General features: G+C 34.1%; 1 protein-coding gene and 1 long non-coding RNA gene across 2 annotated transcripts; one reads left to right on the top strand and one right to left on the bottom strand.

The window, feature by feature from the left end:
- The first annotated feature begins 20,214 nt into the window (after positions 1-20,214).
- On the top strand, positions 20,215-42,072 carry LOC143232889 (caveolin-1-like). The gene is made up of 2 exons (XM_076468908.1): positions 20,215-20,494; positions 38,337-42,072. The coding sequence occupies exons 1-2, from the start codon at positions 20,429-20,431 to the stop codon at positions 38,691-38,693; spliced, it is 423 nt and encodes a 140-aa protein (XP_076325023.1). The 5' UTR covers positions 20,215-20,428; the 3' UTR covers positions 38,694-42,072.
- A 19,393-nt stretch (positions 42,073-61,465) lies between these two features.
- On the bottom strand, positions 61,466-64,466 carry LOC143231561 (uncharacterized). Its single transcript, XR_013016979.1, has 2 exons — positions 64,311-64,466; positions 61,466-62,291 (listed from the first exon to the last, which is right to left on the bottom strand). It is a non-coding gene; the product is annotated as an uncharacterized LOC143231561 (long non-coding RNA).
- Positions 64,467-72,089: the final 7,623 nt, after the last annotated feature.

The raw sequence follows: 72,089 nt of genomic DNA, 5'->3' as shown, positions 1-72,089 counted from the left end.
AATAATTGTGTTTTGTCAATTGTCTTTATCTTTATTATTAGACTTCGTTTTCACTATCATCAGTCAATCCCTATTTTGAATTAAAGTAGTTTTTCTTTCTTGAAACATGAAGTCAAAATATATATTACACTGTTAGTACTTATAAGTGCATTTGATTAGTCACTTTTTTTCACTATCTTAAACATTATTTGTGGTTTTGTCATTCTCATCAGACCAGAGTTTTAGGATTTCTGGTGTAAAATGAAAACATTGATCTATGTTATATTCTTATAAAACCACAGTACGTTCGCATTATTGTGCTAAGCGAAAATCATCGACCGAGTTACAAAACTCTTGAATAAATTAAGTCAAAATAGTGATAAGGTTAGGTAGTTTGAAATCGTTAGTTAAAATGACTCTTACGATCAGTGTTTAACTGTCCTGTGATAGATAGACCCTCAATAAATACACCATAGTCATTCATAGATTGTTTATATCCCAGAACTTTCAGAGCAGTGTTTCTTTTTTGCTTTGAAGGGAGAAATCTTGAATAAATTCTTTCTGCAAGACCTTTATACTGGGGTTACTGGTGCACGCGCATTACATATACCTTACCTCCCACCTTTGCCGCAGCCCTAAATCCCGAACTTTACCAATAACAGCTTTTCCAGATGGCATTTTACCAATAACCACAACGCGAGCATCAGTTATTTTATTGTGGTTTTGTTAATCTAATTGTCTTTCACCTAATCAAGTACATCTGAAAGACAAAAGTTGGGGAGTGTAATATAGTATTTGCTTAAACTCCAGTTGCGAATTTACGTTTAGTCAGATAACGTATGTTTCATACAAAATACTTATTATCTATAGATGTGTTAGTCATTATCATTAATATTCTTGAAATTATCCTGTTATGTAACTATCTTGAAATTCTAAAAACTTATGAGTGAAAGTACAGAAGATAAAAACTGTATTATATCAAACACTATACATCTGGTATATTCAGTGTCTGCGAGGCCTTTGGCACTAATACTAGGGCTCGAAGTGATAAAACACGAAAGTATAAGAGCTGATGTAGACATTGTTTTCTTTAAGTTGATTAAGTCCGTTAACTAATACACACAAAATATTAATATAAAATTATTTTTTTCTTATTAAATTTGTTATAAATAAAAAAAAAATTCTGAGATAGTCTTAAAATGTTTTGAAACGTGTTAATGTATGTTTCCTAATTTATACGATCCTTTAAGATATTGCAAAAACATTTATTTCAAATCTTTACTCATGCGCTTGATTCATTTACATCAATAAGTAAATGAAAGTTACGGAGCTACAGTCCAAGATTCGATTTCCACAATAGAAAGAATGCACTAAGAAAACAACAAGTGAAAATGTAATGTGTAATTGTAAATAATTAATAACCTATTTGATTTTTGAAAATTTGTAACCTCTTACATAAACAATGAAGAATTGTGGCTTAATGCCATACAATTATCTGTTTTACAGCTAAACGTGTGACTAGAAACATTATTAATTTATAGATGGTGTACTGTTGTTGTTTTTAACTTTTATTTTACTGAAAAAATATCCAAACCTATTATTATAAATGTAACTTAACTTGCCAGTTCTTGAATGAAGATAAAACTGTTAGGTACATTATGAACAAGGTTGCTTCATTTTGTACCCCAGCACGTGGTCAATTGACATTAGTCCTACAATTATTTTATACCCCAGCACGTGGTAAACTGGCATTAGTCCTACAATTATTTTATACCCCAGCACGTGGTAAACTGACATTAGTCCTACAATTATTTTATACCCCAGCACGTGGTAAACTGGCATTAGTCCTACAATTATTTTATACCCCAGCACGTGGTAAACTGGCATTAGTCCTACAATTATTTTATACCCCAGCACGTGGTAAACTGGCATTAGTCCTACAATTATTTTATACCCCAGCACGTGGTAAACTGGCATTAGTCCTACAATTATTTTATACCCCAGCACGTGGTAAACTGGCATTAGTCCTACAATTTATTTTTTTTAAAAGTATATCACGTTTCCTTTTCGCTCTACCGGCTTCATTATATCACTCTCTATAATGGAAAATTGATTTAAGATATAAATACACCTCTCTCCCTCTAAAAAAACAAAAAAACAAACAGAAACGAAACAGTTTCGTTTGTGATGCTACAAACAATTTAAAATGTATTAGTATATAAGAAGTATGTTTCATTCTTTTAGAAGCACATCTGTTTAAAAATGAAAGTAGCAAATACATTTTAACATTACATTTTGTATCCTTCAGTTATAATAATATTAAGTAAAAAGTATAAACTTCTGTAAAAATCACTTACATTTCTGCTAAACTGTTAGTGGTTCTTCATTTCGCTTTTGATAAGTAAATAGGTTGATGAATATGAACAAAAAAGATGTTTTATTTAGCTGCACCAGATTATATTACATGAAATCGCATTAAAAGTGCTTTAGAAAACGATATTCATTAGGTATTCCTTTTGAAAGCTATATCGACCAGCTTAGCTTCAACAGCTGAGCACAATTCAACGTCTTTGCTTCTCCAGAACTTCATCGCGTATTCTTTGAGGATTTTCAGACAAGTTTATCACGTTTGGTGTCACTTGTTCGAAACTAGTCTGATGATAAGTGCTCTTAGACTTAAAGGACGTTCGTAGTGAGTTGCAGAGACAATAGAACAAAACCCTCGTAGATATGTGAATACTTTACGAATCTTACACAATCACAGAACTTCTTCAAGCTGGTTTACTGTAAATTTTTATTCATCCTCCCCCACATACATATAATATTCACGAGCTTTTATATCACTCAAGAGAACAAAGGGGCTTCATAAAGATGAAAAACTGGAAGAAAAAAATTGAAACAGTATCTCATTACTACGAATATTAGTGTGTTTTTGTTTGTTTTTTTTAATTTCGCACAAAGCTACTTAAGGGCTATCTCTGCTAGCCGTCCCTAATTTAGCAGTATAAGACTAGAGGGAAGGCAGCTAGTCATCACCACCCACCGCCAACTCTTGGGCTACTCTTTTGCCAACGAATAGTGAGATTGATCATGTTTGGTGCGACCGGGATGCAAACCCGCGACCCTCGGATTACGAGTCGCACGCCTTAACACGCTTGGCCATGCCGGGTCACGAATATTAGTACTCACTTACCAAAATTACTGCTTGAACAATGTTTTCGGAGGAAGACCGGTTTGTGTACTAAGAAAAATTATTGTCACATTTCTTTTAAATAGTTAGAGTAAGCGGAAGATGTTGTGTTTCTAAAACTTCTTTCATCTATTGTTATCTACTTAAGATCAACACTCACCCTCACAGCAATAATCAGAATTTTTTTTTAATGTTATTAAGTTGAATCAACACGTACAGTTTATAACAGACCTGTTGATGTTTTTCCTATCCTTCGTCTGAATGAAAGCAAAAATACTGCATTCAGAATACTTCTCCAGACCCTCAACGATCTTTATTGAGCATCTTCGCTATTATTTGTCGTTACTTCGTACAAAACTACCAAAACGTTCATACACTTAGAATAGCCATCTAATTTTATGGTACGTAGCATAGACAAATCAGATTTATTCTGCAAATAAAGTTTAAAATGTATTATTGACTTGTTAGACGTGGAGAGTTAGACTTTAATTAGATTGAAATAAGTGGGCATTTTCAGAATGTTATAGTGAATGATAAAGCTTGTATTATACCTAGTCTGCTGTCCCAGCTCCCACTGATACATCAGTACGTCTGCGGACTTCCAAAGATGAAAACCGAGTTTCGATACTCGTTGTGAGCAGAGTGCAGATAGCCCCTTGTGTGGCTTTGTGTTTAACACCAAAACGAACAACGTGTTTTGACAAAAGAGCATATATTGCGCTCGAGTAACGAGCATACAACGCTAGAAACTGTGCAGCGCGCAGACAGCCCAATGTGTGTCTTTGTGCTTAACTACAAACATATTTTAATTTTAGAAAGTTATTAACGAAAAAATTTATATTTTTAAATCTTTTCCCCCTGTTCTCTTAGACACGCTTCACACATATCATGTTTTATCATATAAGTATGTTTTTTTATATAATATAATTTGAAAATATGTTAATATTAGTACTGGTTTTGACTTGTTTTGAATTTCGCGCAAAGCTACTCGAGGGCTATTTGCGTTAGCCGTCTCTACCTTTATATCTATATTAATAAACATAATCAAACATCTAAGCACGCCCTCTACATTCCTACACTCAATCACACAACACTCAAACACCCAAATACTAAATAAAGAAACAAACATAAACAAAGGCAAAATTAAAGAAACCTTACTTTTACAACAACTCAAACCCAAAATAAACCAATACAAAGGAACACCTTTATACCTATATTAATAAATATAATCAAACATCTAAGCACGCCCTCTACATTCCTACCTTAAGTTACACAACCCCCTTCAAACATGTGGTCAGCTATCGGTCAGTTACCTATTTCTTTCTTTGTGAACCTGACGATGACCGAAGAAGGTCGAAACGTTGTTCGTTCCTCTATATAAAATTTTCTCAACTTATACCAGCCGTTTTTACATATATATAAATAGTAGAATTGATAGTTACATTATAACGCCCTCACGGTTGAAAGGGCAAGTATAATTTCTGCGATGGGGATTCGATCCCGCGACCCTCAGATTATGAGTCGAGTGCCTTAATCACCTGGCTATGGCGGGTCTGCTATTACCAATGGTTTGGTTTGGTTTGATTTTCGCGCCAAGCTACACGATGGCTATCTGTGCTAGCCGTCCCTAATTTAGCAGTGTAAGACTAGAGGGAAGACGCTAGTCATCACCACCAACCGCCAATTCTTGGGACATCTCTTTTACCAATGAATAGCGTGACTGACCGTCACTTTATAACGCCCCCATGGCTGAAAGGGCGAGCAAGTTTGGTGTGAGGGGGATTCGCACTCGGGACTCTCGGATTATGAGTCGAGTACCTTAACTACCAGGACATGCCAGACCCATTACTAATGGAATTGGAATTTTCAACCTGAACTTTGACCTTGTACGTACGTGAGCTATACAATCAGGTCAGAGGTCCCTAATATCCAGGTATAGCCTTGCCTAATTTTGAACAACTAACCCTAAAGAGAGCAGCCAATCAGAAATGCTCGCTGCTACAAGGCCTTTGTCTGGTTCTTTGAACTGGATAATGAAATTTACTGTCACTTTTATAAAGCGTTCACAACTTCCCTATAGCAGCTAAACACGTTGAGCTCGTTGTTCAAATTATTTTTTGTTTTTTTTCTTTCTTTTTGAATTTTGCACAAAGCTTCTCGAGGGCTATCTGTGCTAGCCGTCCCTAATTTAGCAGTGTAAGACTAGAGGAAAGGCAGCTAGTCATCACCACCCACCGCCAACTCTTGGGCTACTCTTTTACCAACGAATAGTGGGATTGACCGTCACATTATGACGCCCCTACGGCTGAAAGGGCGAACATGTTTGGCGTGACGGGGATGCGAACCCGCGACCCTCAGATTACGAGACGCACGCCTTAACACGCTTGGCCATGCAGGGCCATGTTAAAATTAGTTGTAACACCAAAGTTTAATTATGCCTAGAACAATATGTATTTAAAGTTTCGTGAATAACAGAAATTATTTATTTATTACGTGTTTTCGTTTTCCCTAGAGGACTACAACGCTAGAAACCTATTTTTCGATACCTTTAATGGGCAGAGCACAGATAGCCCATTGTGTAGCTTTGTGGTTAATTAAAACTTCATAGGGTCGATTTTTTTTAAAGAAGAGTATTTGAACGCTCAACATTTTTAGCATATAAAGTTTGAAATTATCATAAAAATAGTGAGAGACAAGTAATTTTAAACAATTGATAAAATATACTAGTTTTAAGGTGAGGCAATATGACAAAAAAAAAAGCTTTCAAACGAAGATGGTAGCATATACATCTTAAAACCCTTAGATCGTTATTTTAATAAAATCAGCACAAAGCATGCGTATGTGTTTTATTATAGTAAAGAACTGATGCATTTTACACTATTTTCAAATTCTTCAAGAGAGAGAAATTATAATTTTATAAAATTTCATGTATAATTTATATACATGTAATATGCAGATAAACTGAGCACATCTAATGATGGTATATGAGAAGTTACACAATTATGCTTGACTATTAAACGGATATACATGTCAAGTATAAATAAACCAAGATGCGTATGTGTGTGCATGTTTTCTTATAGCAAATTCACATCGGACTATCAGCTGAGTCCATCGAGTGGAATCGAACCGCTGATTTTAGCGTTGTAAATCTGTAGACTTGCCGCTGTACCAGTGGAGGATCAGCACAAAGCAACAACCAGAAGAAGTACCTCTCTTGTTTTCTTAAAAAATAGGCTTTAATTCTGACCAATGAATACAGAAGAAAAGAAACGTGTAATAGAATTTCCAAAATATATTTTTCAGTGGTTCATCTTTATAACTTTTAAAAATATATATTATTAGTATATATTACTAATCTTATTCGCAAATTTGGAATTTTGACCTTTTTTCTAGTAAACTTCTCAATGTTGTATTTTCAAAAATAAGCAGATTGAATATATAATTTAGCTTCGTTTGATTTCATTAATATTAGTTTGTTTTTTGTTGTTTTTTTTAATTTCGCGCAATGCTACTCAATGGTTATCTGCGCTAGCTGTCCCTAATTTAGTAGTGTAAGACTATAGGGAAGGAAGCTAGTCATCACCTTTCACCGCCAATTCTTAGGCTACTCTTTCACCAAGAAACACTAGGATTGACCGTCACGTTATAACGCCCCCACGGATGAAAAAGCGAGCATGTTTGGTGCGACGGAGATTCGAGACCGCGACCCTCAGATTAGGAGTCGAACGCCTTAACCCACCTGACCATGACGGGCCTATTCATATTAAAAAAAAAACCGCAGTTGAAGGCATGATAAATTTTTAACTCACTGGTAAAGTAATGCTGTCTGTTTAAGCACTATCCTTTTATATATTTTTTTATAATTTCATTACTTTATGTTTCAGAAAGAGAAAGGTTTACTATTCTCATATTTTCTTTTTCCTTTCATTAAGCTAGACTGAGCAATCGTTTTATTTGTTCATTGTCGCTCATGTCTTTAAGTTTTCATTTTTAGTAAAAGATCAGAAGCAAAATATGAAAAAAATGTATAATACTAAATTGTTTTGTTGGAATTTCGCACAAAGCTACTCGAGGGCTATCTATGCTAGCCGTCCCTAATTTAACAATGTAAGACAAGAGGGAAGGCAGCTAGTCATCACCACCCACCGCCAACTCTTGGGCTACTCTTTTACCGACGAATAGTGGGATTGACCGTCACATTATAACGCCCCCACGGCTGGGAGGGCGATCATGTTTAGCGCGACGCGGGCGCAAACCCGCGACCCTCGGATTACGAGTCGCACGCCTTACGCGCTAGGCCATGCCGGGCCAATATAGTACTAAAAATATTGAGTCATTTAATGTTGCTATTTTAATACTTCTGCTGTGTCGAAACTTTCGCATGTTTCATGAGAAATGCAAATATCGTGTGTGTGTACATTTCACTTGACTAAATAATTTTTCATTACTGAGGATATTTTATTAACAGTTAAAGTTGTAGGAAGGATCCAGTTGATGAGATTGGTGTTGGTTTTGTTAAACTAATATTGTAGGAAGAATCAAGTTGATGAGATTGGTTTTGGTTTTGTTAAACTAATGTTGTAGGAAGGATCAAGTTGATGAGATTGGCTTTGGTTTTGTTAAGCTAATGTTGTAGGAAGGATCCAGTTGATGAGATTGGTTTTAGTTTTGTTAAACTAATGTTGTAGGAAGGATCCAGTTGCTGAGATTGGTTTTGGTTTTATTAAACTAATGTTGTAGGAAGGATCAAGTTGATGAGATTGGTTTTGGTTTTGTTAAGCTAATGTTGTAGGAAGGATCCAGTTGCTGAGATTGGTTTTGGTTTTGTTAAACTAATGTTGTAGGAAGGATCCAGTTGATGAGATTGGTTTTGGTTTTGTTAAACTAATGTTGTAGGAAGGATCCAGTTGATGAGATTGGTTTTGGTTTTGTTAAACTAATGTTGTAGGAAGGATCAAGTTGATGAGATTGGCTTTGGTTTTGTTAAGCTAATGTTGTAGGAAGGATCCAGTTGATGAGATTGGTTTTGGTTTTGTTAAACTAATGTTGTAGGAAGGATCCAGTTGATGAGATTGGTTTTGGTTTTGTTAAACTAATGTTGTAGGAAGGATCCAGTTGATGAGATTAGTTCTGATTTTGTTAAACTATTTTCAACATCCTTCAATTATTTATTCATTTTCAAAAACGTAAAAGATCGCTAGCGTAAAATTAATATTTTCAAAACCTCTGTGGCCTGGCATAGCCAGGTGGGTTAAGGCGTTCAACTCGTAATTTGAAGGTCGTGGGTTCGAATCCCCGTCGCACCAACCATGCTCGCCCTGTCAGCTGTGGAGGCGTTATAACGTGAGAGTCAATCTCACTATTCTTTGGTAAAAGAGTAGCCCAAGAGTTGACGGTGGATGGTGGTGACTAGCTGCCATCCCTTTAGTCTTGCACTGCTAAATTAGGGACGACTAGCGCAGATAGCCTTTGCGTAGCTTTGCGCGAAATTCGAAAACAAAACAAACATAAACTCTGTAAAAGTGAAAAGGAATCTTCCTCTTTATAAAAGCACCCATCCTTGATAAGACTCTTTCAATAAAACTTTTCTCAATGCGGTATCATTATGTAGCATGCTGAATACTTGAATGTGTTCGTCTGTTCTAACCGTGACACTGCTGATAAACCCGAATCAAACATTACCCAAGAGTGCTTATCTCCAACTTCTCCACTAACAAATGACAGAAATAATTATGTGTCACATAAAGTGCCAAAAACACAATTACAATTCCCTAATTTTATGATTAAATATACATAAGAGAAGGTAATGTTGGAAAGTTTTGAAATAATAATCCTCAACGGAAATCAAGATGTAAAGATATGACAAGTCTGTCTAAACACGGAGTTTTCTTTTGCGAACCGGAAGTTTTAAGCTTCTTTCAATATGAGTCATGGATCAGAGAGGCTTATAACTTAAAAATAGCTCAATAACATTTAATTATGAAATTCAATACCTTTATCGATAGTTTTTTTGTTTTAAATCATATGCCATATATGTTTAGAAAGAAGGTTGTCAATTTATATAAATGCTGTCAAGTGGCGTCCTCTCTTGAGACACTATAACAAAACACTGTAGTCAATGATGAACAACGGATATCAAGTACATGTTCTGTGATGTAAATTAATCAACAATTTTTCCATTGTACTTTTGTAAACAAAAAAAACGAAAATAACACATTTTTGAAATGCAAATTTAGTTATAAAATTTATTAAATAACTAGCTGAACAAATATAAAAAGTATAAAATATTGTTTAAAAGCTGCTTCATGTATTTTTAATTTCGCTCAGATGATGTCCATGTAGTACTAGAAAACATTCTCGGCAGTTAAAACTGTAACAGTCATCGAGCGCTAGCCTTAGTAGAGAATTAGATCATGTTATTGTTAAAAATATAACTTTTACAAATCTCAAAATGTCATTTGTTTGTTTGTTTTGAATTTCACGCAAAGATACACGAGAGTTATCTGTGCTAGCGGTCCCTAATTTAGTAGTATAAGACTTGAAGGAAGGCAGCTAGTCATCACCAGCCACCGCCAACTCTTGAGCTACTCTTTAACCAATTAATAGTGGAGTTGACTGTAAGGAAGAGCATACTTGGCACGACGAGAATTCGAACGGGCGCCCCTCAGATTGCGAGTCGAGAGCCCTAACCACCTGTCCATGGCGAGCCCAAAATGTTTTAAGCATTCAATAAAAAAGTTTTAAGGTGGTACAGCAATAAGGCTTTTGAACTTTGAGACATTTTATAAGCCTTCCATTGAGTTCGAGTGTAATGTTATCAACCGACGAGCATTTACAAATACAAGAAATAAAAAGCACACAACATCAAGGAGGGGAAAAATTAAAATAATATATTATATTTTTGTTTTTATTATTTTATTAACTCAGTAGTAATCAAGGCTTTTTCTAGGGATTTTTTTCGGGTGCACAATTATATTTTAACTTCATAATCTTTTAATCCATAATGCCTTATTGTAACTCATATAAAAAGGCCTAATAATAAATGATCCAAAACATGAAGAACATCATAGTAAATACATTTGCTTGTCAAGTCTTGAATGGAATTTTATAATATTAACTATGATCTTTAAAATGTATTCTCTTGAACTTAATTAAATAAGCGAATTTTCAACTGCACAACTATTTTTACAGACGCATAACTTATGACCAACTGTACACTAGGAAAAACCCCTGGCGATAATTATGAGCAACTTCGATGTTACTTTACCATCACTTTGTACGTATAAACTATATATTACCAAAACAGTTAGTGCAACACATCTCAGAACGAAGAGTTACATATTTCATCGTAAGAGTTCAATTTTAACTGCCCTTTTGGAATGAGCCCGCCCTTACATTTAGTTCAGTCAGTTGTTTAAAACTTCCCACCAACTATTAACCAGTACCACAGAGACCATTCTTACAGTGAAGCATCTATAAGTGGATATAATTTTTGAGTTCTATCCTTTCTATCACAAAGAAGTTCAACTCAGAGCCCTAGTTTGAAAAGCTTGTTTTCCGACATGAGTTTGTGCAACAATTTTTATTAGAACACTAATAAAACTACAGCTCAATAAAACGAAACATTTATAGCTCTTTTAACTGACACCAGTTGATTAAACCCACCAAATCAGCTCAATAAGTCCACATTATGATATCATTGTTATTCGTTCTCGAGAAAACACAGGTACATCCAAAGCATCTTCTAGATTACCATTAAACCCAAGAGTTTCTCTCCAAATAAGCAACGAGTAGCAGGATTCGGCGTGTCACATAAGAGGATGCTATTGATCTTTACCCAGTTTTGACTCATTACTGGAGTAGAGATGCCTTGAATTTACAGCTGTGATGAGCGGTTTATGTCGTAGTTCATTTATGTTATCCATCACTCAGTGTGTGCAGCCCTGAGCTTTGATTAATGCTCCGGCTAATGGGCTTATTGCTAGACTTAGGGTTTAATTTCACAACACGTTTTAAACTTCATATGAACTGAGAAAATGATTAATTTTGGGCCGATTTCCCTTTTAAAGGCATACAGTTGTCATCCATGTCTTCGTCACATTGTCCACAGTTAACTTTGTTTGTTTTTGAATTTCGCACAAAGCTACTCGAGGACTATCTGTGCTAGCCGTCCCTAATTTAGCAGTGTAAGACTAGAGGGAAGGCAGCTAGTCATCACCACCCACCGCCAACTCCTGGGCTACTCTTTTACCAACGAATAATGGGATTGACCGTCACATTATAACGCCCCCACGGCTGAAAGGGCGAGCATGTTTAGCGCGACGGGGATGCGAAACCGCGACCCTCGGATTACGAGTCGCACGTCTTAACGCGCTTGGCCATGCCGAGCCCACAGTTAACTTGAGTATAAGAAAACTGGACGGAGTATTTCAGATACACATGCTGATTCCTCTTTCATGGTATGTGAGCTCTTTCTATCAAGGTGTTTTGTCTCTAACTGCTTGCATTATTAAGTCACAAGAAAATTAGGGAGTGGATGGAGGGTGGGAAATATTTAATCTTTTATTTTTATTTTTATGCGTGTGACTAGTCCTAATGGAAACTAAGTAAGTCGACGAAAAATGAATACTATATCGAAAATTTAAATTAGTTCAGAATTAAGTCTCTCGTTTTAGAACTGTGTTTAATATTCAGCACAACCTACTGGAAAAAAACAGAATTTAGTGTGATTTTTCCAAATATTATTTTCTTAAATATCATCATACGTCAGTTTTATAAGTTTTCTAACAAAACGTTATTGTTTTTTTATAATACCTTAAAAACATCTTTAACGTTTTCAGCATAATATTTTTTTAATATTTTTAACATCTATAACAAAATACTAAACTTCGACTAAACAAATGCTTCTGTCCAGTGGTTAGAAAGGAAGTGAAGTCAAATCTCGACAAAGAAAGGAGTCCAATGAATTACTACAAAAGGGCTGACGCTTACAGATGTGATGAACATAAGTTTGAAAAACTCGGTCTGTATTAAATTACGCTGTTTCAAGGACCTGTGAGTCTCAGTTCTAACATATATACGTCCAGCACCTTTTTTTTCCAAACAAATAAGAGTAGAACTACGTTCTAAGTTCGAGTAATAAATAAGTAGTTTCACTTCTGGTATTTACCGCTTACTATTACTCGTTTGAAGTACATATCCTTCCAATAGAGGGAGTTTTACAAAATAAGGTTTTCTGTAGCGTGTGGCTTACGGTTTGAATTAATCTAAGTTTTTGTTTTCGTTCCAATACTCGCAGAAGGATTTATGTCTGGGAGAAACCGTGAAGTGACCGTAGAGTATTGCAAGTTACAGTAACCAATATAACCATAAATAATCTGGTTTGTGGTAACGAAGTCCACTCGACTCGATGTCACAGAGAGGTCATTTTGCTATAATGTGTGAAAGATTTTTGGAAGCGATATAAAAAAAAGTTACTAAAGCTTAGCAATAATGTTAAGGTGATAGATCTATCAGTGTCTGGAGCGACATAAGCTTCGTTGGCAAGAATGATTTACCCGTGTCCAGGGACAGCTATTTGACAGACGTATAGTATAGGAATAACATATTAGACATATGCATAAGGCATTTTTCCGACACCTTTCGACGTGACCTCCTTATTAAATAGTCCTCGTGTTATGAAGGTGTCGCTTAAGAAGAAAACAATTGTCGGTATGGAGTGACCTGTTACAAACATGATCCCAATCCATGACGTCTGGATAAGAATTCCTTCAATTACTCTTACTTTTTTAGAGCACAACTACACAATAGACACAGTTATAAATAACTCCTATTGCTTAAAACATTAATTTGCCGCATACAGTTTTGTTAACTGAACAAAAATGATTACAATAATTTCACAGGACTCTCACTTTTAAATTATCTGTAAAGTGGAGATTAAATTAATAATTACAGATGATATTACATAAAATATAATAGTCACTGGTAGCTTATAATTAATTATTTGGAATTACTTATGCGTATGTATAAAAAGAGAGAGAGAGAACGCGAAAAAAGGTATAGACGAAAAAGATATAGAAACATATGTATTTTTTCTCCACACAAATAATGAAATAAACTTACTGGTCAACATGTTGAATATTTACTTTTCTTAATTAGGTTTAGGTCTCGAAGAGAAACAAATCCAAATATCAAATTGCTTTATAATCATATTTATTACCCATACTTGGTTTTTACATTTTCAATAAGGTTTTAGTGTATGTCATCTTTCAATATATTTTGAATACAAATGCCTTTTAAGACTTACAGAACATATTTTTGGCATAAAACTGAATTTATTACTTTTTGTTTTGTATTCTCTATAAATGTTTTGCTGTCCTTTTGCACTATTTATGTAAGCAAGTGTAACAAAAAAGAAACTATTTGAGACAACATTTTATGTTACAACAACTGTTGCCCGCCTTTTTTTTTTATTATTGATTTTGAATTTCCTGCTGCCACCTATCTTTGGTGGCGAGATGTATTCCTATGTTTCTCTGTAAAAGTATGCAATATGAAAATAATATTCAGAACAGCTTGCCACTCCCTCTCTTGTAAACACCTTAAAAGAAATAGCTAAAACGGTAACGTTGAACCATGAAAAACAGAATGTACATTTGTTCAGCTTATTTAGTTTACACGTATATCCTCACCCATAGGAGATGAAAGAAATGGATGTGTCCGTTTTTCAAATATTTCATAACGATATCGAGTCGTAACATGAAATATACAACGTTTGTTTTCCAGTTTCAACTGAGCGTTTCTCTTGAAACGGTAGTATGTGGTTCAGGAAAAAATAAAATTCATTTCCTTTCTCCCTCTCTAGATGCATTGTATTTAAATAATATTGGAGCCTCAATAAATCATTGGGGTTCATGTCCAAAATTACAGTCAAATTCTATCTGACAACGGTTGTCAGATGAGTTGCTTATTTGAATATAAAAAATCGGTTTAATATAACGTAATCAACTCTCTGTATACATTTTAGGATTACGAAAAATAATGATAAACATCTTAGAGTAATAACATTTAATATGAGGTTTTAACTCATAAAAAACAGTAGTTGTATCATACTGTACACTAGTTATAAGGCCACACTAAACTTCATATGTTTTACCTTTATTTAGTTTAAGATATCAATGATATTTTTCACAAAGACATGGATATGTGAAATATCAGGGAATTTTAGTTCTATATTTGTCAAAATGGTACTAGCAGAGTGAGTAAAATCAATGGTACTAGTGAGTAAAATCAATGGATTCTATGTCAGTACCAAAGGTAAATCAAACACAATTCAATAAACATAAGTTAATACATTTAATTTTGTACAGTACCGTTTTGTTTCTATTTTCAAAGACGTGAAATATTAAATATTTTGTATTAAATTTCAATTATCGTTTAAAACAAAAAAGAAAAGCTTCAGATGAATTATCATTATTCCCCTTGCAAGATGCTACAAACTGTAGATGGACAATTGTTACTCCCCTTGTAAGATGCTACCAGCTTTAGATGGATTATTGTTACTCCCCTTGTAAGATGCTTCAAGCTTTAGATCGATTATTGTTGCTCCCCTTGTAAGATGCTTCAAGCTTCAGATCGATTATTGTTGTCCTTCTTGTAAGATGCTACAAGCTTTAGATCGATTATTGTTACTCCCCTACAAACTGTAGATGGATTATTAACACTTCCCTTTTAAGATGCTATCAGCTTTAGATGGATTATTGTTACTCCCCTTGTAAGATGCTACAAGCTTTAGATCGATTATTGTTACTCCCCTTGTAAGATGCTACAAGCTTTAAATAAAATATTTTTGCTCTCCTTCTAAGATGCTACAAGATTTAGCCTCCTGAACTTGATTTTGAAGGCGACGTACGAACAAGCTATAATTCCACTTATTCCCAACTCAGAGATGATATTTTGATTTGGTTGAAAAGTTTTTAAAGGAGCTGAATTGTAAATTTTTATACAAGTTTTAAACTTTTACGAAGTTTACTTATTTCCTCAAGCTTATTGTGCCTGTGAAAAAAGAGAAAAACAGGTTCTATCGTGAAATTGTTTTAGTCTCTTATATGATTTCACCACCACAGCTTTATCAAATATTAAATACAACATAACTGTATTTTATCTTAAACCTATACATTAACACATTAACAATGTCAAAAATGCTTGCTCATAGTAACTGATCGCTCTATATATATTCCATTATTATAAAACTGTATTTTAGTCTTTCTCGACAAGTAATTGACAGAACAGATCTCTTCTTAATTACTTTCCGTATTTTTAATATTTCTGAAAAACTCTTCGAAGAAATGTTTTTCGCTCAAAAACGTCTGTAAAAATATATTTTAATCTTCTTCGAGAAGTGGTCTACAGAACATTCAGATTCGTTCTTCATTACTTCCACGTGTATTTCTAATTCTTCTCAATAGATGAGGCGGTAATATTTTCATTTTGTGGAAATTTTCACACTTAAATCACGTTCTTCACACAAAAAGTATTAAAAAGTACAATACGGGTCATTAAAACCAAACAGACTTATAGGTAAACGTATGAATTAACAAATCATCACACTAAAATATCATAATATAATAACAAATGAACGATGAGCTGATAACGCGTTCCTCTGTCTTGGTTTGAAATATTTTTACGGTCCATGTCGTATTTGAACTTTTAGAAAGAAAAAATTAAACAACAAGTAATGAGTTAAATAACAAACCGCAAAACTATCAAGCTTATTCTGATATGGATTTCATAACTGGATTTTATTTAACTACGAGGTCTGTTCAAAAAATACGCGGACTGACATCATAAAACAAAATGTACTTTATTTAGAAGTTACAGGTCTGGGACCCCTTCAAAGTACTCTCCTCCCCAACGCACACACTTATCTCAACGGTGTTTCCACTTGTTGAAACAGTCCTGGTACGATTTTTTTGTAACATTCTCCAGCTCCTTCGTCACATTTGCCTTAATCTCGGGAATCGTCTCAAATCTTCTTCCTTTCAAGGGTCTTTTGAGTTTGGGGAACAAGAAAAAATCGTAAGAGCAAGGTCAGGTGAGTAGGGGTGGGTGGGGAAGAACAGTGATAGAGTGTTTGGCCGAAAACTCACGAGTTCTGAGGGCTGAATTTCGCAGCAACGCGGTGCATCTTCAATTTTTCGGTCAAAATCTCGTAACAAGATCCAACTGATATCCCACACTCTTCAGCAAGCTCCCTGACAGTCAGACGTCGAGTTGCCCGCACCAGGGTGTTGAGTTTGTCGACGTGTGGGTCGTCAGTTGACGTGGAAGGACGTCCAGGACGCTCATCATCTTCAATGGACTGTCGACCATCCTTAAAACGTTCATGCCACTTGAAACATGCCGTACGCTTCATAGCAACATCACCGTAAGCCGTGTTAAGCATAGCAATAGTTTCAGTCGCAGATTTTCCAAGTTTAACACAAAATTTTACAGCAAGTCGTTGCTCCTTCAGGTCATTCATTCTGAAATCCGCCAAACGAAAAAATCGCACTTTACTTAAAACCGCGTAGCTAATACATAAATGAAGATATCTGCAATCGGGAAATGGCGTCGTAATCAGTCGTAAATATGCGTAATTCCGCATATTTTTTGAACAGCCTTCGTATGTTTAGCAAGTAAATGATCAAAATACGTCAGCTCACTGATGAGTTTAACCGTGAAGCTGTTCTGATTTCAGGATTACAAATACGGCGTATTTCCTTCTAAAGATTTTGGACATTTACGTACGTTTTCCTTTTTTTCTTTTTTCAACTACGAATAGGGTCGGGCGTGGCTTGGTGGCTAGTGTACCTGGACAGTGAATCTCGTAGGTATTAAAACTTGCTCTTCGCTCTGAGGTCGGGATACGATAAGAAAATTACACTAAGAGATGACTGTGGATACTGTTGAGCCGCCAGCAGTTGTGCATCCTGAGCGAAATTCTGAAACAAAGAAACAAATTATTTATAAATAGTTATTGTTTTAAGCCAGAAAACTAATCATAGCTGTATACACTTTTAAAAGGAGTCAAAATGGTATTTTTTACTACTTGTTGTTGGTCTTTCAGCTCATACCAAGTTTGGTCGTCTTCACTTATTTCTGTGTTCTTGTTACACATATAATGTTTCGTATTACCAACGTAAGAGCATTATATATCAATGTCTCCCGCTGGTACAGCGGTAAGTTTACGGATTTACAACGCTGAAATCAAGGATTCGATTCCTCTAGGTAGACTCAGCAGATAGCCTGATGTAGCTTTGCTATAAGAAAACCCAAACATTATATTATATATGAACTACAAAATAATACTGTTCAATCCTATTTGAAAACAAATTAATTAGAAAATTAATTGGCTCATAATGAAATATCCGCTAATTTACCATAAAATATTATTTATCATTTAATCAAAATTTATAGCAGTTGTAGGAACAGTTTGGATTATCAGTAAGGCTAATTATCAGTATTTTGCTCATATGTTAACTCATTTGCTCTGTGTATAGTTGATTTTAATCACGCGGAATCCTAGAAACTGGATTTCGATACCCTTAGTGGTCAGAGCAAAGATAGACTATTGTACAGCTTTGTATATAATTCCAAACAAACAAGTATTATAGAGATGAATAAATAATAAAACGACTCTTCTAAATATGAAAATCAGCGAGTCACGTGACAACATCAGCTGATATAAAGTCGCGATGGAACTTCGTATATCAATATGTATGTAGTGCGATACCACCGAAAATCGATTGCTTTTTGGAAAGGTATGTAGAGAAAAGTATTCTTACCCATAAATAAAATCATAAAGATAAGTTTAGATAAAAAAAAATAGAATTCCAAGACAACTATATCCCTTGTAGTTAATGACATTGTTAAATTAAAGAATATAGATCACTTTGGGGTAAAGGATTATCAGAAAAAGACCTACAACAAGTCGTGTCCCAAGAGTGGTAGGCACCAGTAGAATAGTGGATTGGTATACTTTAGACATGACAGTTTTATGAAAGAACATATTTGCAACAGGAACTGCCTTACGGGGACTGCACAGAGTTCTGTCTTTGTAATTTTGATATTTGATTGTTCTAACAAACTGCAACTACTGCTTATGAAAATGAACCACACAAAGGAATGAATATATTAATTTAATAACGAAATTATGTGACTGTATAGTGACTGTATAGAGGATACTTGATTAATGATATCATATACTTGAAAGCTAACATGTATATATATATAAATGCTCTGGACATTATATTTTATGAGAGTGTTTGCATTTAAATAATCACAGTAGCCAATTAAGATAATGAAGTCCGTTCCAAAAATGATGCTAAATTAGTTACACTGATATAAAAAGATAACTGAAGTCATTGTTAACCTCATCGATTACGTCAGACAATGTCAGCATAATTCATTGTTGTATTGTCGTATTGTAAAAACAATGCATAAGAATAAAAAGGTATCATCATCTTACAAGTATAGTGCATCATGGTAAAAAAAAATTTATCGTCTTATAAGAATAGTGCATCAGGGTAAAAAAAAATTATCGTCTTGTAAAAACAGTGCATCAAGGTAAAAAACACTTATTATCGTCTTATAAGAATAGTGCATCACGGTAAAAAATATTATCGTTCTGTAAGAATAGTGCATTACGGTAAAAAATATTATCGTCTTGTAAGAATAGTGCATCAAGGTAAAAGCAATTATTATCGTCTTATAAAAATAGTGCAACAGTGCAAAAGAAATATTATCGTCTTGTAAGAATAGCGCATCAGGGTAATAAAAAAGTATTATCGTCTGCTACGAATAGTGCATCAGGATAAAAAAATAAAAGTAACATTGTGTGGTGAACAACATTTAGGTTTACTCTGGATGTTACTCGTTGAACATTCTAAAAGGAACATAAATTTTGATACGATAAAGTTTCCCACACCAATACGCCACCTCTAATAGTCTGAACTGTCTGAACAAATAACCCACAGAAGTGATTTGTTGAAATCTTTCGTATCTCATAAAGGGCATGAAACTGTAAAAGTAGTATGTTATCTTCGTGTTTGGTAGACTTACTTAAACACAACAACTAAATATTGTGTGATTGTGTTAATTCCTAAGGTTTTGTGTCGCGGAACAGAGAACTATTGAACATTATTAAATATATTTTATTAGTAATCTGAAAGAAGCTAATAAATACACATCTGATAGAGTGTGTGTTATCTGGAAATACTCATGCGTTCAGAGACGCTTGACAAGACAAACAAATGTATTATTTGTTAGTGTCGTGTTTTAGACACTAAAATATTTTTTCTTTAATTTCTAATTAACTATTTCTCAGTTAATCAAAAGAAATTTCATATTACATTTTTCTTAAAGATTGAAAGTTCGTATTAAGTTACTCCTCAGAAATAAAAAGATTGTATTAAATTTCTCTTAATAAATGGAAAGTTCATATGAGATTTTTCTTTGAAAAGGAAAATTTCGTATTAAATTTCTCCATAAAAATGGAAAGTTTGTAATAAGCACACTTACAAAAACTCCATTTTATGTGCTTGTGCTGAGAAAGATAAGGCTTTTTTATTATTGAAAACTAAAAAGAATTGAGTAAAAAAGCACTTAGTCCTTTCTTCTCTTATTCTTATCTAACCTAAATGCTTGTGGATAGTCAGGTGAAACATCATACGTAACTCATGGTCGTAAGATTTATCGTTGGTTCTGTATCATTGATATCAACTTATAATCATCTTACATTTTATGAATAGACTTTCTAAAAGAGGCGTAGGCCAAATTTAAGGATTATCTGGAACGTCATCACTTTTGTTTTTGAGAACGCAATTCGAGGCTATGTTGAGTTATGACATCATTCGAGAAACGCAGGGCGTTGCGTGCGGAATTTTTCAGCATATCTGTAATAGCCTTAGTCGTTAATCTAAGACAGTATACGTGGTTTAGTTGCTATAGCAACCATATTATGTACCATTCCCTAACGCTTTAAATTGCAATGAACCATTCACGACGCTTCACCGAGGAAACAAACCAACGGACACGAGTTTAACATTATTTCCTGTTGACAAATCATTCTGTACATTGACACTATAACTCCGATCGGCTGTTGGTGCTTCAACCAACTTTTATTTTCAACAGATCTTCTTTAAAAATTTCAAAATTTTCACTTCAGACCAGCCAGTTGCCTTTGTGTCCGGCAACGCTCATACTGTGACGGTCAGAGACATGACCAATACAAGTGGGCCTGACCTGGACAACAGGGATCCTAACACCCTCAGCGAATATTTACAGGTATGATGAATAAGCTGGTGGTATATGATTTTGGATATAAATTTCTGAACCACTAGTTGTTTTGAATAATTGCATCAAGTGCAAAAGACAAAAAAGAAAGATGAGGCGAAGTGATGAAAAACTTTTAATAACACAATGTAACACAAATAACACTATGTAACACAAATTTTGTTCCTGGATAGTATGTGTTATTTCTTAAATGATTTTGTTGTAAAAGTACAGAAAATGGTCATTACTCCCTTTAAACTTTGCTTTTGTGACCTGGATAATGAAATTTAGAAATTAACATATTTTCTATGTAAAAACGGGCAAATTTGCACATTTTCATTTACATAAGGTCTGAATAAAACAACATATGAATCAAGATTTACATGTATTTATACCAAAGTTATACAAAAATGTTTAGAAATGAGTAGTTTTTCGAAATTTGCGACTGTAATGTAAATCACTTTCACGTATCCGCCCCCAAATATAGTCTCCCATCATGTTTTCGTTATACGCTCCCAGGTTACAAAAGCAAATTTTGAAGAGAAAAATAGGTCTTTTCCATTTACTTTAGGCATAAGCAATCGGGAAATAACACTTTCTGCTCAGGAACAAGAAAGGGTAAAAATTTTGTTACATGGTGTTATTTATATATCTGTTTGTCTACTGATGGCATGCTTAGCAAGAAAGATCTTTCCACTAATCTAATATGAACAGAAGTGATTATTTTTAAGTTTCTTCAGATATACAGCAACGTATTTTTTAAGTTTTTTTGTAGTTTTTCCGTACTTATCGAGACTTCCTGCTAAACCTAGATTTTACTTTCTGTATAAATTATATTGTAACTTAGTTCTTTTATTATTGTGATTACACCAGGGCGATATTAAAACCACGTTTAAAGCACGTGCACACATGCAATGTACTTTATTGAAACTTGACAATTTAGCTAGAACACAAGAAAATTCAATTGATTTTGAGTAAAAATATATATATAGAACTAGTGTGTGTATGTGTGTGTGTAAACCACAATAACCTTCGTGGAATACGTACGTATGTGTCAATAATTTTCAAACAAACAAGTACGAGTAAGATACGAAAATAAAATAAACGTGGCTTTTGTGATACGCAGCATAGTAAATAGGCACATAGATGTCATTTAGAGCTTTATTGATTATCTTATAACTACTTAAACAATTAAAGGTAAACGAACTACATTTTGAAAAAGGCATCATATTGGCATTATACATTCGAATGTACGTATACATGGAAATAATGCAGTTCGAGTGTTAACGAACTGATTTTTTTATAACCACTTTTGTTATATTGCTTTTACTACACTGTTAAACTGTAATTCTGTCTGAGGTTACGTTTTTCGTGTATTGTTTCATTTCAAAATATTGACGTAATTGTCATTAATCAACATGTTTGTTTTCAGCATGGAAAAGACTGTTTACTCGAAACGTAGCCAAGTAAATAAATTATTACCATGATGATTTAAAGGTGATTTTTCTTCAAGAGACTGATTTTTTTTCATTTTAACACCTTAGCATTTTTCTAAATATATATGTATAATTTCTTATTAACTCAAAAACCCGTGTACAAGAGAGAGGGTATTAGATACTCTATCTGAATATTCATAGGTCAATGAACCACAGTAAAGGAAGAAACGAACAAATACATTTTGACATGATACAAGAATGTTTACGAGAAAATAGATAAATATAGTGTAGTGAATTTCAGTTTACCATACAGAAGGTTTGGAATGTCACCTCGAAGCAAGTTCCAGAAGACTATTCGTGATGTGTTAAATGTTGCTACATATACACAAAATGAAAATTTATCCCTGAGAAAAAATAAGTCCGCTGCCAAAAGCGCTGTACTTTTACTATTTGTAAATGAGATTTACCAAACTTTTTTCCTCCTAAATGTTTCTTTAGCAGCATAAAGAACTGGAAAATAAGTAAAATAAACTAGCATATATAATAAACAAAGAATATGCTAATTTTAGGAACAAGAACTAAAGGAGACCTCGTGTTTCAAAGGAGACCTCGTGTTTCTAAATCCAATATTTTTTCCCCTTATTTATATTCTACTTCAAAAGCACGTAACTTGAGAAACATGTGATCTTTTGTTTCGTTACCAACATTACAACACATATACATGATAAGAGCACCGCGGTTGCAGTATATTGATAAAGTGGCCAAATATTCGTTTTTGATACATCCAAGAGGCAAGCTCGTTACTTCCTGCTATCATAGCAAAATATACTTTATAGAAGAAACAAAAAATAGCTCAAATAACGTATCGCGTAACAATTCGTGATTTATTCAAAAGCAGTGGAGTAATAAATGACGGACGAAAACGACAGCAAGATTACTTTGATGTGAGAACCTCATTGGATAAATCGATGAATTAAAAAACAAACAAACCTATTTACAATTTGTAAATATGTACATAGGAATCAGTTAATTTTTGGGATGAAACTGACAATAACCACGTATATACTCGCCCTATGAAACTTTGCAAACAGTATTTCACAGAAGGCGTTAAGAAGAATTTAACAACGATATTGATTTTGTTTCTTTGTAGCTCAGCACAAAACTACAAAATGAGCCACCTGCGCTCTGCTTACTGCAGGTATAGAAACACGATTTTTGGAGTTATAAATCTACATATATACCGCTAAGCCTAATCAGACAATAATAAAAATAAATAACACTTGATAAAGGTTTGTTTTGAATTTCGCGCAAAGCTACACTAGAACTATCTGCGATAGCCGTCACTAATTTAGCAGTGTAAGACTAGAGAGAAGGCAGCTAATCATTACCACCCATCGCCAACTCTTGTGCTACTCTTTTACCAACAAATAGTGGGATTGACTGTCACGTTATAACACTCTCACGGGTGAAAGTGGGAGCATGTTTGGTGCGACGGGAACTTGAATCCGCTATACTCAGATTTCGAGTCGAGCACCTTAACCACCTGGCCACTTAAAAATGAGAATTACCAAAAACATATTTCATATTGTTAAGTAATGAAAGTTAGAACAATAAAAATCAATGCAGGTAGGAAGGCTAGGCATTGTAAGTTCCACTCTTTCGGAAGATTATTGTTTTTTGTTCTATTCTAAAATTTCGAGTGCACAATCAGATGAAATAAAAGTTATCTTTCAATTATGTGGGGGGTAAAGGTCGTTTTTCTGCTAACCTTATCATGAAAATATTAATATTCGTTGTTAAAAATGGGTTTACTTAGAGATTTTCATACGATTTACTTTTGTAGTTTTTGAATCTCAAATTTTGTATATTATTTGTATATTATCTAGTAAGGTAAGATTTTTTTTAGGAATAGTTTTATGTATTGATAAACTTTGATCTTGTTGGAGCCTTCAGCTAATTTTGTGTGTATGTTTGTTTCTTGAAGGGAGGGAAGGAAGATCTGTTTCATTTATTAAGCTATCCTGGAGCAGACTTCTTAACTGTAACAGTTCTAAAACGTATTCCATTTTCGAATTACAATAACAAACAAATGGTGGAAGTTGATTATATTCCCCCAAAAAAACAGCAAGTGACTACACACACACACACATATATATATATATAATATTAACTAGCTTGAAGTTACCCCAAAATGCTGGTGTTGAAAAGTGTGATGTCAAAGGTATTACACGATAAATAAAAAATTGTATCTCAAAACGGCTGGTATGGGTATTAACACTTTTATTGATAAGCAGAGAACAACTTTTCGACCTTCCTAGGTCATCTTCAGGTTAAGAAAAAGAGAGTTTGCAACTGACCGTTGCCCTGCTCATGTCTTAGAGACGATAGTATAAACGGGTATATAAACTAATATAAAGGAACACCTTTATACCTGTACTAATTAATAACCTAACATCCAACTGCAACGCCCCCTACAATCTCGTACCCGTTTAGTAACACATCTGAGTTTGATGTATAATTATTTAAGTGCTCGAAAGCTGTTGATCATTAACAGTGCATTCAAAACTTGATAATTGGTTATTAGTATATTCACAAGTTGCTAGTTCGTTGTGAATCTAAACCGGAATTAAAGTCTTTAGCGACGGATGTTGCTGTTCAATAGTTTAACTCATCTGTTACTTAAAGTGACCTTCAAAATGTGAAAATATCAGCTCTTAGAACATCCTGAGTTCATAATTTATTGTTAGTTCATCAAAGGCTACTATTTAACTGTTTGAACACTTATAGGTAGCATTGTTTACTTTTACACAAACCAACAATACTTTTTTTAGGTGATTGTTTAATGGTTATAAAAACTTTGTTTGTTTTGAATATTGCGCAAAGCAACACGAGGGCTTTCTGCGCTAGCGTCCCTAATTTAGCAGTGTAAAACTAGAAGAAAGGTAGCTAGTCATAACCGCCAACTCTTGGGCTACTCTTTCACCAAAGAATAGTGGGATTGATTGTCCCCATGGCTGAAAAGGTGGGCATGTTTGGTGTGAAGGGGTTTCGAATCCACGACCCTCAGATTCCGAGTCGAGCAACTTAAGTGTATGTACTCATTCATTTGCTTTTTATATATCTTGCTTTTATTATAATCAATAAATTATTTCTCAAAAGATCAATTTAATTGTAATTCTGTTTCACTGTAATCATGATATTCCAATCAAATGACATTTTACAAAGATAAAACTAAAAGCTTGGTCTCTGGGAACCTTGACGTGATAGAAAACTTGCAGTTACATTTTTGTGTTAGTGTTGGTGGATGCAAGTATCTTTTGTAACAGAATAAAACTAAACATTTGTTAACCAGTGTTATCAGATTGTGCTTTTTCTAAACTATTAAAATCTTTTTATCTGTCTTCTTGTAAATGGAAAATATTATACGTGTTTTCTTGTTGCGCTTTCAGACCATACATCAATTTGGATAGCACAAGAACTATATTATATTTTAAGTAATACCAAGCCCCGTAAGAACCACTTGTTCACGAGAAAAATTGTTCTAACACTATTTTAAAACTACTTGGAATTTTTTTATTGTTCTTGTTTCATAACAGCGTCTATAAAGAAAGAAATAACACGTATGAGAATGACTTAAACAAAGTCTGAATGTTTATTCTGACTATAGGCAGTTTATCCGAAATTTCACATACTGTAATTTAACAAAACAATATTAGGAACCTCTTGTTGCATTTGGAACTATTCACCTCAACGTCGATCGTGTCCGGTCACAAGTGTTATAAAGAAGTACTAAACTTAACAAATATAAGTTTACTGAGTTCATTGGTTGTGCATCTAGTTTCAGATTTTGAGTTTGTGATACAATATACTTGTCAGGTATGATTTTTTTTTAAATTATTAAGGTATACTTTTGTATCTCAGGACGGCTAGTATGGGTATTAACAGTTTTACTAATAAAGCAGAGAACAATTTTTCGACCTTCTTAGGTCATCTTTAGATTAACAAAGAGAGAGTTAGCAAATTCTCTCTTTGCCAACCTGAAGATGACCTAAGAAGGTCGAAACATTTTCTGCTTTCTTTTGGTAAAACTGTTAATACCCATACCAGACGTCTTGAAATATATTCTTCCTTCAAGTGGGTTTTTGTCATCACGAAGGTATACTTCTACTTTCAGATTTAATTTTGCTAGACCAATATCTTGTACATCTGCCTTCAGACGTGTTTAAGAGACTTAACGGTTAAAATTAAGCTGCACTTATTATTAAAAATATTCCACGAAAAACTACATGGTAAATAATATTCATAAAAATTGTACTGTGTAAATAATGCTCTGTTTGTCTTTTCGATGTTTCAATCAACGAACTTCATCTAACAGTTTATTTTAACAGATTCTGCAAGCTTAGAAATTTTGAAAATTTCGACTGTACAGTTTAAGGAAGCAAATGTCCAGGTTTACATTTTAAATTTTAAAGTCTCATTTTTTACAAGGATGAAAACATTTATGGACAATCATTTCGATATAGCCGTAAGAGGATATTAGCAATCGGTGAGTTTGGAGTTTGGTAAAAAAGAGAAAGGATTGCAACATTTTTTGTGAGCAACATTATTTATTTAAAAAAGGGACACTATAAGCGTTTCGAAATTCAACGTAGTTCACCTTCATCATCGTGAGCAAAATATCAACAATTTGATCTGTTTACTTTTGTGAGATATACACAACTGTTTGATTTTTAAGTTCGATGCAAGTGTTAAATTTAGTTATTTTTAGAAATAATAGTTTGTCGCAGGTTTGTTTATGTTTGTTTGTTTTTGAATTTCGCACAAAGCTACTGGAGAGCTATCTCCGCTAGCCATCCCTAATATAGCAGTGTAAGACTAGAGGGAAGGCAGCTACTCATCATCACCCACCGCCAACTCTTGGGCTACTCTTTTAGCAACGAATAGTGGGATTGGCCGTCACATTATGACGCCCCCACGGTTGAAAGGGCGAGCATGTTTGGTACTATCGGGATTCGAACCCGCGACCCTCGGATTACGAGTCGAACGACTTAATACACTTGGCCATGCCGGGCCCGTTTGTTTATGTAGCATCATATAAATCACACGTTGTGTAGTCCCGTTGTTCCAAACTGGTCCTTGTTGTAATATTGTGCAATGTCACTAAACCTTTATTAGTTTTTTTCGTTGTTTTGATTGAGTATTATTATATGATATATTTCATACACAGATAAAATGTGACTCAAGGTAGGTTAGATAAATAGATAGATTTAGACTGCGTAATTGTAAGTTTAACCATAAATAACGTATAATGGTGATTGTTAAATTGAAATTTTTACAGACTATATTAAAGTAAAAAAGATTAGAGAATAAAAATTTGACTTTTCAGTTGTGTTCTAAAGTAATTGAACCAGTTTGTGTGGACTTTAACAAAAAAGAGACAATTATTTAAAGCTATGGATACAACTGTGGCAACCAAGAGTCATAGTGGTGATCTTAAAATGATATCATCATAGGTTGTATCGTAATAATAGATCAGAAGAGAGCAATTCATATTGTCAAGTTGTATTCCAAAGAACTGAACCAACCTGTATGGACCTCAAAGAAAGAGAAACAATTATTCGTATATTTGAATACAACTGTGATAATGAACAGTATAATGCATTTGTATATACGTTTGACTTCTTTTAATTTATTCTTTCAAAACAAGTGGACCATGTTCAGTTTTATAATTGTTGAAATTTATTGCCAACATGTCACAGGCACCGACTGTAAAGAATCAGGCCCATCCATAGTATACATAAAACTTGACAACTTTGTTTACCCAATAATAAAGAAGTTATTTCAGTTGTATAACAGAGTACTTCCTCTTATTATTTATGACATATTTGTATAATTTATAATTTATTAACCTTAAATTTTAACAAAATGAAGTATTTCATAGCACAATGCTATTTCATGTATGAAAGGAAAATTCACAACGAAGTCTATTTCTACAGTCAATATAACGAAAAATTAACTTAAAAGCAGTAAAATATATTACTGTATGCAGTATAAGGCAAAATAAACTCATATACTAAGATAAAGTGATATTACATTGAAAACGTTAACGTCTATTGTTACACGCGGTATAAAGTTAGACAAACTTTAACATGTTAAAGTCTAGAGATATGCAGTACTAAAAACCAAGAAGCTCAAATCAATTATGTTAAACCATTTTCCCACCATAGTAAAAAGTCAAGCTTAAACAGAAGGTGCTAGTTTAGTGGAACCTTCACTTAGAAGGTAAATTGAATTTGAGCAAATTAGAAAAAATAAATCTAGTTGTAGCCTGTAGGAAATAAAGCTCAGATTCACCATTCTACAAATTCTGTTACACCTCAAACGAAAGCTACTTGAAGTGAAACATGCTAATGTTTCTTACTACAAAATAATAATAAATTAGGCCCAACTTTAAGACGTCAGATATTTGGTATTTCAAATCTGACGTCATCTTACGAGACACGCGAGCAAAAAGGATATGTTAGGGACTGTAGCCATCATTAGTTCAGAACTGCAAATCTGAGAAAGGGCAGCTAATTAACAGTACTCGCTATCATACGACAACTGTCAAAACCGAACAACGAATTGGTAGTTACTCTAAAAGAGCGTCCCCGACTAAAACTATGGGGCGTGTTCGGCTGGATAGTGTGGGCTTGTCTCTTGGACCTTCCCATCCACAGACCGATACGTTAACCACTTACGCCGATCAAAACAAGGTAGAAAGTTAATTTTACATCATACACAGTCGCGCTTACTGTCACTTTCAGTGCAAAAAATATTTCAAATTAAGTAAGTTTGATTCATCTTCTGTTCTTCCCCCATTAAAACAATAAATAGCTTCGTACAAAAGCTTTATCTATTGATAATTAATTTATTTTAAAATTTTAAAGAAAACTAAAATCCACTTCTGCCACGTATTTGTGATAATGCAGTTGTGAGATGCAATTATAACAATCATAGTCGACTATTTCACTCAGTGGTTAAATCATGTAACTATGTGTATGATTAAATATTTTTTGCGGTCGTTCTTAAAATAAATTTCGTACATTTTAGAATAAAGCGTTTAGTGCCAACGAGATTTTCTGGAGTGCTTACATAGATAGAAAGACAGAGAAATCGAAATTCACGTCACTAAAGACAGAAACTACGTCAAAAGGAAAGTCTTTAGATGCGTAACAAACACTATGCAGTACTAATCATAAAGGATTGTTTGTTTGTTTGAAGATTAACACAGAGTAACGTAAAGGACTATCTAGGATCTGCCAACCACGCGAATTGAAATTCTCATTCTTGTAAATGATTTGTTTGTCGAATTTCACAAAACGCAAAGCTACACAAGGGTTAACTGCAGTAGTCATCTTTAAAGAGATAAACAAGAGGAAAAGAAATGGCCAACAACTCCCATCGTCAACTCTTGGGCCACTGTTACTATTCCAAATAGTGGTATGTGACTGTCACTCTTATAACAATCTTAAATTGTTGAGCGTGATGCTATTGGTAATGGAATATGAACACTAGCTGCAGGGAGTCGTACACGTTAACCACTGAGTTGCATTTAGACCATCATAACACACTTTACTGTTTAAACAATTCATTTTGTTGTTCACAACAAATAATAGTATAATAGTAATAATATACCAACAACAGACAAACACACATTGTTAGTTCTGCATTAGAAATCGTGAAGTTCTAATTATTTTCGCACTTTAGATTGTACACTTTTATTAAACAGCTATGGGCAAACAGAAAGTGTTGCGACTTTGTAATTAATTTATGGTAAGTAATATCTGATACGTTTAAGACGTTTTCTTACCACTTATTATAATGTAATAAATACGCAAACTCGTTAATGCATCAACCACCTGAAAGATGTTTTCTGAACTTCGAAAGAGGGAAAATTTTTGAAATAGCCTGAGATCGAAATTACTTGAAGTACGTCATTATCAAACGATCCACATATTTTATATGTAATAAAGTGGCATTGGCGTCGTGTTTTGTGGCATGTTATATTGTGATAACTAAAGTCCATGAACAACGCCAAGCATTGATTTTTTTGTCATCATGCGGATTGCTGGACAGCTTATGTGCGTGTGTGTTATTTGCCAAGTACTGGCACGAAATGTGTTTTAGTAATTCACCCCTCCTGGCCAGCTTCTTCATACTAATATAACTATTTCCATATATCATCTTACTTCAACATTTGGATAGCTTGAAGATCTGGGCAGTACCCAGGAATCCCTTAAAATTTCATGACACCAGATGTCGGTAGGTTGGAAAGTTTTTGTCAGACGAAAGCCACTATTGTTTTAGTGTACATAATAAACTATCTAGCTTCAAATATACATAATTAGAAACAGTAACACATATGTACATGAACCTCCAGTAGCATAGCGTCATGTCTGTAGACTTACAACGCTAGAAAGTGGTTTCGATACCCGTGACCCATCATGGCCAGGTGGGTTAAGGCATGCGACTCGTAATCCGAGGGTCGCGGGTTCGCATCACGGTCGCACCAAATATGCTTGCCATTTCAGCTGTGGGGGGGCATTATAATGTTACAAACAATTACAAACAAATAATACATAGTAATAATGATTGTTTTCTCGTGATGATATTTGTAAAAGAAAAACAAAAGATAGAATATAAAAGCACTCTACATTCTATTTCATTACGTGGTGTCATGTAGTGTGTATCTATTGCAACAAGTTTCTTCGAGTAATATATTAATATATGATAATACTTTTCACTGACCCGAACGTTTAATTATATAGAAAGACTATGTTGACAAATAAACATTGCAGAATTGCGAGATAACTTCCACGAAACAAATGTCTTAAAAAGGAGCTGAATTATAATTTTCGTTACGGTGCACAAGTCGAAAATCGATGTAAAGCTTCACACACGCACACAAACAGGACTTTCCTAGGTTATAACATGAGTTACTACAACAACCACCGTACGACTATTGTCACTGATAAAGACAGAGAAAGAAATAAACACGTGAAGGTCATTTATGTAAAATACAAACAGTTACATTTTGTAAAGGTTAAATTTATATGTTAAACTGAACTTGAAACATACATAAGGAAGTTAATCGAGAAAACCTTAACGGTCTAGAAAAATTAGTTACATTATAGCATGAACGAAAAATAACATAGATATTTCAAACGATAATGTATTCCAGTGTTGTTATTTGTGTGACGTATTCATGAAACGACAACAATTACTTAAATACGTAGAACCGGCATGGCCAGGTTAAGGCGGTCGACTCGTAATCTGAGGGTCGCGGGTTCGAATCCCCGTCACACCAAAACATGCTCGCCATTTCAGTGACGGTTAATCCCACTATTCGTTGGTAAAAGAGTAGCCCAAGAGTTGGCAGTGAGTGGTGATGACTAGCTACCTTCCCTCTAGTCTTACACTGCTAAATTAGGGACAACTAGTGCAGACAGCCCTGGTGTAGCTTTGCGTGAAATTCAAAAAACAAACAAACTTAAATGCATACATTTAAAGAGTTTAATTTGTAATGATCTATTATCAAGCAAATAAAGGAGAAATAGCTCGATGGAATATAAACGGGATGATAAAAAAGTAGTCTAATGCAATCTAAACCTAATGGTAAATGAGGGTTAGCTTAATGGAATCTAAATCCGAAGATGAGGAACAATGATTTTTAATGGAGTCTAAATAGTTTACAATAAGTATTCTGGAAAATCTGTTTGTAACTTTGTTGTACTTTTACGTACAAAAATGAAAAGAAAAAATCCAGACTCGTTTATTGTCGTTTGATTCCAATACAAACAATCTGTTGATAATCGTCAAAAGAGTTGCTCTCAAGGGCAATGTAGAATACTTGTTTCATAATTGTTTATATAATCTCTTCTAAATAATAACCAATCCTTGATTTGATTTGTTCTCTATTAAGCTATCTTTACTTACGCAAAAAATATGTACAACAGTTTCTTCATCTTTAGCAATACATTGTAAAGTAGACTTGGTTTTGAAATTGAGGCTTAATTTTCTGACCTATCCAAAGCCTAAAGATTGATAGGTTTTATATGGTGATATTCACATGTTTGTTCTTCTGTAGTCAAGTTAAAAACGACCAACGGAATCCACAGAAGACATATTGGTAGCATTTGAAATGAAATATATAAAAACCATTGACTCTGTCTTCACATACAAAGTTGAGCATCATAGAATCCAAGATAAGAACATGGTGAGCGTCGGCTAACTACACATTAGTTGAATATAACAGATTCAAGAGTGGTTCTATGATAATGTGTGAGATAAACTTACTGAATGGTATATTATTTGAAAATGTGTTCTGAATTATGTTCATCAGGGCGTCTTTTTCTTGTAGCGCCAGACTTATGTTACTCTTATTAAGAATGATACTTGTTTTCACCGACCTCGAACCGTTACTAGCACCATCAGACAGCTATTACTACTAATGGTAATGACAGGACTTTAGATGAGGACGATTCGACAGTTGGCATATAGTATGACTACTCCCTAACAGTCAACAGTCTAACAATCCTCCAGGCCTGGCATGGTCAGGTGGTTAAGGCACTCGACTCGTAATCCAAGGGTTGCGGATTTGAATCCTCATCACACCAAATATGCTCGCCCTTTCAGCTGTTAGGACGTTATAATGTGACAGTCAATCCCACTATTCGCCAAGAGTTTGCTGTTGGTGATGATGACTAGCTGCCTTCCCTCTAGTCTTACACTGCTAAATAAGGGACGGCTAGCGCGGATAGCTCTCGTGTAGCTTTGCGCGAAATTTGAAAAAAACCAAAAGAAACAGTCCTCCTTTGCTCCACAAGAGATATTTTTTGTTAACCTAGATATTTGGTAAATCAGCTCCAGTGGACAAGTAGTTTCGACGTTCTTAGTATCAGATTTTAAAGCTCTAGAAGGTTAGACTAGCGTGATTTGAGATGCAGAAGGTAAAGATTCAGACAAGGCAGGTGGACGATAAGAAGAAAAAGTGCGAAAAATCAACAGACGTCAACCCCTTAAATTTAAAAAGGACCAGCTCTGTCCGTCAGATTTTGTGGTGCTGCTAGGAAAACCTCTTGATGGGGAAATGGGAAAACATTTCACAAAACCCCGTAGAGAGTATTAAACGACAATATAGGGCTTCTTACATAACTTAGTGTGGATATAAATATTCCAAGGGTTGGAAGTTTTCTTTATATTTATGAGCTACAATCACATCCGAAACATAAAATATCATAGACCGTATTTCACGAGCTAATCTTTTTTTTTTTTTTAATTTAATGATTGGTTTATGTTTCGAACAGGTCCTGCTTATGGTTTGGTCAAAATGCATTCATTAACAGATAAGATTTTATTATAAAGATTAAAATATGATATATTTGAGAAATAAACGATGAGGAAATAGAAGTTATTTATATATGAAGTGGTTGTTCATTTGATTATGAGTAAAATTGCTTTCAATCAGCATTTCGTCAACTATTTAGATGATTTATTGTTTTATAAATACGTTAGAAAGGCTTTCAACTAATGTGCAACTTCCCAACGCACTTAATTAGAATTATTCAATCTTTTGTTTACAAGTGCTATAGTTGTGGCTTTATATAAGTTTTAGCAAAATTTGAGTAAGTTTTTAACATAATGTTGCGTAATAGGTTGCCTTAGCTATGGTCATTGTAGGGACTGAAACCTAAATATTAGCGTTACAAGCTCTCTAGAGTAACTCTGGGTCACCAGGAGAAGAAGCTACGTTTTAAAAGTCAATGTTATTTCTGAATAAAACAAACTAAAGTGTACAGTTTAAATCAAGATAAATTTGAGTAGAAAAACGTTTAGGTTTGTTTTTTAACAGTTGCATGTTCTAAAATATGTATTTTGTACCTACATTGCTTAACAACGTTCAGTTTCAACTATCAGTTAATATTAGTGACTTATACAATGCATCTAATACTCTTAACACGCAATAGACATAAAACTTGTATGAGAGGATATCCAAACACTTGATAACGATTGTGATCGTAATTCTAATGCCACAGGCCTGCGAAGTTAAACTTCATAAAAGTTGTTTTGGCTTTAACGACGAATGTTTCATAACTCAACTTTGTAGATTTCGAAAATAGCATTCTTTGTTTGTTTTTTTCTATCACGTAAGGATTTTTTTAAACAAATCGAAAAGAAAAATCTCTTACTTAAATTAAATTATTATTTCATTTACCACAATGAATATTTATTATTATTATTTATTGTTCACAAAAATACAAACAAACTGAAGAAAAGTGAAGAACATTTATGTCAAACTAATGTGCATCCTTATTCATCCTGATTTTTGTGGGAAATCAACATCTTTCAGTCTCAAAACTACGTGTTGTGATCCTTCTTTTATGTATTTCATCTGGAGCATCTCGTTTCAATGACCAGCAGAAATCAGTCATCATGCTGATGTTCTACCTTCCCTGATATCTCCTCTCCATTCTCCTGATGGAAAATTTCCCCTTGTTCTTCTCTGACGGCATTGATATTTTCAGAGAAATACTCAACATATGAGTGTAAGAAATGAGCTTTATAGATCATATTACAACCCAACTCTTTGAATTTGCCGAGTATGTTAGTGACAATTTGCGTCCTGTTATTTTATAAAAATAACATGTTTATTATGTCAGCAACATCTTTAAAGGCAATCCATTCTTCTTTTACCAACTTTCTTCATTGTCCTTTCAAACTGTTCATCAGAAGTCAATTTCCCAATCGGAAACCCAACAGAGATCCCTTATTTAAATTTTCCTTTTCAAAGAGCAGGGTATTGACCACATAGATACTTAAAACAGTCGCCATCTTTGTCTAGGTGCTTTATCAAGCGCAGTTTTATGTGAAGTGAAAGTTATAAGACTTTCTTTGTGTTAATCAAACTTTTACGTTCAATGTTTTCCGATCCCGGTATCAGGCTGACTCTGCGTGGCCACTGCTTTTTTATCCATTGTTGATATTGTGCTCTTCTGTCCCATTCACACAAAAAATATAGAACTCACTATAAGCGAATTTTGATCCAACAACATAAAATGGACTTTGTACTTGACTTTATTAAGAAGAAGTTTGAGATTTCGTACGTTTCCTTGAAGTGAACTAAATGAGCAATAGCCACAGATGTATATATGTTACAATTATGATAGAAAACACTTTTCAGACTTCTTTTGCAAAAAAAACAATGAACCATCATAACTCATTTGATTCACGTACTGCAGCTCCTAAAATTGGTACTAATTCAGCAATATTGTTACAATAAATCAATAAGATTTCTTGCGAAACGTATCATTTAAACTCTTTCTCACTATTTTTATACCAGCAAAATAAGGTCCCTGGAGAAAATAAGTTCTTAGCCCAAAGTCTGGACCCCAAAATCTCCGAATAATTCTTGAGAAGGCCCAAATCTCTCACAAAATAATTAAGTTTACTTTGTGTGAAAACTTGTGGTTCACCAGAAGTTTAAGGTTTCAAACAATCCTTATTGCTATTTTAAATGACATCAGGTTCAGAATCAGATGAAACTATATCACAGTCTCCACTGCAGTAGGTACAGGAACATCAGGTCCATAAACAACAGGTCTTATATCAAGCTGAAGACTCAGATAAAAAAAAAATTCCTTTTTATTTCGAGTGTTGTAGCCTAGCACTTACATGAGGAAAAATAACGGTTATCTCTGAGGTTTCTTGGCTCACATCAGCTGACTGAAATTCCACGAAGCAAATACTATTCCTACCTTTAGTTTATTGTCTCAACTCTTGGTGTAATGTAAACTTTGTGCAGTGCTTATGATTTGTCTTGGTTCCTCTCAACTCTTGGTGTAATGTAAACTTTGTGCAGTGCTCATGATTTGTCTTGGTTCCTCTCAACTCTTGGTGTAATGTAAACTTTGTGCAGTGCTCATGATTTGTCTTGTTCCTCTCAACTCTTGGTGTAATGTAAACTTTGTGCAGTGCTCATGATTTGTCTTGGTTCCTCTCAACTCTTGGTGTAATGTAAACTTTGTGCAGTGCTCATGATTTGTCTTGGTTCCTCTCAACTCTTGGTGTAATGTAAACTTTGTGCAGTGCTCATGATTTGTCTTGGTTCCTCTCAACTCTTGGTGTAATGTAAACTTTGTGCAGTGCTCATGATTTGTCTTGGTTCCTAAGTTTTATTCTAAAATGCATGAAATGTGCTATTCGACGAATTCTGTAATGTTTTATCTAAAATAAACAATAATGTCAAAGTGCACACACAAATAAATACTGTCCGAAAATTACACGTCGTGCGACCTGTTAACTGTTTATATAATAGCGGTGTATTTCTCGTGCTCGTGCGTTCTGACACGACCGATAAGATTCACACATCGCAATTGATTTGAAGAAATCTATAGCCAGTGGTTGCCAACATTTTGAAAAAACAAAACGCTACCCCATATCAATAAAGTTGGTACAGCATGGCCAAGTGGCTAAGGCACTCGACTCGCAATCCGAGAGTCGCGGTTTTGAATCCTCGTTACACCAAACATGCTTGCCATTTCAGTCTTGGGGGAATTATAATGTTACAGCCAATCCCACTATTTGTTGGTAAAAAAGTAGCCCAAGATGATTGGTGATGACTAGCTGCATTCCCTGTAATCTTACACTGCTAAATTAGAGACAGCTAGCACAGATAGCCCTCGTGTAGCTTTGTGCGAAATTCAAAACAAACTTAACCTAATTCAATAAAAAATAATTAATTTATGTAGAAGTACATATGACGTTTTGTAAAAAATCTGTATGTGTTGGAGATAATAGATCTCGTTCTCACATTCGGCATACAGGAATATTTGAAGAACATGTAAAAAATTCAAGACAATAAAACCATTAAAAGCCTAGTAATTACTCACGACCCACAACCTGCTTAACAACTCTAAAATACTAAGATTTGTTAAACAAACGTCGATCTATACAAATTTTAAGAGATTATATTGTTAAATGATTTTCCGACGTTAAACCACACATATCCTTAACTAAATGTAGGTGTGACAATATTAAAATAAAAATCGATGTTCCAGAAATGCATGTACCTTATATTGTTAAACGCCTATTGTTAAATTCCCGTCCACTCACTACAGTTGTAGAAGATTCTTGAGTGTAAAAATGAACAGTATATATTTTATGAAACACTAACGTCTGTAATGTTGAGCCAGCTGAAACTTCTAAAAATTAGCCTAACGCTTTTAAAAGGTAACCAATGCGACGCGTCGAAAGACAGAATACATTATTGGTTTGATATAGTTGGTATACTATAAACCTCGGAAGTTATAACTGTAATTAACGTTTATTAACCGGAAACTTCAGATATTTGATAAGAAACCTTTATAACATTTATATATATAACATTACAAACCGTTTAACTTCAGTGAATTAACTTCGGACATTAATATTGCTACCAGGATATTATATAACTTCAGCGGTAAAAAACTCACGTTTGATCGGCGAAGAGTTAATTAGTACATCGTTAAGTGAATTGTACCAATATCAGCTCGAAATTAATTTATTCATCATGAACCCTTTAAAGAATATCAAGGAAGTTACGGATAAAGTAGAAAACTCAGTATTCTTTGTAAGTTTGTTAAACTTTTGTGTATAAATCATTATTTGTAATAATCAACGTTTCATCTTTGTAGCTTCTTCAGTGTTAATAAACATAACGTTGTTTTAAATAAAAATATATTATTTTATTTTTATCCGGAGTATAAAGGTTGTTTTTTCGTAACTTGTATCAAACTGTGTAAATCTCTCCAGTATGCACTACAAATATTATAAACTGTATTATTCTACGTATTTTAAAATATATGTGTGTGTATCAGTCTTATTGGCAAATACCATAAATTTGATACATCTCAACATTTAATTAACTTATAAATTCTAATTACAATATAACTCATTTTCAGGCTGTTTCAAATTGTAACATGTTACATAATAAATTGGAAGCTCGTTTGAGTTAAGTTGTAATACGTAACATTGGGTTTTTACACATTATTCATAATTTCCGATGCATAAAATGAGCAAAGAAGAACGAAAGTCACCTCAAAACTTTTTGTAATACAAATTAACCCTAGTTTCTGTATAATTATACCGAGTATTCTTTGTTTTATTTGCTTAACTTGGTTGAACTGCAAAAATTATTTTCAACTTGAAGAAGTGGCCTACAGGTGTTATCTAGTGATATCTAATCGTGTCATTAGACAATAAAGATTTGTATGCACACAAATTGTTCATAGCTATCAACTTCTAATACGTTAACCCTTCTAAAAATACTTCATTTCGTACGACTGCATATACGTATATACTCTGTTAATTTTGACCAACTTTTTTATTTTACTCACCAGGTGGAGTTCGATGATGTCATTGCCGAACCACGAGGCGCTTACTCTGTCGATTGCGTGTGGAAGGTCGCCTACAAAATTTTCACCGGAACCAAGAATTACTGTTACAAGTTCCTAACCATTCTCTTCGCCTTCCCCATTGCTCTAGCAGTTGGATTGAGTTTTGCCATTTTGTCGTTCCAGCACATCTGGTGTATTGGTCCGGCAATACGTCATTTCCGGATCAGCTGTCACGTCGTTCGGCTGTATGTTCGCACATGTCTTGATTCCTGTTTGGCACCTTGTTGCAACGACATGGGCCTGTTTTTCAGCAAAATTCGAATCACTAGAGGTCCTGGAACCGAAGATCAAGTTTTGTAACTGTCTAGTCGACAGTTTTCAAACAATATGTTTCTGACCAGTTCAGCTGAAAAATACACATGTATTCGTATTAGAACCTAGAGACGTTGAAGACCTATGAAAAACCATGGTTTATTTTATTATATAAACATTAGTTTTGTTGCTATTATATTTGTTTCAGGTTATCTTTCATTTAGTTTGCATATTAGCATCTCGTTAAGTGAATACACAATAGCATCTTTTGAATGATGTAAATGACACTAGCGTGATTTTTACTGTTCTGCTTATATAAACCTAAGCTTTTGTAATTCGATCCCCTTAACGAATCAAATAACATTCTTGAACAGTATTTCGTGTCTAGAACATCCTAACTTATCTAAGTCTCTTAGTTCATTTGTTGTTGTTTACGTTTAACAGAACAACATCCACTATCTCGTTAGAGTTTCTCTAAAAAAAAAAAAAAGAGGATATGAAAGAACAAATTCTGTGGATCATTTTGTCAGCTACACTTCACAATCTAAAACTAAAATTTACGACTAGGGATCTTTCTTCAAAAAATATGGACATGAATGTTTTCGTGTGATACTTTTCAAGTGCATGCATAAAATACTCATTTATTTATTATTATATAAAAGAGTACAAAATGAAATTCAACTCTACATCCTCAGCAACTTCTTCCAATTTTGATACTTTCGCATGAAAAAAAAAATACTGTTACTTTCAATGTGATACTTTAAACATTGGAATACTTAGAATAATCATACTTATTATTTTAATGTGAATATTTATCAAGAATTAATAGTTTCGTGTATTTTACAATGATCAATCGCACTAGTGATCGAAACGTCGTACCTGATTTAAAAACTAATCTTATTTACTGTGAAAGCTCTAAATTGTAATAAACTTTACCAAGAACGCCTGAACGCTTACTAAATATTTTTCATTGTTTTCTATTAGAAATCTGGATAACTATTTAATTACGTGTGTATAAAATCAATGAAATTTTAAAGACAGTTGATACAATCGTCAACCATTTCCCTAAATTCTGTTTTTTTAATTTTCTATTTATATAAAATCTCAAATAAAGAGCTAAATTTACAATCCATAATTTATTTATATTAGTTGTTTATGTGATTCTTATAAGAAGTTTTCTTTATAATTTTATAAATATAAAAACTTACACAGTGCAAGTGAATGAACCATGTTAAATTTTATTCCTCAGACAAAAAAAAAATACTTATTAAGCGTTGCCAACTTTGTTTGTTCAGTCATGCTGTGTTAAACAAACAGGACTGGGAATCTTGTCACAGTGAGGTTAAAAAGTGTTCGTTCTGTTGTTGAGCCTAATGGTCCTTACTAAACACATTTTATAAACAAAGAGAAACCCAAAATGAACAGTACAACAACCGTAACTTTTGGCATGTTTATACACACTGATGGAGTGTTGTATTTCATAAATATGTCATAAATGAAGGTATCATCCTTTAGTGTAAGTTATCTAGTAGAATATGTATATTAATTACACTCTACTGTTTATTACTCATACATGTTTAAATAAAGATATTTTATCATTATTAATGGTAGAGTTTAGCATCGTTAGAAGTGGTGGTTCCTCATCTCTTGTAAGAGCAGAGTTTTATACAACAAAGATTCTAAGACTGTCATCTTCGTTTCTTTCTTTATTTGATACGATGCATTAGAAACCAGCTGAAATTGGAAGTTTAAAATCACATACAGAGACATAGAAATATATTTCAATGTCTACTTCCTCCATAACTTTGTAAACGTGATCGTTTCCTTTAAGTTTGTGTAAATATATTTGTTTGTTTCTTGTATAAAATAGTTACGGAAATTTTGGAATTTCGTTTAATACTATACTTTCAAAACATTTTTACACGCAGGCCTATCTGTTTTCACTAAAACAGATATTAACCCTCTATAATTGGTACCTTGTTAAAAAATGTTAGTGTTAAAGAAATCAGCTAATTTGTTACTTCTAAACGATTTTATTTATAATATATGTACTTTAAGCTAGCATAGTTATCAGTGTTAACTAACGCATTAGCTCGTATGTGTGTGTGTGTGTGTGTACATATTTTAATAATATTTTTCTTACCTTTAAAACAACTTTATTTCTCCTTATTTTGTGTTTCTCTCCATTTTTTTTTTATTTTCTTATTCTTTTCTCTCTATCTCCATTATTTTATTATTATATTCCCAATTAACGTCTTTCTATTTCTCATAATCGAATTAATATTTGTTTCCTCTACATACCTATTAGACCCAGATTTCGACCCCCGCTAGTACACCGGTAAGTTTACGGATTTACAACGCTAAAATCAGAGGTTCGATTTCCCTCTGTGGGCTCAGCAGATAGCCCGATGTGGCTTTGCTATAAGAAAACACACACACAGCTTTAGATTTCTCTTCTACAGAAATCATAACTAGACATACTTTTCCTATGATTTCTTTAGTCTTGCAAGTCTTTACGTTTTTGGATTATTAGTTTTATGGATGCATCTTTTACAGATTATTTAGTTTTAAATGTGTCCCTCTTATAAATTATATTGCTTTAAATCTCTAACATTCGTATGCTTTCCATATTATATGATGAGTTTATTGTACACTCTCATATCTACTTTATAAACTTTACCTTACTTTAGAGGTAATAATAAAAAAGCAAGTCATCGGATACTATATGATTTTAAAGTATAACAGAACTCTACTTATGTGAAATTTCATAGCCCGAAAACTAATATTTAACTCGTAAAATAAGTGTCCCGTATGTTAGATCAAAATACTAGGTCGAGTAGAGTCTTATTTGTATGTTTTTACGAGATAGTTTTTAAATAAATTACAATTTTTTTTAAGATTCTAGTAAATTCAAGATAATTGCAATGTAAACATAGAATCATATTAATGTTATTAACTATTTAACAAACTGAATGCTTAAAAGATAAAAGATAAGTTGGCTAGTAGAGAAAACGTAGGTTATCTTCAAATAAAGTTAAACCTAATAATATTACGATAGGGCTGTTTTTCACAATCGCTATTATAGTTTGTATTAGGCACCTGTTTAGTAGCTAGTTAAAAGTATAAAGAACTTGAAAATTGTTGCAAAACTTGTTCTCTAACTACTAATTAAAATATGTTAACTGTTCGTCATTTAATGGTTTGTGATAAATCATTTTTTATGACGTGGACTTAAGAATTTTGTCACCATGCAGTTGTGTTTGAATAGTTAGCAACGCAAAACAATTGCAGTTAAAAATACTAACTTCTAGAAGGCAAAAAAGTCAGTAGATACTTAACATATTACACATAAGTTTTTTTTTTGTGATACGCTGCACAATTGTGTATTCTACACACTTTAAATGTAATTATTGGTTGTTTTAAAAGTGAGATGTAATAAAATAGTTGTGCAAATTGCGGTGTTTTTAATATATTATTCCCATATTAAAACACAAGCCTGCATTTTGTTTCAGCCTCGAATCTTTTATTTCTAATGCAGATGGACAGAATAGATCATGACAGATTCCTCTGTGAAAATTTATGTATCCAAAGAGTATGTTACATGATAGAGTTTGCACATTGCAAAAGTTGTAAGAGTTATTTTACACCGTACGCTTGCATTATTTTCCATACGAAACATTTGTAAGATAAAGCTTATTAGCAAGGAAAGTATTCCTGTTCTAAATGTTAAAACTATCATTATAAAACTGCTTGAAGGATTTCTATTCTTTTGATCACAAATTTGTTTGTTGTTGTTTGTTTCGGATTTTATCGAATATCTATATAATGACTATCTGCGCAAGATGCCTTTAACGTAACTTTGAGTTGATAGACTAAATGGAAAGCAATAAGTGAGCACTGCCAATTCTAAGTCTGCTGTAAATAAATAATGTAATTTTACCGTCAGTGATTCGCTTGGTTTGTTTTGTTTCGTTTGAATTTCACGCAAAGCTACACAAGGGCTATCTGCACTAGCTGTCCCTAATTTAGCAGTGTACGAATAGAGGGAAGGCAGCTAGTCATCGCCATCCACCGTTAACTCTTGGGGTACTCTTTTATAAACGAATAGTGAGATTGACCGTTACATTATAGCGCCCCCACTGCTGAAAGGGTGAGCATGTTTGGTGTGACGGGGATTCGAACCCGCAACCCTCGGATTACGAGTCGAGTGCCTCAGCCACCTGTCAGTGTTATACGTATCTATTGCATAAATGTGGAATGCGATTTCGCGGTAATGGGACGCAAACTATAAGTTCTGAGATCCACGTTCGGCCTAGTCCGACACGTTACCCACAAGGCAATGATCTGCCCAGATTTTTTTAAAATATATTAAGAGCAAATAAATAAATATAATAAAGTAAAGGCAATGATCTGCCCAAAGTTTTTCTAAATACATTAATAGCAAATAAATAAATATAATAAAGTAAGTGAGTTCTTTGTAGAAGACAAATCTTGCGTAACAATATGTCTTCATTTTTGTTTCTTGAAGAAGAAACGTAAGTTTTACTAAAAACGTCCCCACTGGTACAGCGGTAAGTATACGGATTTACAACGCTAAAATCAGAGATTCCATTCTCCTTGGTGGACTCAGCAAATAGCCTGATGTGACATTGCTATAAGAAAACAGATGCACATACATTTACTAAAAACAAACACTAATGTCAAATACAGAAAATTACGAAATTCGTAACGTGACGTACAAACTACCGCACTTCGGTTATCATAAAAATAACGACACTTTCAGCTTAATGAAGGAAACAAAAGTTTATTAAAGATATTTGTTGTGTTTGATCGCGTAAACAAAATCTTATTTACGAAATATCTTTGTGATATGAGGCTCGGCCTGGCCTGGTGGTTAAGGTACTCGACTCATAATCTGAAGATCTCGGGTTTGAATCCCCGTCACACCCAAACATGCTTGCCCTTTCAGCTGTGGGGGCGTTATAATATGACAGTCAATCACACTATTCATTGGTAAAAGAGTAGTCCAAGAGTTGGCAGTGGGTGGTGATGACTAGCTGCCTTCCCTCTAGTCTTACACTGCTAAATTAGGGACGGCTAGCGTAGATAGTCCTCGTGTAGCTTTGCGCTAAATTAAAAAATAAACAAAAATTGATTTGATCCGCATGCAATCGGTATAAAGCTGACTTACTCAGATCATAATAAAACTACATTTTTGGATGTTTCCGTTGTAGTTGCACATAATAAAATACAGCTGTAGGTAAGTCAAGTCACTATTAATGAAAAACTAACATGACAGTTATTTGGTTATAACCACTTTTACTGTCTGAAACACACACGCATATAAATAGTAACACATTTAGATTAAAATTATCTAGTACTGCTTGTAGTAGCAGCCTCGCCAGTGTTTATCAGAGACATCACCAAGTGATGTGTCGCTTCGTGACATATTACACAAGGTGACTTGTAGTCAGATAATATATTCAAACAATTATAACTTCTATTGTTGCGTCGAGTGTAGGAAACAAAAATTGAAATGAAAGAATCAGAGACCCACTTTTCACGTTAAACCCTTACACCAAAAAATATATATATTTAAAAGCAATGACATCAGTATAATATTATGTAATTTTGCAAAATATTTGGTGATGAAAGACACAGAAAAGCACTGACGTGCTACGTATGTTCTTTAATCTTTTGTGATGACGTTTCATGAAGGGAACAACGCCCAGAATTTTAGTCAACTTATAACTACAATGTATTCTATCGGATTAAGGTTCTGTTTAAAATTTAGGTGAGGCTATTGTTTGAGGCTAATGGCTTTACTTCATACCGTTCGAGAGACTAAGGACTTATCGCCGCAGGGTCTCTGCTGTAGCAGTCATCTAATTAAAACAGTTACATTCAATACTGCAAAATGCAAAAGTAGTGGGTTTTCTATAAGTTGGAATTCGAGGGCGACTTGCCGCTGGGTAATTAATTATACCTTTATGACACGATGTTTTGGGACGTCTCTACCGTTGTCCATTGTTTTATTGTAGTTACTCGGGAAAGGTGAGCTAAAAAGATTACTACGTTATTATTCCATGCGTTCACCAAACATCGTAATGTGTTTTTAATCGCAAAAATTAATTACAGCCTTACAAACTTTTCTCTCAATGAAATGACAGATAATTAAAAATTCGAGTAAAATGTGTGTGTATGTGGTTTCTTATAGCAAAGCCATATCGGGCTATCTGCTGAGCACACCGAGGGGAATCGAATCCCTGAATTTAGCGTTGTAAATCCGCAGACTTACCGCTGCACTAGCGGGGAGCTGGAGTAAAATACATTGCAATCCACCACGCCTTCAGTCTGTGAAGCAACCAGTCGTTACAAGTTTAAATTGTTTGTTTCTTCTGAATTTCGCGCAAAACTACACTATCTGAGCCAGCTGTTCCTAATTTGGGAGTATAAGACTAGAGGGAAGACAGCTACTCTTTACCACTCACCGCCAATTTTTGGGATACTCTTTAACAAAAAATAGTAGGATTGAACGTCACATTATAGCACCCCCACAAACCCGCGATCTTCACAGGTTTAACATACTGGGCCATTAGTTAAGTATTACGTGAAAGGTACGAATGTTCATCAGTGCAGTTAAGATAAAAATGTTACTCTTTTGTGCAGGGTAAATCTATAAAATCACCCTCAGTACATGGCTGCTAAAATAACTGTTCCGCAGTAACTCATTGCAGTCTTAATAAGTTCGGTGAGGTTTACCAGGTGGCTAGCAAAGGAACTAATGCACATTATAACAACTTACTCATCTTGTGACCAGAAGTATATCTTGCTATTAAGTTCCGGTAAAAGATTTGTTTTAATTTAACAAAGAACTACATATTTTTTTCTCAAACACCAGAATATACAAATAACATAGTCGATATCAGAGCATAGTGACTTACGTTTTACGTCTTAGTTAAAATGGCCTATACCTTGTCCATGGCACACACATGTACGGTTTTTGTCTCACATGTTTAGAGTCTACATGACAGAATGATTTGTACATTTTCTCTCTCAGTTCTTACAATTTTACAGTTTAAATAACAGAAGAATAATTTACATTTTTTATTGTTAGAAACTATATAACCGTGGGGGCGTTATAATGTTACGGTCAATCCCACTATTTGTTTGTAAAAGAGTAGCCCAAAAGTTGGCTGTTGGTGGTGATGACTAGCTGAATTCCCTCTAGTCTTACACTGCTAAATTAGGGACGGCTAGCACAGATAGCCCTCGAGTAGCTTTGCGCGAAATTCAAAAACAAAACTCTCGTCACAACTTCATGGAGCAGATACACATTAGTTATACTATCATCAATACATATTCATTTTATAACTGTCACCTTTCAGTTATAGTGCCATCAAACCAGTGTAATCTTAACAGCAAGCGGTCATTAGACATACATAACAAACGAATAATTGGATTGACTGTCACGTTATAACGCTCCCATGACTAAAAGGGCGAGTATGTCTGGTGTGCAGGGGTTCGAATCAGGTTCCATTCATTAGAGCAAAACCACTTACAACGTAGGCCTAGCATGACCAGATGGTTAAATGCCTCGACTCGTAATCTCAGGGTCGCGGGTTCGAAAGACACTCGCCCCTTTCAATATGACAGTCAATTCCACTATTCATTGGTAAAAAAGTAGCCCAAAAGTTGGCGGTGGTTGGTAATGACTAGCTGCCTTTTTTTAGTCTTACACTGCTAAACAAGAACGGCTGGCGCATATACTCCTCGTGTGGCTTTGTTCGAAATTCAAAACAAACCAAACTACCAACGGTTGAAAGTTAGATATATTCTAAATATTTAATACAAGTTTTTGTTTAGAATCATGAAATATAATTGAAGACTTCTATCCTTTATGTGCTCTCAAATAAAGGATAGAAGTCTTCAATGTAATTTTACGTCTTTGTGATTCTCTTACGTTTTTTTCAAGGATTATAGTTACTATTTAACTAGGACTTTTTCAATACAACCTGATATTCTTCCACGAAAAACTCTCGGTAGACTCAGTAAATAGCTCGATGTGACTTTCCAATAAAAAACACCCACACACCATGAAAAATCACATCAGTAGAACAATGCGTGTCGTAAGAGTATATTAAGTACATAAAATAACTTAATTAACCGAACTGTTTTTGAATTTATTAAATAGCTTGAAGACACGGAGGAGCACTTGTGTTTCACAACATGAGATATAAAGTAGAACAATGATACATTTATTTTACATTAAAATCTCTAAATACCAGTTTGATATAAATCATTAATAACGCTAACACTAATTTATTTCACCAAACAGGAAGGTTTTCCTGTTAAAACGTCCTCACTATCGACACAGTTAATTTAATTATTCGAAAGTCTTCTTCTGTCTTAATAAATCCTATAATTCACAAGTATTAAGCTTAGCTTGTGGTCACACATTTTTTCCTGTGTTCTTCCTTTCTCACTTACTAAAACAAATGGAATAAACTCTTAAATTCACTTAGAACGCAAATATGCGTTGTTCTCTTCTATGTCTTCATTCTACATCTTTTCATTACTTCGAAATTGAGTGTAAAGAGAATCTTATCTCCACAGTTATGAAGATTTTAATGCCTAAGAAACTGAAGCCCAAAAATTTGAATTGAATTATGTGCAGTTAAAATATTTCTAACTTTAAATATGATTTACATTCACGGAAAGTATGATGCTTAGGCCTCACAAATGGCGCTCATTCATAAGTGGTTCTTCTAGATAAGGAAAAGTTATTGCAAATTTCTGCGCTTATTTTTAATATAAAAATATAATATAATATAAAATAATAATATAAAAAATATAATATAAAAAGCCCCTATGGTGGCTCAGCGGTAACTCTGGAATGTCATGACCCTAAATTCGAGTTTTTATACCCGCGGTGAGCACAGTATGGATAATCCTGACATCAGTTTTGGCCGCCTAGAATATTTTCTGATATTTTACTACAACATAAAATAAAGGTTTGGAACACATGGGGCCTATTGATCCATTTCGACTATTCTTCACTCTAAACTAAATTAACTCAAGAATAATAATAATAAACCTTAAAGATAACCCTTATCATTTATATGCTTATTAAATTTTTTCTTAAACTCTTTTAAATTTACTGCCTCTACGACTTATGAAGGCAACCCAAAAATAAAACTATGTTAGTTAAAGATGACTCCTACTCTACCTAAATTTATGTCTGTATTTCTAACCCTACTGTTCTCACTGTTAGATGTGAAAAAGATGCTGCATCAACACTATATTTACAATCTTAACACCTCTGATCAGAGTACCCCGCACTTTTTGTTGTTTCTAGAGAAAACTGTTTGTGAGATTTCAGCTTCTCCTCATATTACAACACCCCCTTTCCGGTCACCATTTTGGTAACCCTCTTCTGAACCCTTTCTAGTAACTCAATGCCTTTTCTAAGATAAGGAGTCCAAGATTGACACAATATTCCTAACTTAGCATAACCAGTGACCTGTAACCTCTTTAGACTTGTATTCAATGTTTTTGTAGATACAACCAAAATTCTGTTCGCCTTACCACTAGCACACTGCTTGGTTGGCTTTAGAGACTGTTCAACTATTACACCAATATTCCTTTCTTTCATAACATAGTTAAGATTATTCCCATTCAAATTATGATAACCCACAAGCAACATCTTGCATTTATCGTAATAAAACCCATCTGCCATTTATTTGCTCAATTCACTAAATTATCCAAGTTATTTCGTAAATCAGCAGCAGCCTTTTCACATCTAGCAACACCCAAGACATTTACACAATCTGCTAATCCAAGTAATTTATTGACCATTTCTTCATCTGTGTCATTAATGTAAATGAAAAACAACAAAGGTCCTAAGACTGAGCCCTGACGTACCCCATTTGTAACATTATTCCATTTTACCTGAACTCCATTTATAACAACCTTTTGCTTTCTTCCATCAAGCCACTCTTCTATCCAATTTACTAATTTACTCCTCACAACTATAGAGACAACTTTTTATAATTTGTTTTATGGTCAAAAGCCTTCTGAAAATCCAGATATACCAAATCTATACCCTTACCTTCATCTACATAAGCAGTGAACTTTTCAAAGAGTTTCAAAAGATTTGTAGTGTATGATTTTCCATTAGCGAAACAATATTGACTATCCAATAAAATTCTAAGCTTTGTTAAATGACTCTTCAAGGCCTCCTTGAACAGTTTGTTTGTTTTTGAATTTCGAACAAAACTACACGAGGGCTATCTGCGCTAGCCGTCCCTACTTTTGCAGTGTAAGACTAGTCATCACCACCCGCCGTCAACTCTTAGGCTTCTTTTTTACCAACGAATAGTGGGATTGATCGTAACATTATAACGCTCCCACGGCTGAAAGAGCGAGTATCTTTGGTGCAACGGGAATCCGAATCCGCGATCTTCAGATTACGAGTCAAACGCGTTAACCCACCTGACCATGCCGGGCCTTCTTTAACAAGCTTTCCAAAATTTGTTCTACAACTGATGTAAGACTAATGGGTTTATAAATAGTATGAAAATATTTATTACCTCCCTTGAAAACAGAAATAACATTAGCTAACTTCCCATCCCATGGTACCTGCCCACTTTTCAAGAACTGACAAAAAATAGTAGTAAGTTTCTTACATATCCAATCTTTAACCTCCTTCAAAACTGTTGATGGAATATTATCTAGTCTATAAGAATTGTTGTTCTTTAAACTTTCCACTTTTCTCTCAACCAACTCAGAATTAATGCAGTCATCTTATTTTATCTCGTCTCCATTAATTAACTATTGAAAGTGTGAAATACTTAATAAATTATCGCTACTAAAATCAGAAAATGCAAAATTTAATAACCCAGCCATTTCATAATCATACGATACTCGCCTTCCTTTATAATTCCTCTAGGGTCATACCCTCATTGTAACACTTAGTTTACCTTGTATTTAAATAAATCCTTACTGTTAATGTTTACGTTTTCTGTCAACCCTTTATCATACATTCTTTTTGATGTCCTAATTTCCTGTTTCACCACATTCTTTGGATATTCTATAATCTTCTAAGTCTCTTGAAACATCAGTCAATTTAAGTTTCTTAAATTTATGATACTTTTCTTTAATTTTCTCTTTTAAACACTTTGAGCATTTTAAAATTTATGTTTAAAAATATTCCACATTTCATTAGTGTTTTTCAAATAGCTCAGTTGTCCAATTCACCACATATAATTATTGTTATGTTCCTTCAAAATTTGCTTTTTTTAAAAACTATGACCAAAGTATCATAATTTCTTAACTCTATATGCAGCAAAACATTGAACTTAATAGAGCAAAAGTCACTTGCACCAGGATGTTCCCAAACCTCTACCCTCTCGACCTGTATTTTAAGTTGACAATAAATATAACATGACATTATTTCGAGTAGGTTCCTTGACTAATTGGTGGATAAAGCCATCCTGAGCAGTTTCCAAAAATGTTTCTCCTTCATGGTTTGACTCTATCATTTCCCAATTTATATGCTTGAAATTAAAATCATTCATCCATGTAACTTTATTACCAGCTGGAATCTTAATCTAATTTGGTATTCTGTAACAAATTCCGACTAAAATTATTTTCCCTTCATATCCAGTAAAGGAAACCCAAATGAATTCAATTCATTTGCTATTATCTTTAATATTCTCAACTTCATTAGCATCTAACTTACATATTGCATATGAAGCCACTACTTGCCCCGTCTTTAATATTCTATCCATATTAAATAGCTTGTAATTCTGCCTTTCAAATAAACTTTTGTCATCAAAGAAATCCATATTTAAACACGTATAAGCTATACCTGTCACATCAAAATCCTCCATTCCTATCAATGTTCGAAAGTCATCTGTTTCATTTCTTACACTTCTAACATAACAACGGTAACAATTAAGCCTATCCTTATAACTACTTCTATGCTCATTTCTTATGTTAGACTTTTTGTGCCTCTTATTATTTTTGTATTTAGTTGTTCCTGGCCCTCACCACTGTTTAGTTCTAATTTAAAACTTCCCTTACAGTTAATAGCCTTAGAAAACAAGCCAGCCTCAACCATATTTAAATGTAAACCATCTATTCCAAAAAGCTCCTTTCTTCAACTGAACCGATTCCACAAGTTCAACCATCCTATCTGCTCGTCATTACATACTAACCTAAGACTAGCATTTATCCCTAATGACCTACTTATAACTTCATCCCCACAATTAATTCTGAACAATGTCCATGGCAAAATTAAGTTGTGACCTTTTTTTTTAAATGACTTTATCAACTCTTTGTACTTATTAATTAGTTCCTCTGACCTACCTTCCCCTACATCACCAGCCCCTACATGCACCACAAAACTGCATATCTGCTAACCCCTTTATTATATCTCCTGCTCTGTTAGTTATATCCCCTACATGTGCCCCTATCTACCCCACAGACAATTCTATCCATATGTTTTGTCAAGGAATCACCTATAACTATAATTTTCTTATCATCCATATCCACTCTTACCCTTTTGTCTTCCTTTTCTCCAATAGTTCCTCATCTGCAGAAGCCAAGAGCTGACACTTGTTGCTCAACAGAATAAGCTCATTATAAGTAAATGTACTGCTTCTAGTCCTATTATTACTGTATCTACCTTCCTGAATGTCATTATTAACTGATGTATCCTTGTATAGAAAAACTTAAGCTCCTGCTGAAATCCTGCAGCCATTTTCCACAGTCTGCTCTTCTCCTTATCTGTTGTCTCTACTTTCATTATGATAGTCTATAACCTACAAACTCCACGTAAAAAATCCATATCTTCATTACTAGCTTCCTTAAAAGTAAATGCCAGTCTCGAGTTCTCAAACAAAACCTACTAGTTGCACTCATTGCATGTAATAAATACTTATCAAGTTAATGATATCATTAAACATTTCATGCCTGAGCAAGTACTGAGGTTAATATACACATTTGTTTTCCTTAATACACTCACAATGTATTCTTTCCTAAACAATGGCTATTCAACTACTTTTTGTTTTTTCCATACTTCAACAGTACCAGTACATCTATATGATATGTCAAATATATTGTTGGTGTGAACATGCTTTATAGTTACTGTAAGGAAAACCTATACATTGGATTATGTTAGTGATGAGGAGTGAAATTATCTGAAACTGGTATAACCCAATAACGTACGTTAATCAAAGTGTAGATTAAACCAGACATCCCTTGAACTTAAGCTTAGAAATGAATCAATTTTTGTAGTACAAAGCTTATTTTATATGGTACGTTTACCTTATAACTAATAATTACCGAGTTTTCTTTACGACCATGTTGTATGAGACTTTTCAGAATACATACTTGTTAGCGTATCTTAAGAGTTATGTTTTCAGATTACCAAAACTAGACGTTGCTTCACCTACTGTGGTTTGACATAACGGCTATCGAACTTGTATCTTTTTCTTACTAACAACTATAATTTAACTAGCTCATAGGCTTTTGACAGCATTTATCTTTAATCAATAATTTACATATGAGCGTTATACCACCTTTGACAATATTCAACAATCTTTTTTTTTCTAATATGGCCTACGCCTATACTCTAGTGTCTCGATTCTTTGCTTTCGTGAGATTTAAGTTTATATTTCTTTAAGACTAATTACTTTCCATTCCTTCTAAATGTTTGATCTTTACTTTAACTTCATTTAAAGTTTCTATTGCATTTTTTTCTGAATCCTTTTTCTCTGAAGGTCACAGTTTAAAAGTAATTTTCCAGGAGTTTAATAACTTTACGATTTCGTTTCTCTCAGGCCCGGCATGGCCAGATGGTTAAGGCGCTCCACTTGTAATCTGAAGGGTTTGAATCCCCGTCACATCAAACATGCTTGCCCTTTCAGCCGTGGGGGCGTTATAATGTGACGATCAATCCCACTATTTGTAGGTAAAAAAGTAGCCAACAGTTGGCGGTGGGTAGTGATGACTACTTGTAGTCTTACACTGATAAATTACGGACGGCTTGTGCAGATAGCCCTCATGTAGCTTTGCCTAATATTCAAAAAGAAACTTCACGATGTCGTTTCTCACATTTTTTAGCATAGCTGATATGTTAATGGAAAAGAAAGGTGAAGAACTTCAAACTTTCGATTCGGATTTTTTTTGTGTGTGAGGTGGATAGTTTATCATTTGAACATTTAAGTAGTATTGCATAATTTAAAACGAGTAGGTGTGGTGGTAAAAATCACTGCTTTTTGTGCAGGTGTTTGTCTTTACAGTGACGTGAGTGAGGACAGGTACCTTGAATCACGTTATTCCACAACTTTTATGACAGGCAAACCTTATGTTCCTTCTGTTTTAGTAGGTTATGAAATGCTGTTTAACATCACTTTCAATTTCTTGGTTTTAGAACGTTACATCGAATTATTATATATAATTGTGTTTCTAACAGGTATGTATTCACGTAATTCAGAGCTAGCAAAAATATAAACAACATTTCTTGGGATTATTATATCGATATTTTTGTTTCAAAGCTTTAAACAGTCAATTTTAAGTATATATTAAATTAAAAAGAATTAAGTTGCACTTTCAGGCACATAATACAACATGCATTGTTCATTTAAAATAATTTTTTGGAAGAAACGTTATTACGACCTACTGAAATAAAATTATAGGTGGCGCAGGGACGTTTCATGATAACTCAAAATTTAGGTTTGGTTTAATATAATGAATTTTAGGTCTTAAACTGTTCTTAGATGTACCTGTGGAAAGACGTTTCTTAAACGTCTCGTTTAATTATATCCTAAAGTAAAAATCATATTTTCTTAAACTCGGTAGCATTAAAATTAACAATTGAACAAAATGTACACTTCAGCCGGTGTGTATTCAGCTTATTAAGTAACAATTGATTGTGATATAAAAAAAAACGTCTTACCGAACAGATGATTTTACTTTTTTTTTTAATTTATGCTATGTTCATATTGAATTTCGTGGAAAACTACACAGGGATTACCTGCTTTAGTCCCTAATTTAGCAGTGAAAGTTTAGAGGGAAGGCGGCTAATCATCCACCCCCACTAGCAACTGTTGAGCTACTCTTTTATCAAAGAATAGTGAGACTGATCGGAACTTTATTACGCCCTCATGGCTGAAAGGGTGAACATGTTTGCTGTGGCAAGGATTCGAACCAGCTACCCTCATATTACGAGTCAAGTGCCTTAACCACCTGGACATGCCCGTCGGTTAGAGATCTCTCTCACAATGTTGAGAAAATAGGCTCAAATCTCCGTCCCATCAAAGATGCTCGCCCTTTCAGCTTTTGGGGGCATTATAAGTTACGGTCAATCCCACTGTTAGTTAGTAAAAGAGTAGCTCAATAGTTGGCAGTGAGTGGTGATGCTAGATGTCTTCCTTCTAGCCTTACACTGCTAAATTAGGGACGCCTAGCGCAGATAACCTTAGTGTAGCTATCTGCGAAATTCAAAACAAACCAAACCAAATCAAGATCCCTAACCATCTGCCCATACCAAGCCCATTCTGCATGTAGAACTTCAAATAGTAGTTAATAAGTTCAAAATACGATAAACTAATTAAAAAATTAATGCAATGACACTATTTATTATCAGATAAAATGTCCTGCCAAGTTTATCTTCATTGTGTCTTCATAAGGATCAGTACTTTATTTAATACTTTATTGTCACATTTCAATGAGATCCCCACTTTAGTTAATGTATACTGTGTTCCTATGAATGCAAAGGCATTATCCTTATTGCATACATTTTTGTGTTTCAATGAAAATGAGGACCTTATCTAACATTTTATTGTGTGTAATAAAAACCATCACCTTACCTAATGCTTTATTATATTTAATGATAACGTGCACCTTATCTAATGTTTATTTTGTTTAATGAGAATCTACACCTTATCTAATGTGTATTGGGTTTCAATGAAAATCAAGTCCTTTTTTGTATTTAATGAAAAGGCCAGATGGTTAAGGCGCTCGACTCGTAATCTGAAGGCCACGAATTTGAATCTCCGTCACACCAAACATGGTCGCCTTTTTTAGCCGTGGGGACATTATAATGTGACATAAATCCCACTCTTTGTTGGTAAAAGAGTAGCCCAAGAGATGGCGGTGGGTGGTGATGACTATCTGCCATCCCTCTAGTCTTACACTGCTAAATTAGGGACGGCTAGCATAGATAGCCCTCAAGTAGCTTTGTGTGAAATTGAGAAAACAAACAAACAAACCATTTATGTTTCGATGTGTGCAAAAAAAGTTTTAATATTTACACAAAACCTGTTATATTACAGAAAATCTGTTAATGTAGAGAAATCGTAAAAACTGAGTTGAACTATTGCTCAAAATATTTTCAGTCAGTTGTTTTCTTATTCAAGGTTTTAGTTTTTCCGGCAAGTTTGAACTTTGTTTTGTTTCTATCTAACACGCCATGCATTCACAAACATGTTACACTTCTTCTAAAAATCGATCAAATCAAAACGTTTTTGCTTCGTGTTTCCAATCGCTAGAATTTTGGCATTTTAATATTTTAAGAACTGTACATATATATTTATAGATACTTTGTTACAAAATTTATCTTTCTTGTTAACGATATGGATTTTCATATGAATATTTTACTTAGTTTATTTCAGAATATTGAAGGAGATGTAATTCTATATTCCCTTGCTTAAGCATTAAAAATACTGTTTTACAAAATGTAAATTGACATAACAGCCCTGCAAATATTTATTTATTGAGCTTATAAAAATATTAGTTTTTATGTCTTTTTGCAAAGACGTACTGTTGTTTATTAGTGTTTCGTCTACTTTTATACGCTCTTACATCTACCAACATTCCTCCCTTTCTCGGAAGATTGACCAGAAAGTTGGTAGAGTTATACCTTGATCCAATACATCCAACTGTTTTTGTTTTTTTTCATTTTTTATTTTTTTAGATTTAGGTCTTTTAAAGTATTCTATGGGGTCAAAGGTCAAACAACCCAAGAATGTATATTTCGAGCTTTGTGCGGTCATATTCACAGCAATCAAGATGAAAAATGCCAAAAATATCATTTTCTTATGCGTCTAACATACTGGCATACACAAAAGCTGGGTTTGTCAATTTTGAGTCTTTTTAGAAACATCATTCGGGAGTATGTGGTCAATTACTCATATTTGACCATTTTACATGGGATTTGGTACAAAGGTAGAAATGCAAAATTGTGGATTTGTCCATTTTTAGTCATTAAGGGGGTCAGGATGCCGCAAAAATATATAATTTTAGGGTTTTTGTTCGTCAATTAATCCGCCGTATTTCAGCCATTTTACATGGGTTTGAATACAAACCTTCTTTTTAACAGATCTCGAGCAGAAATACAGACAGCTTTGGGATTTTGTATCAGAATGTTTTTTGTAAAGTATTCATCTATGTGTCAACCAACTTACAAAAGACTTTGTACAGAAACTTTCTTGCTTTTCACGATTTTTCTGGTGTCAAAACTGATCACACTGCATTTATGTCACATTCAGCCGTTATCCTCAGCCCCTTTAATTTGTTATTGTTGTTTTAAAATAATAAAAATTAAAAATCTACGAGATGAGCGCTAGAGTAAAAACAACCTATCTGTTACTTGAAATAAATATTTTATACTATGTACAACTTGTATAAGTGCTTTCGTCGAAAGGAATTAATGTTGACATAATAACAATTTGTTTGTTGTTAAGCTTAAAAACTACACAATGAGCTGTCTGCTCTGTGCCCGACATGGGTATCGAAACCCGGATTTTAGTGTTACAAGCTTCAAATTTACTACTGAAACAGTGAAGACGACATAACCACAAAATATTGTAACATTTTATACAATGTAGAGGTTAGCAATAATTTTTATCAGGGATATTGTGTGTTAAAACGAAATTTATATAAACTAGTTTATTTTACAAAAGAAAAAAAACTGTTGACAATGGTAGATTGCATCTGCAGAGAACGTTTGAGATTTAGCTTGGTTAGCGAAGATAACTAAAATACAGTTATAGTGTTCAATATTTTCTTGTTTATTGTTTATGATTAGGTCATCTGGTGTTCTTAAAGAAACTTTTAATAGCGAGAAATACTTTACATGGCCAAACGTATGTTGACACCCTATCTACTTAGTAGATCCGGCTATTTCAACCACACACATTACTAACAGGTGCATAAAATCAAGCACACAGTCATGCAGTCTCCATGGACAAACATTGGTAGTAGAATGGGTCGTACCGAAGAGTTCAGTGACTTTCAACGTGGCACTGTCATAGGATGCCATCTTGTCAAAAGATCAGTTCATCAAATTTTTGTCCTGCTAGAGCTGTCCCGGTCAATTGTAAGTGTTGTTATTGCCAGAGGGAAACATTTAAGCGCAATAACAGCTCAGCCACGAAGCGGTAAGCCACACAATCTCAAAGAACGGGACCGTCGAGTGCTGAAGCGCGTAAAAATCGTCTGTCCACAGTTGCAGCACTTACTACCGAGTTCCAAACTGCCTCTGGAAGCAACGTCAGCACAAGAACTGTTCGTCGGGAGCTTCATGAAATGGGTTTCCATGGCCGAACAGCCGCGCATAAGCCTAAGATCACCAAGACGCAATGCCAAGCGTCGGCTGGAGTGGTATAAAGCACACCACCATTAGACTCTGGAACAGTGGAAATGCGCTTTCTGGAGTGATAAATCACGCTTAACTATCTACCAGTCTGACGGACGAATCTAGGTTTGGCGGATGCCAGGAGAACGCTACATCTTTGAATGCATAGCGCAAACTGTATAGTTTTGTGGAGGAAAAATAATGGTCTGGGACTGTTTTTCATAGTTTGGGCTTGGCTCTTTATTTGCAGTGAAGGAAAATCTTAATGCTACAGCATACAATGACATTCTAGAGAATTGTATGCTTTCAACTTTGTGACAACAGTTTGGGGAAAGCCCTTTTTTGCTTCATTATGACAATGCCTTTGTGGACAAAGCGAGGTTCATAAAGACATGGTTTGCCGAGGTTGGTGTGGAAGAACTTGACTGACCTGCACAGAGCTCTAGCATCAACCCCATCGAACATCTTTGGGTTGAATTGGAATGCCAACTGCAAGCCAGGCCTTCTCGCCTGACATCAGTGCTCGAACTCACTAATGCTCTTATGGCTGAATAGGAGCGAAACCCTGTAGCAATGTTCTAAAATCTAGTAAAAGCCTTCTCATAAGAGTGGAAGCTGTTATAGCAGAAAAGGGTAGGATCAACTCCATATTAATGTCCACGTTTTTGGAATGCGATGTTCATCAAGAACACATAGGTGTGATGGTCGTGTTTTAACATACCCTTTCTTGGCCACGTAGTGTATTTTGATTATGTAATAACACTTCTTGTACTTGGATATTTGTGTTTGTAAAGTGTAGGCGAAAATATTTGCGATTGAAACGTTGCTATGTTTCTCTTTCTAATATAATTTGTAATTAATTACACGCCCCTCCCCCAGTGGCAAAGTGACATGTGTGAGGAGTTAGAACTCCAGAAACCGGGTTTTGATACCCGTGGTGGGCTGAGTACAGATAACTCATTTTGTAGTTTTGTGATTAATTTCAAACAAACTTGATTACGTCTTAACTCAATATTTCACAATATGATGGCGTCGCACTCTCACAAAAAAGTGTTTTTATAATTGAAAGACGTAAGACAACCCTGGAAGTTTCTGACTATCGAAATAAATAATTAGAACAAAAAATAATTTATAAAAAGAAATATATAGAGAGGCTTACATTTAAAGTAGTCTAAGGGCGTGTGTTTTTTGTTTTGTTTTTTTAATTTCACGCATACCTACTCGAGGGCAATCTGCGCTAGCGCCGTCCTTATTTTAGCAACTCTTTGGTTACTCCTTTATCAACGAATAGTGGGACTGAACGTCACATTATAACTCCGCCACGACTGAAAGGGCGAGCATGTTTGGTGTGAAGGAGATTCGAACCCGATACGCTCGGATTAGGGGCCAAAGGACGTGAAGAGACTAAGAAAACATTTCTATAATTATATGTTAAAAGTAATGCGCTAAGTTAACAGATTGTGAAAATTGCAATCAAATTAATTATCTCTGCTCGAAATTATCAGTCTTAGTGATCAATTTCACTCGTATTATATATAATAGAAAAATAATTCATTTTTCCCCAAATCACTATCAAAAACCTCTTCTCAATCATTTACTTTAGAAGTAAATGTATCATACTTGATACGTTTGTAGTAATAAGAAAGTCTTAATCGTTAAAACTTGTATAGTTTCATAATTTTAATTTTAACTTTATGTAAGCCTGAGTTAGAACGTAAAATCTAGAAATGAAGCGACATTCTAGTATAATGAAGTCGGCAAATTTTAACACTCAGCTCTAAATAAAAAAGGAATTTCTCCAGAATATCTAAAAGACCGAATTAAAAATAGAAAGAGGTGTTAACATTGTTTATTATTAAGCCTTATGTATTGATTGGGCCCCGTATGGCCAGGTGTATTAAGGCGTTCGACTCGTAATCTGAGGGTCGCACCAAACATGCTCGCCCTTTCAACCGTAGGGGCGTTATAATGTGAGGGTAAATCCCACCATTCGTTGGTAAAAGAGTAGTCCAAGAGTTGATAGTGGGTGGTGATGACAAGACTAGCTGCTTTCCCTCTAGTTTTACATTACAAAATTATGGACGAAATTTATTGATATCGCATTAATATATTTGTTATTCCAGCCAGATCGTTATCGCCATCTGTTGCTTATTTCATAAAGTATTTCAAAATGATTTTACATAATATAAAAAGTTAATTCGTATATTTGGTTTTGTTTGTTTGTTTTAAGGATAAAAACAATACGTAAAGTTTTGATTTGAAACGTCGTCCTATGACATTATTATGAAAGAAAAAATTTAAGTATAAAATAAAGGCATTATGATAATGCATTAATTATTTTGGGTGGCACATCTCCTTTCAAAATATAAAATGTTTCATGAAGTGAACAAGGTGCATTACGGGCACAAACAGAGATGATAATAGTAGAAGTCGTAAAAACAAAAAGAGGGTGGGAAGGGCATAACAATATCTGAAGTAAGCAGATACAAATAATCTGTCAACATTTGCACATCTAAATCACCACAAACCTCAAGAGATCCAGTTTAGTAGTCGTGGTAGTGTACTATCGCAGAACGATGAATAACGACCACAACACAGGAGCGAGAAAGTACCATTCATTAGAATCTGACCATCTCAAATCCAGACAAGGATCTAGGTCTCAGAGCAGACAATATACTCCAACATGAATATATACTAATCAATCTGAAAGCTCTTTCGGGCTGTTAATGTTGAGCCTAAAATAAAACAAAAAGAACAAATTAAGATATCGTTGCATTTTATTGAAGAATGGTGGGTTGAAAAGATTTATGAGCATCCAAATATTCCCCTTTATTTATCTAAATTTACCATTGAAAACATGCAAGGTAAGCATGATAAAAAATACACAGAACAATTCCCAAAGAAAAAATTGCCTTTTGCTCACTATAAAAGTTGAACGATGACCTTTAATTATGTATAAAAAGTGAAAAATAGCCTTTTATCTTTCACATAATACAAGCTTCAACTCGTGATTTTCCAGCAAAAATGAAAGATAATTTTTTGTGACCTATAGTTTTATATATATAAGGTGAGAGATTACAAGAAGTCCAGAAAGATGAAGTTGGCGTAAGACTTAACTTCAGTGTGTCTTTTGTCGGGAACAAAAGATGCATGAAAGTGTATATATTATGCAGTGTTATGAGTTAGAAATATTCACCTTAAGTTAGTAACTTATATTTTGGAAAGTCTAGAATAATGCGTATTCCTGTCTACGATGATTTTTTTCTTTCAATGTTTATAAGCTAATTCTTAAACTATTGTGGAGTATAGTTTATAGGTGGTCTCTTTTGCTTTATTTGGAAATATATATTTACTGGGGAAAAATGTTTCGGGCTTTCTCATCAAGTATGCAGTATCTGTCTAGTTCACTTAAGTAGTTCGTTTTTTATTCAGTTTAAAACAAAATACATTCCCATCCTAGGCCTCCTGGGTGAAATCGAGGTAACCTAACCACTAGTCCACATGGATGTGTTTCTTATTGCAAAACCAAATCAGGCTATTTGCCGAGCCCACCGAGGAGAATCGAGCACCTGATTTTAGCGTTGTAAATCCGTAGACATACAGCTGCACTAGCGGGCGGAGTCCACATGAGCCAACACATTGGCTTAGTTTGGTTTGGTTTGAATTTAGCGCAAAATTACACGCAGGCTATTTGCACAAGCCATCCATAATTTAGCAGTGTAAGACTAGAGGGAAGGCAGCTAGTCATCATCACCCACCGCTAACTCTTGGGCTACTCTTGTACCAACAAATATTTGGAGTGACCGGAACATTATAACGCCCCCAAGGCTAAAAGGGCGAGCATGTTTGGTGTGACGTGGGATTTGAACCCGCTACTCTTTGTTTTTTTAATCGTAAATCTACACATTTGTTTATCTGGCCTTCGTTCTTAGCGACTATCGAACTCCTAATTAGAGCGTTACATTATGGGTTCTCAAGCTTACCGATGACCCACCTGAGAGATTTATAAAATTGTAAAAAAAAACTGAATTTATGGCAAAAATGAATGAAAAATAAATCCTCATATAAGAAGACAATTAAATCACGTAAATAAATTAGCTGTAGTTAAGTTACATAAAGATACGTGTCGGTATAAATAGCTCTGTGAAATAATAAATATTTGTTGAGAGAAATGTTCAATAACAGTACAGCTTTATTATGTATAAATTTTCATGATAAATACAACATATTAAGTCACTTTTTCTTTAAACATTTAAACAACTTACATTATTTAATCTGCTACATTTTTTACATTTTATGTGACATGTGACTTTTAACACGACAACAAATAATTTTTCATTCGACCATTCTATAAGATGTTTTCACAGAACAACGTTATGGGATATTTTTTTAAAAATTCACATCCAAATGCATTAGTTCTTTTTTGCGTTTCAGTTATTTGAAAATTGAAAATAAAGAAATTAAAAACATATAATAATTAATAGTTTCTTCACGTATAAAGGTTATAAATGACCAAAGGTAAATGCAATATTTTTACCATGTATGAAACGTTTTCAAAATTACTTTGTTTCACTTCCAATAAATGATACAAATTATAGACATAATGTACTTTTATTTACTCATTTTGCAACCAGAATAAAAGCTTCTATGTAAAATTCTACGTTTTTATTGTATTCTTAAGTAATCTATACATATAACAGCTTCATATTTAATTAATTCAGCCAATTTAGAAAAACAAATCCAGAATTATTGGTCGGAAGATATTCGAGAATAATATCAATATTTAGTGTGAGGTTTCTGAGCAATAATTAAACCTACGGATTGTCAGCAAAAGTCCGTAGTATTTCCCATGTCATCACATGTGTTGTTGATGTGGTTGAAAATCTCCGGTGGTGGACATTCCTCTAGGACCCACTTTCCTTTATTACATGCAAAATACAGGGAACAGTCTCCGGGGTGGGGAACTTTTTCACCTGAAGAGCAATTTCCTGGATAGGACTCTTTAAAATGGAGAAAAATATTCAACCTATTTAAACTCAAGCACTTTATCAGGTTCATCAGCAGGAAACTTTAGAAATTTTCAAAGTTATGTTTATGTCTCGGACTATAGTGAATTATACTTCTCATAAGAGATTAATATTAGGTCTATCCTTAATACCACATGCTTTATTCAATGTCTTATGGTTTTACACAAGAAGTAATTGAAGATTGTATAATACTATTTCAACCACACTATGTCCATCATATACATTGCCAACGACATGTTTCGCTCAATAAAGAGAACTCGTCTTTTCAGATGAAACACAGAAACATAGTAGTAGTGGGAACACTATTTATATGAATGATTATATTCATATGGAATATTAGATTTACACAGAATATAAACAAACCAGGGTCAGTTAATCTTCTTAGAAATGACCATTAAACAGGATAATGACGTCTGTTTATAGAAAACCCTTTTTTGTGGATGTACCATCCCGTAATAGAGCGTGTCACCCAGAAATACAAAACTCCCCGCCTTTTCCACATTTGTATTTAGAGCTTCAAAAATGTGCACTCGCGATTGTAATTTGAGATCAGGGATGATTTTCTTGAGAGTGTAGCTAAAAATAGAGGATATAATCCCTAAAGTGTTGATAGATTGTGCATAAAAAATAAAAATAAATTTAAAATGTTATCGTGTACAAAGTTAAAGTGAAAGGATAAAGTTCATAACGTGAAATTTTGTTTACCATATGTTCAACGTTCATTAACAAGAATAGGCAACCTAATTAAAATACATATAGAATGTAGTGTTATGTACTCACTGTGTTGTAAACTAAATAATTGGTTCACATGCATAAGAACAAAGTGGAAGAAGTTGATAAATGTGGTGATCATGAAATTTCTTATGTTTGTGGTCGAATTTACACTCGTTAAAGTGCAGAAATTTGAGGTTTAGGATCAGGAACATAAAAGTACTGAAAGAAATGGAAAATAAATGAGTCGAATTTGACAGAACATGTGGCAGACACATCATATATTATATACAAAATGGAGTAATGTTAAACTGATAAATCTGGTTGACTTGAAATTTGAATTAAATATTACAGAAATTGAAACAACAATAAAGATATTGTGCTGGGCGAAAATGTTGGTCCAGAACGGACATACGTTATGTAAACCGCGTGTTGTAGGTCTAAATGGTGTTAAAGTAATTATGTAGTTGAATAAAACTTGGCCAAACTTAACTTTTACTCTGGAAGCTGCTGTAAAAACATCGAAGGAAGGGAAATCTTTTTAGGGCTGGTCCATGTTTTTACCCGTTACATTAACCATGCTCGCCGTTTTAGCCGTGAGGGCGTTATAAAGTTACAATCAATCCCACTACTCGTTGGTAAAAGAGTAGCCCAAGAGTTGGCGGTTGGTAGTGATGACTAGCTGCTTTCCCTCTAGTCTTACACTGCTAAATTAGGGACGGCTAGCGCAGATAGCCCTCGTGAAGCTTTGCGCGAAATTGAAATAAATTATTTACTGTGTAATTAGCTCAGCGTTATACTCGTTGCAATTGTGTGTATATTATGTATATATACATATAACACGTAGCGCAAGTGCCGTTTTAAACTATTGTTGTTACTGTAATTGCCGAATTAATTAGTACGATTGTTCTTGCTATCACTACACAATGAACCATCAGCAGTCTTCCAAATACAGTTTTTAGTAATATAAGTCCCCAAACATACCATTCTTTCACTGGGGGGACAATTAACACAACCACGATATTTTAATTTTCAAAGGTTGTAATACATTTTATTCTGCATGCTAAGACGGTAAAACTGAGAACACTGCTTCTTAGTAGATGAGAAAAGATAGAAATCCTTTGATACAGTATGTAAGTAATTTCTGATCTTAGGAGGTTTCCTAAATATTGCAAGATATTACGACATCTTCTTACAGTTCAATATTTCAACCTTTGTTAAAATAAAAGATACGTAAGACAAATCTCTAAACAAAGAAATCAATAAAGTTTGTTTCCTCACCGGAAGTAGTTAAGGCATGGAAAGCTAAGACGCTAACCAGAAGAGTCATGATCAACCTACTCATGTCAGCGTCGTGGTTTTCAGCCCTAGAATACAGACACTACGAAGGAAAGTGGGACATACCACTCTAGCCATACACATATATATTCGTATAGAGGATGTATCTCTTACGCTTAAATTAATACCTATACAAAAATGTATAACGTCACAAGCCTATTTTCTACAATTTTTTATTAAGTCCCAAATCAGGCTGGTACCAACCTATAATACATTTTATGTTCTACATCCTGGAATTAACGATAAAATGTATTGAAATCTAATGACGTATCATAAATGTAACATAACTGTTGCAACATGTTTTGTTATCACATAAATTCGTTTGAGATCCTTTACTGATAATCATGAGAATTACCATATGTTGCTGCAGTTATACATGTTTATCTCCAGCTAGTGAACAGTTTCAAAGAAATAAGGTTATGTTTCCAGGTGTGTATTTAAAACAATTTAATAAGAGATTTTACATCATCATAATCTGACTTCACTAAGCACATTTTCTAACAAAAGTTAATAAAGATATATTAAAAAACTGTATGTACAAAATACAGTTTCTGTTAATACTTCATTTACTTCTGACAAGATACACAATCGAAGAAAACAATTCGGGCAAAAATTCAACACGCTGACAGTTATTTAAGTTATTTCAAACACTGAATTTTTACTTTATTAGACACACCAAAGATATAAGACAAACGAACAGGGACAGTATGGCGTCATATGGATGTCATCACAGGTATCCCGTTAAAGACAAGATACAACAATAGGGTTCTAAGACGTAACACAAAGCTCCAATCTCAGAGCCACGTCGCGTCTCTCTGGACATTGTATAGAGTGATGTGCATGTCTCCAAAAATAATTTTGGTTGCTCCTTAGAATTAAGACTCCAAAACTACGGATTGTGGTTTTGAATTCCTGTCACCGAACGAACATGTTCGCCCTTTCAGCCGTGGAGGCGTTATAATGAGAAGGTCAATCCCATTAACTAACTGCTTTCCTTATATATCACTGCCAAATCAGGGATAACTAGCGCAAAAAGCCCTCGAATAGTTTTTAGTGAAATTCAAAAACACAAGCTCTTTTGAGTCATCTAGCGAAACCACAGCCAAAGGAACGGGCTTGGAGAAATCAGCGGAGAAACGTGGACCCTCGATCATTGTTTATTTAATAATTACAGTAAAATGTGTTATTATTCTGCGAAGTAAATACACTATTTTCAAAACAAAAACCAAATGGAATTAATCTTCAGATACAATATTTTTAATCAGCTGATGAATTACAAAAATTCTTTGAAAATGACGAACAGGGAAAAGTTAATAATAAACTTATATATTAAAGGCTTCATATCTATCCTTCAATGGCTCGGTGTCAAATCTGAAGACGTATGAAGTTTAAACCGAGTTTCGATACCCACAGTGGGCACAGTCGAACATCCCTTGTGTGGCTTTGCGCTTAACGACAAACGAATTATCACCTATCGTTCCAAGTTTAGTCTCTTTAGAAATTTACATAAATATTCAATGCTTCACTAGGCAAAAATTAAATAGACCTTTGGCAAATTTCATTACCATTGGGTTACAATAAATTAAGCAAATTTTCACTATGTGGAAGAGTAGTTTTACTAAATGGTAGTAAACCTTTACTTTATATTCAAGAAAACGTTCAAGGATCTGGGATTTGTGTGATATTACGCAACAGAAAACTGGTGATAATTTTCATTAGATCTCTCCTTACTAACTATATGGCATCTTAACAGTATGTCGTATGTGCTACACGCCGCTGCTGATGTATTTCCTAATCATGTGGCATCATTAGGTAAACCGATTTCGCCAACAGTTTCCTCATTAGATTTAACTAAAACTTTTTCTATCTAAAATTTTACGAAGAAAATCTGTTTCCTTAAATTCCCTGATTTGATTCAACTGGTTCTGTCCACAATATGGTGTATATCAAAGTTAAAACATACATTTTTAATGAAGTAAAAATTACTAGAAACACGATTATGGCAAATAACATTTACTTCATAGTTTGAGCTAATTGATGCTTATGAAATATAAAAAAATAAGCTAAATGTTCTGTAACGCCACAAGTATTGAGCCCTTATTTTTAGTTATAAGCCCTAATAATAACTGCTAAACCACCGAGAGGAAGTATAACATTAGTTCCGATAAATTTTCGGAAACATATATTAGAACAGAAGTTATACATTTGTTTAAGTTCAAATCTTATTGTGAGCTATCAGCTATTCGCTCATCACAAGGATCAAATCCCGAATTTTAGCATTACAAATTATCATATTTATCGCTCAATCACTGCGACACAAAATTTATTGCTAATTCAAATGTAAATTTACTTTAATGGTGTGTAATAAAAAATGTTCGTATTTTAACGACATATTTTATTTTCGATAACATAAGCTACAGTAACACAACCGCTGGCCCCATGTTTTAATAAAAAATTAGTAGAATCAAAGTAATATTAACGTAACTTCTGATCACATAAGAAATAGAAAACTTTTGCTCAAAACAATTATAATACAAGTTAGGGACAAAATACTATTAGTTTGTTTTGGAATTTCGCACAAAGCTACTCGAGGGCTATCTGTCCCTAATTTAGCAGTGTAAGACTAGAGGGAAGGCAGCTAATCATCACCACCCACCTCCAACTCTTGGGCTATTCTTTTACCAACGAAAAGTGGGATTGACCGTCACATTATAACGTCCCCACGGCTGGGAGGGCGAGCATGTTTGGTACGACTCGGGCGCGAACCCGCGACCCTCAGATTACGAAGCGCACGCCTTAACGCGCTAGGCCAAATACTATTAGTAACTTTATGTTTTAGGCGAAGTGCTGTTTGTTTGTAGTTACGTTGTTGTATATACTTTAACCTGCTGACTGCCAAGTATTTCAGCTGCTACAATACAAGTCTAATGCTTCTTCATTTTGTAACTTTTTCGTGACGCCATTTTGGATCGAAAGTGAAACAATTTGTAAGTAGGTCAAATGCATGTATGGTGCTGACATCTAGCGTTGAAGTTAGGTGTTATTGAGAACGAATTAACTCGCCCGTGGCACTGTACAATCAATCGGCTTGAACGAGTTATCTCGTCTACGGCACTGAACAGGTTAATTTGGAGTGTTCGCTCCTATTATTCTTTTCTTGCATGATTACAGAATTATTCATGAGTTTGCGGAAGAGATTTTGATGTACTAAACATAAAATATTTTAATGTTTCGAACATTTTTGTCTAATCTTCAAGTACAACATTTAAATTACTAATTTAAAAACTACAAATCTTAAGATTCTAAGTTAAAAGGTAAACACGAATCTTATTCATATAATTCATATCTATTAAACATTTTTAAATTTCAGGTGTGTTTTTTTTGTATAATCACAAAATTGTACGAGTAAATATAAGTTAACTAAAGCAATTACATTAAGTGCGTAATTTGCTATATTGGACCTTGTAAGTAAATTTTAAATGAAGGCTTTAGCGGTTCGTATAATTTTAGCTATATTTTTAAAATTGTATACATGATATAACCATTTTTCAAACTGCAAGATCTATAACATAATGAAAGTGTCTCCATCTATTGGAAGGTATTGAACATGTTAGGAAAGATATTTGAAGAAAATATTTATCTTTCCGAAGTTCCCATTTTTAAATTTGGCCAGCTATATTTGAAAGAACTGTATGTTTATAACACAAAAACGCATTGCAAATGATTCGAAACTAACATTTCCGCTGAGGTAATACAATGTTCAGCAATTTTCAAACACTTGAAAATGTGTTCCAGTAGTTGCTGTATTCTTTACTAAGTGATTTGTAGAATGACCGAAGCATTAATTTTGAAATAAAACGAACAGTCGTTGGCGGATTTAAGGTTGTGTGGGCCTAGAGGTTAATAATTTTTGTGAGCCATACATCACATCAAATTCTACATGTAATAATTTAACAACGGGTCCTCATCAAGACCATGGCCCTTGAGGCATAGCCCTCTCTAGTCCCTATCTAAATACGCCAGTGCGAAAAGTTTATTGTGGATTGTTGAAACGAAATATCATATGATGAGAAACGTTTGTGTTACAACATTAAGAACATCAGAACCAAAATGCAATAACAAAAAAGAGGAAACACGCGGATAAACATGAAGTCAAGAAAACAAATTTGAAGTTTCCAACTTATTCCAATAAGATGGCGCTCTACTCCGTTTCATCAGTGTACACTTCTACCATGCGGAAATTTAAAAAGTAAGGACTGATTTGATCATTACTGTCTCTCATTAGTCGAGATAGGTTAGTATTAGATAATATGCGTTCAACTCGTAATCCGAGGGTCGCGGGTTCGAATCCACGTTGCACCAAACGTGCACGCCCTTTGAGCCCGTGAAGGCGTTATAATGTTCGGTCAGTCCCACTATTCTTTGGTAAAAAAGTAGCCCAAGAGTTGGTTGTGGGTGGTGATGACTAACTGCCTTCACTCTACACTGCAAAATTAGGGACAGCTAGCGCAGATAGCCCTTGTGTAGCTTTGCGCGAAATTCAAAAACCAAACAAATTAAATAATATTATGTACACGAGTTTTATGTACCTTTAAACATAAAGCCTCATTTGTCACGATGGTCTGTCGTTAGTTGGATTAGATCAGTACTAAATAAGGCCCGGCATGGCCAAGCGTGTTAAGGCGTTCGACTCGTAATCCGAAGGTCACGGGTTCGAATCCCGGTCGCACCAAATATGCTCGCCCTTTCAGCCGTAACTGAAAGTAGAGTAACTCAAGGGTTGGCGGTGGGCGGTGATGACTAGCTTCCTTCCCTGTAGTCTTACACTGCTAAATTAGGGACGGTTAGCGCAGATAGCTCTCGTGTAGCTTTGCGCGAAACTCAAAAAAACAAACAAACAAACAAACAAACATTTCTTCTTGTGTACGTTTCCACCATCGTTGTTTTAGCACGTGCAGTGCACCGTTTTCTTGCAATTTCAATATGACGTTTGATAGAACTGTTCTGTAAGGTGAACCTAAAAGAAAGAATAAGGTAGTGTCAGATTGTACAATACTACAAAATCTCAGGATTTGTTGTGACATTGCACTTGAGAAATTGGATCTGCTTAGAGTCTGTTTATGTTTGTAATAACACCGTTTCCTACAGTTTTATGTGAAACCTTATTTTTAAAAGCTATAGATTTACTCTGAACAGGCCTCGCAAGGCCCAGTGGCTCATCATTGACACGCAATTTGTGTGTCGTGCGTTCGAAAGCCTATCACTGAACATGCTTGCTTTATCAATTATAAAGCGTTATTATGTTACGGTAAGTTCCACTATTCCTTGATTAAAAACTAGTCCAAGAGTTCACTAGCTGCCATCACTTCTAAATTTATTAGCACAATTAACCTTCGAGTACCTTGACGTAAGTACGTTTATAGATCCCGTAACGCCCTTACATTGAAAAAAAAACAACAATTTTATTAAATGCTCTATATCATAACATACAAAGAGTGAGGGAAAAGGCATGCAAACGTGTTATATATCTCAAAGAGTAATGCAAGGAAAAACTAGCTGCCATTGTTGCAATAATACATAAATTCAACCGAAGTTCTTACTCCAAAACCACCACAAACCAGGTATCAAAAGTCACTTTTGAGTTATACCAGCTTCGGGGTGCATATTGCCTGGTTGGTTTGGCCTTTTATGAAAAACTGTGAAAGGAGCTGGATGTTGAAAGAGAGTAACACAAACATCGTTATCGCCATGACTGTTATCTCCTCCTACAAAATCACATTGACAATCGCACAGTGTATACATATAGAAATTGAATTATTAAAGCTTATACAAAACCTTTTATGAGTTAATAATAAATACTGTAATAATAATATGATACAAATAAATCTTGTGAAAGTTACGATTTTTGTATTATTTATCGTAACATCAACCCATGCATTTATTATTTTTTCAAAGTTCATAACCCGGATGATGGACGGGTATTTCAGCTTATTATAAAATACAACAGAAACGTCGTGAAATGATTATGATTTTGTGTGTTATCGTGAGGGCAGTAAGACATGTGCTTGTAATTTTAGTTGTTGATTTCAAGGGGACTAAAGATTTGGAAATCTCATATGAGGTTTTCCTCAATATTTTGAAATTTACATTTATGTATTAGAAGCTGTTTTGAACCCTATTTGCATACTTCTACTAGAATAAATTTCACACTGAAAACCTGTTTTGTGTAAGGGTAATGAGAGACATGGGTAAATTAGCCTTAACCAGAAGAAATACTGGCAAATATTAAAGGCACTTGATTCGCTTTATATAATAGATTGGAATATATCTCGACTTTAACTTTTGGTGTGTCCAGGTTTTACTCATCACAGGTGAGAAGGAGGTAAATGCTATGTTTAAATACCATATTACCCAGCAAAGAAGAGGTTAAAGTGAGTTTACTCGTATTTACACTCATCTGCAACACTGATACGTACTGAAAGATACACACATATCATTTTGTACTGATTATTAATATAGCACGAGTGTTAATAGTAATTAGAAACTAGTTGAAAGGGTCTGAAAAGTTTCAAAGCAAAACAATTATACAATTAAAGATATCAATAAAAATCACACATGAAATGCCAAGTCATATGAAAGACATATATTAATTATTTTACAGACAAATTTCTTTTACCAGAAGGAGTGGAAATTCCGAAACCTCTAGAATCGACCAGTCCACCAACTTGGATCAGATCGCATTTCCTTTCCACAAGATATTCTACGGTTGTCGACTCCATCAGGAAAGCATACTTTCGTTTCTTATTGTTTCTACACTTTTTTTTACACGAAAAACACACTAGGCCTCCCTGAAACTCCACATTTTTTTATATGTTGGAATGTTGGATTCATTTCGATAAGATATTTTTCAATTACCGTTTCACTCTTTATATCAACCACCTTGTAAGATACCTTTCAGCTCAGACAACCATCACTTTACTCATTGTAAGATACCTTTCAGCTCAGACAACCATCACTTTACTCATTGTAAAACTTATAGAATAGTTGCTAGTCACTAAATACGTTTTATAAATTTATAACAATCAGAGATTCTTAGAATTGTGATATATTTTTCTTTTAAATCACCACTGTATATTAAACAATTCCGCTTACAGTGGTAACATACTTGTTAGGACAATATAGAAAACCATAAAGAAATTTAAGAAATACATGCCTGTTTTGTATAAGGACAGGATTCTTTAGAGTAGGTGTTTGTGACTTCTTGGCGATAACTTTCTGCAGTAAACAAACGGTACACAGTTCACTTATTTGAAAAAAACAAACAAAACGTATACACAGATGTTCGTTACTCTGTTGGTTTTTGCTCTCCCCCCACCAGTGACATAGCGGTGGACTCATACTTCCAGAAAACAAGTTTCGATAGCCGTAGTAAGAAAAGCACAGTTCCCCACGTGCTTTTCTAGAAACCTCAGTAAGTCTTATTATGATGGTTATTAGTATAGTACAATAATTTGTTGGTTATCACAGTTGTAACCAGAGCTTTAAATAATTGTCTGTTTTTCGTCACATTTCACACATTTACGGTAGAACAAAATTACCAAGAAAAAATACTCTTATTTACACTAGTTTGCTAGTATAAACTGTGATAATTTCACTTTAAAAGTCGCTAATATACGCAACTTATTACCAAACTTACAATCACGTCGTCTAAATCTAACTCCC

This window comes from Tachypleus tridentatus, chromosome 11 (assembly GCF_004210375.1).
Source record: "Tachypleus tridentatus isolate NWPU-2018 chromosome 11, ASM421037v1, whole genome shotgun sequence".
NCBI lineage: Eukaryota > Metazoa > Arthropoda > Merostomata > Xiphosura > Limulidae > Tachypleus > Tachypleus tridentatus.
Note: the sequence above shows the minus strand (reverse complement) of the source record. Positions and strands in the feature narration are given on the sequence as shown.

Coding starts and splice junctions, on each gene's coding strand:
- LOC143232889 (XM_076468908.1), top strand. CDS start 20,429: ATGACCAATACAAGTGGGCCTGACCTGGACAACAGGGATCCTAACACC. Junction 20,495..38,336: donor CCCTCAGCGAATATTTACAG/GTATGATGAATA, acceptor TTTACTCACCAG/GTGGAGTTCGATGATGTCAT.